Genomic DNA, 72,089 nt, shown 5'->3' with positions numbered 1-72,089 from the left:
TCTTACCTTGGCCATGTCTCTGAGTATTGCACACCTTGTGCTTTTGGGCACTCCAGTGATGTTGCAGCTCTGAAATATGGCCAAACTGGTGGCAAGTGGCATCTTGGCAGCTGCACGCTTGACTTTTCTCAGTTCATGGGCAGTTATTTTGCGCCTTGGTTTTTCCACACGCTTCTTGCGACCCTGTTGACTATTTTGAATGAAACGCTTGATTGTTAGATGATCACGCTTCAGAAGCTTTGCAATTTTAAGAGTGCTGCATCCCTCTGCAAGATATCTCACTATTGTTTACTTTTCTGAGCCTGTCAAGTCCTTCTTTTGACCCATTTTGCCAAAGGAAAGGAAGTTGCCTAATAATTATGCACACCTGATATAGGGTGTTGATGTCATTAGACCACACCCCTTCTCATTACAGAGATGCACATCACCTAATATGCTTAATTGGTAGTAGGCTTTCGAGCCTATACAGCTTGGAGTAAGACAACATGCATAAAGAGGATGATGTGGTCAAAATACTAATTTGCCTAATAATTCTGCACTCCCTGTATGTATGTAGGTATATACATATATATTTACTAGGAACACATAGTTCCCAAAGACCGCAATTTAAAGGCACTTTTCAGTGCGTTTTTTTTTTCTAACACCCCACACCTGCCAATTTTAAAGCCCCAAATCTGCCTAGAGCAGTTGTTTTTATTAAAAAAAAAAGGAAATTTATGCTTACCTGATAAATTTATTTCTTTTTCGATACGACGAGTCCACGGATTTCATCCTTACTTGTGGGATTACGCTTCCTGGTCAACAGGAGGAGGCAAAGAGCACCACAGCAGAGCTGTATAAATAACTCCTCCCTTCCCTCCCTACCCAGTGATTCGACCGAAGTTAGGAAGAGAAAGGAAAAGCCGAGGTGCAGAGGTGACTGAAGTTTAACAAAAATGATAACCTGTCGCAAAATAACAGGGTGGGCCGTGGACTCGTCGTATCGAAAAAGAAATACATTTATCAGGTAAGCATGAATTTCCTTTTCTTTTTCAAGATACGATGAGTCCACGGATTTCATCCTTACTTGTGGGATACAATACCAAAGCTATAGTACACGGATGAAACGGGAGGGACAAAACAGGGAACCTAAACGGAAGGCATCACTGCTTGAAGAACTTTCCTCCCAAAAACAGCCTCAGAAGAGGCAAAGGTATCGAATTTGTAAAATTTGGAAAAAGTGTGAAGAGAAGACCAAGTTGCTGCCTTGCAAATCTGTTCAACAGACGCATCATTTTTGAATTCCCATGAGGAAGCCACGGCTCTAGTGGAATGAGCCGTAATTCATTCAGGAGGCTGCTGTCCAGCAGTTTCATATGCAAAGCGGATGACACTCTTCAGCCCAAAAAGAAAGAGAGGTAGGCTGTAGCTTTCTGACCCTACGTTTCCAGAAAAAACAACAAACAACAAAGATGATTGGCGAAAATCCTTAGTCGCCTGTAAATAGAACTTCAAAAGCCCGGACCCATGTCCAGATTATGTACAAACGCTCCTTCTTAAAAGAAGGATTAGGACACAAGGAAGAAGAGCAATTTCCTGATTAATATTCTTATTTGAAACAACCTTAGGAAGCAAACCAGGTCTGGTTCGTAACACCACCTATCCAAATGGAAAAATCAGATAAGGAGGATCACATTGCAACGCCGAAAGCTCAGATACTCTTCGGGCAGAAGAAATAGCAACCAAAAATAAAACATTTCCAAGATAATAACTTAATATCTAGAGAATGCATAGGTTCAAACCGAACCCCTTGAAGAACTTTAAGAACCAAATTCAAACTCCAAGGAGGAGTAATAGGTTCTAAACAGGCCTGATTCTAGTCAGAGCCTGACAAAAGATTGTACGGTCTGGGACATCTGCCAGATGCTGTGTAACCAATACAGATAAGGCAGAAATGTGACCTTTCAAAGAACTCGCAGACAACCCCTGTCTCAATCCTTTTTGGAGAAGGACAAAATCCTAGAATCTTAACTCTACTCCATGAGTAAGCCCTTGGATTCACACCAATAAATATATCTACTCCAGATCTAATGGTAAATTTTCCTAGTACCAGGCTTACACCCCCCCCCCGCCTGGATCAAAGTATCAATAACCGAATCAGAAAACCCACGCTTAGATAAGACCAAACGTTCAAATCTCCAAGCAGTCAGCTGTAGAGGAAACAGATTCAGATGAAGGAAGGGTCCCTGAATGAGGAGGTCCTTCCTCAATGGAAGCTTTCACGGAGGCTGACGAGGACATGGCCCACCAGATCGGCATACCAAGTCCTGTGAGGCCACGCAGGAGCCAGAAGAATCACCGATGGCCTCTCCTGTTTGACTCGCGCAATCACCCGGGGAAGAAGAGCAAACGGGGGAAACACATAAGCTAGATTGAAGGACCAAGGAACTGCCAATGCATCTATCAGCTCGGTCTGGGGATCCCTGGATCTGGTCCCGTATCTTGGAAGCTTGGCATTCTGATGAGATGCTAAGAGGTTCAACTCCGGCCTGCCCCATCTGAGAACCAGGCTGGAAAATACCTCCGGATGAAGTTCCCACTCTCCCTGATGAAACGTCTGTCGGCTCAGAAAGTCCACTTCCCAATTTTCCACCCCCGGGATATAGATCGCTGACTGATGGCAAGAGTGTAACTCCACCCACTGTATAATTTTGGATACCTCGGTCATCGCTAAGGAACTCCTTGTTCCTCCCTGATGATTGATGTAAGCTACCGTCGTGATGTTGTCCGACTGGAACCTGATGAATTGGGCCAATGCCAACTGAGGCCAAGCCTGAAGCGCATTGAATATGGCTCTCAGTTCCAGAATGTTGATTGGAAGGAGAGACTCTGCCGGAGTCCAAACACCTTGAGTCCTCTGGGAATTCCAGACTGCTCCCCATCCTAGTAGGCTGGTGTCCGTTGTCACTATCACCCAAGAGGGTCTGCGGAAGCACGTCCCCTGGGATAGCTGATCCGTGACAGCCACCATAGAAGAGAGGTCCCCTCACCTCCTGATCTAGGGTTATTTGAGGAGACAAAATCGGTATAATCTCCATTCCACTGTCTGCGCATGCTCAGCTGCAGAGGTCGGAGATGAAATCGAGCATACGGAATGATGTCCATTGCTGCCACCATCAATCCGACTACTTCCATGCACTGAGCCACTGACGGCCGAGGATTGGACTGAAGGGCTTGACATGTAGCCATGAGCTTTACCCTCCTTACCTCTGTCAGAATGATCCTCATGGAAAGAAAGTAAGATTAGAGTTCTAAGAATGGTACTCTTCTCTGTGGGAATTAACAAACTCTTTCCCAGATTTACCTTCCACCCGTGGGTTCTCAGGAAGGAAAGGACAAGATCGGTATGAGACGTTGCCAGTTGGTAAGAGGACGCCTGGATCAGAATATCGTCCTGATAAGGCGCAACCGCAACACCCCGCTGTCTTAAGAACTGCCAGAAGAGACCCCAGAACCTTTGTGAAGATTCTGGGAGCCGTGGGCCAGACCGAAAGGAAGAGCCATGAACTGGAAATGTTTGTCCAGAAAGGCAAATCTCAGGAATTTGTGATAATCTTTGTGGATGGGAAACATGAAGATATGCATCGTTTAGATCCACGGTAGTCATAAATTGACCCTCCCTGGATCAATGGAAGAATGGTACGAATAGTCTCCATCTTGAAGGACGGGACTCTGAGAAACCTGTTTAGACTCTTGAGATCTAAGATAGGTCTGTAAGTTCCCTCCTTTTTGGGAACTACAAACAGATTTGAATAAAATCCCTGTCCCTGTTCCCGAGTTGGAACAGGACATATTACCCCCCATGGAAAAGAGGTCTTCTACACAGCGTAAGAACGCCTCTCTCTTTATCTGGTCTACAGACAATCGAGAAAGAAGGAATCTTCCTCTGGGGAAGTGTTTCTGAACTCCCAGTTTCTATCCCTGAGACACTATCTCTATTGCCCAGGGATCTTGAACGTCTCTTATCCAAGCTTGGACGAAGAATGATAGTCTGCCCCTACTAGATCCGGTCTCCCGGATCTGGGGCCACCCCTTCATGCTGACTTGGGTGCAGCAACGTTTTTTTTTGACTGTTTGCCCTTGCTCCAAGCCTGGTTGGGTCTCCACACGGACTTGGGTGAGAATAGCACCCATCCTGCTTAGTGGAAGAGGGGATTCCCTTGAAATTCCGAAAGGAACGAAAATTATTCTGTCGACCCTTTCTGTTTGGGTTTCTTATCCTGAGGGAGGAGGTGACCCTTGCCTCCCGTGATATCGGAAATAATTTCTTTCAAATCAGGAGCAAACAAGGTCTTTCCCTTATAAGGGAGAGCCAAAAGTTTAGTTTTGGACGGACACATCCGCAGACCACGATTTCAGCCACAAGGCTCTACGTGCTAAGATTGAAAATCCGGAACTCTTAGCCGCCAATTTGGTAATTTGTAGAGAAGCGTCCATCACAAAAGAATTGGCCAACTTAAGAGCTTTAATTCTATCCTGTATCTCTTCCAAGAAGTCTCAGTCTTGAAAGATTCCTCCAGGGCATCAACCAATAAGCAGCCACAGTTGTAACCGTGACAATGCAGGCCGCTGGTTGCAAAAGCACCCTTGATGAACATAAAGTTTCTTAAGGAGACCCCTCTAATTTTTTATCCATAGGGTCCTTAAAGGCACAACTATCCTCAATAGGGATAGTAGTTCTCTTAGCCAAAGTGGAAATAGCACCTTCACCTTAGGTACCGTCTGCCAAGAATCCCTGATAGCATCCGCTACAGGATACATTCTTCCTAAAAACAGGAGAAGGGGAGAAGGGTATACCAGGTCTTCTCCATTCCTTAGCAATAATTTCTGAAAGTTCTTTTGGGAACTGGAAACACGTGCCGAATAGAAGGAACTTCCAAGTACTGTCCAACTTACTCCAATTTTTCTGGAGGAACCGCGATTGAATCGCAGTCGTCCAGAGTCACCAAAACCTCCCTCAACAACAGGCGGTGGTGTTCCAGCTCTAAAACGGAACGACACTACCTCAGAATCCGTCGGTAGCCGGAGTGCTGTCCGATTCAGAAAGTTCACTCTCAGATAGAGGCCTCCAATTCTGAAGCCTGTGATGGCCACATCTGATATTGCCATCAAAGCGTCCGAAGACCGTATTGGTCACGAGGGTGTCCTTCCTTCTGCGTTTGCCCTTGCAGGCGGGAAGGTAGACAACGCTTCCGAAAGTGTAGAGACAAACTGCGGCTATCTCCTTTAGAGTAATTGCAGTCAAAACTGCGGAGGTACCTGGACTGCGTCTGGGCAGGCGTAAGGGACTGTGACGCTTGGGGAGAAAGATGCGGCATACTCTGATTCTCATCGGTAGAACCCTGAGAAGCATCCGCTTTTGTTAAATCCTTATCAAAAAACATTTGTTGTCTGAACTGTAAAGCCCTCTCAGTACACGAGGGACAAAAGTAACAGGAGGTTCCACATTTGCATGCAAACAAATGAACATGTAACACATTCATAACATCATCCATGTTAGCAATTAAACAAAACAGACTTGGTCTTGGATTGCAAACTAATATGTTAATCAAGGACCTCTGAAAAAAGCGTGCAGCTGTGCCTTTAAAAATTAATTATAAGTTACAGAACTCACCACTCGGCCAAATTAAACGGAGACATAAGAGGAGTATAAAAATGAAATCAAGGTATATATCCCTTTTACCACAGGCCCCGTTAAACTAAGAGCCTCTGCCGCCTCAACAGGCCCTGCTGAGGCGGCCACCTGGCCCCTTGATATCCTCTCCATTTCCAATATACTCTGCCTAAGACCGCTTGCTCTTTAACATAAAACCATGCGGTCCCCAGCAGTCAGTGAGGGCTCCGATCTCTCTTCCACCCACACTGCCGTATGTCGGAATATAGTCGCGCGGCTTCCCTGAGCGTGGGAGAATAACTTCGCCCCTCGTGGACGTCAACCAACTCCGAGCGTCTGTCCCTCAAAGAAACCGCGAGCCGTTATGTCGCTTCAAATCATCAAAAAGATCAGCCGAACATACCATGCAGTCTGGCCCCAATAAATGTGCAGTAAACACACCGGATCTACCCCATAATTCAGTATGACTCCTGACACTGGAGACATGCCTCCGTAATTAGGATCATGTTAGCCCCCAATGTCCAGCCAAAGTCCATGTGCGCTCTCACATAGAAAGTATAAATGTGTCCTGAGCTGTGTTTCCCTATCTAATCCTCCCCCACCGCATCTTCCCTAATACCTGTAGAGAAGCCCTGGGGTAAAATTAAGGGAGTCATAGGAATAAAGTCTGCAGCAGTTTCTGAGTTAGTGCTGTCCCAGAAGATAAGAGCTGCACATACCTTGGTGCTGAGCGACAGCATGAACAGTCCCAACAGCTATCAAGAAGTCTTCTTTACCTCCTTGCCATTCTGTGGAGACATACAGGCCTTAGTTAGTAATTGCTAAGACCATATTGAGAAGGGCAGCACATAGTATGGGAGGGGCAGTGAGAAATTAATCCCACCAGTTCCCAATGCTTTAAAGCCACCTGTAGCTCTGCTAACAAGAGGCTGACCAGGTCCTGGCTACACCCTGAAATAAAATAGTACTCACTGGCACCATTTAAAAATAAAAAACTCTTGATCTGAAGAATTTAAACTAACACCTCACTTTACCTCTTCTCCTATTACTACCACAGGCAAGAGAATGACTGGGAAGGGAGAGGAGCTATTTATACAGCTCTGCTGTGGTGCTCTTTGCCTCCTCCTGTTGACCAGGAGGCGTAATCCCACAAGGATGAAAACCTGTTGGACTCGTCGTATCTTGCGATCGATGCGTACCAATAAACCAGCCCACTTATAATAAGTATGGTTATTTATCACAATAATTTACCGCTCCATTTGTAATCTAGCCCTATATATTTTTTTTTATTTTTTATAATTTAACCTGTTTTTTTTTCCCCCCATTTCCCCTGCAGACCTTAAAGGGACATTATAGAAAGTTTTATTTATGCTTCATAAATTGTTCACTATATTACAAAATGTCTGCAAGCAGATATACATGTTAAAGGGAGACGGTAAACACCAAAAATGTTATTGTTTGAAAAGATAGATAATCCCTTTATTTACCATTCCCCAGTTTTGCAAAACCAACACTGTTATAGAAATATACTTTTTACCTCTTTAATTACTTTGTATCTAAGCTTCTGCAGACTGCCTCCTTATTTTATTTCTTTTGACAGACTTGCATTTCAGACTATTAGTGCTGACTCTTAAATAACTTCATGTGCATGAGCACAGTATTATCTATTATGAAACACATGAACTAACGCCCTCTAGCTGTGAAAAAAACTGTCAAATGCATTAAAATTAGAGGCAGTCTTCAAGGGCTTAGTAATTAGCATATGAGCCTACCTAGTATTAGCTAGAATAACAAGAGAACAAAGCAAATTTGATGATAAAAGTAATGATGAAAGTTGTTTAAAATGGCATTCCCTATCTGAATCATGAAAGTTAATTTGGACTTTACTCTCCCCTTTAAACTGCCATTCTGTTAATATAATTGTTTTGCCAAGCCCCAGGGCTTAGCATTACATAGAATGTTCTCCAGCTTCTCAGGAGGAATGGAAACACAAACAATTTTTAGAGATAAATTACAGGAAAACTGGCAAAATAAATGATGAAATATATTGCAAACTTTTCTAATTATGCTTAATTTTATGATGAATGAAATTTAGAATTTATTGTCCTTAATCAGTACTTAATCTGTCCTTGCTATACTCAGAGATTACCTTAATCATTTACATTTGGCCCTGACTGGCCGCAGCAAGGAAGATAAGATAAACATACGCAAGAGGATTTTTAATATATCCCTATAATCCAAAAAAGCAAAACCTTAGCAAATTTTGCTAACATGGTTTTATAGTTTTGCTAACAAATTAATTTATTTTGTATTTAAAAAAGTCTTTAAAAAACAAATCTTTCAATAATATGTAATGTTTATTTATTTATATTGTCTGCAAAATGTTAAGTAAAATTAATTTTAATTTAATTTAAAAATAATACAATATAATCAGTTGTCTTTCTAGTCACTGGCTTATAAAGGACAACTCTACTGATAGAGAGGCAAATGCCTCTGGAGGTCTAACTGGAAACAGATTATTCATTAATACCTTAAGGGACCGAGGTTTTTGCCAGTTTCCGTGCTTAAACTGACACAAGCAAGTTTGGTATTTTTAGCTCAACCTATTGATTTCACCTTAATTACACACTATAAGTACACCAATATATATTATATACAATTATAACAGACAACAGGCCTTTCTAGTGATACCATATTTTGGGTGTAGAAAAACTTAAATTATGCTTACCTGATAATTTTCTTTTCTTCTGACGGGAAGAGTCCATAGCTGCATTCATTACTTTTGGAATTTCCAGGATGGACCCAGGACCACCCTAATAGGGAAAAAAAGCAAGCCCTAGGAACCACAATAGATAGCGGAGACTACCACAAGAATACAGACACCCGCAAGATACCAAGGTAGAGTGAAAAAAACGTCATTTCAAAACTGGTACCCGGCTGTCCAGCGGTCAATCAGATCTCCAAACCCCTTGGGAATGGGGAAACTCCAGTTCCGAGGACAAGGACCTCCAGAACCCACAAAAGAGACATAGACAGGTCTGCCACCCGGACCCCAACCTAAGGAAAACGGTAGAGGACAAATCCTCCAACACCCCCTCAAGTAATTGGATCAAATAAACATAACACGAACACTCATCAAAGTGAACGGACCTCAACACCCAACAAGATAACCAGCACACCGGCACCTCATTGGGTGACATGAACCATAAATGAACATGCAGCTAGCGCCTGGTACAAGGAACTTCCCTGAACAATCCAAGGTCCAAGAAAAAACTAAGCCCCAAAGGGATTGATAACATAAACTATAATCATATAGAAACCTCGCAGCATCCAAGGAAGTGCGGCACACAAACCATAAATCGCAAGTATTAGTTCCAGAGAATAAATGTTCCCACAACGGACAATTATAACAGACATGAGCTTCATAAAACAAATCAAATATATCCTAACCGGATTCAAATAAAAGAAAGGCAGCACCCAAGGGTGAACGTCCAAGGAAAACGGCACGCCAACCGGACCCAGCCGATTAGAGGCCCCATCCTCCCAAGCTCAGAACTGGAACAGATACTTAAAAAGAAGAAGAAAATAAATGGAGACAATAAATGCACCTTACACCCCCCAATGGCTGGGGCACTCACCACCTCCCGTGAACCAGACAACTAACGAACAGACTCCCTGCGTCGCCACCTTTGTCAAAGTGCGGAAATGGAATCCAACATGACCTCACCCAGTCACGAAGTGCATCGTGTAAGCCAGAAAAGTGCGCCAGTCCGTAGGACCACGTAATCTGATGATATAAGGCCGTTTGTCCGAATATCCATGAACCCCAAGTAAAATCACATAACAAACATGATTAAAGTGCCCCCCTGTTCAATAACCCCCCTCAGGAGATATTAACCCTCAATTCCATTTAAGATAAAGGAGTCCCACTGGGGCCCTGGCTTCTTTCGTTAACATTACATTCACATATCGAAATAAAATGAAACATCTTACCGGAATCTATGCCGTGGAACAGGAACACGGCCCTTCAAGTATGACAGACAGTAGCATCGCATCTGAATAGTAAAACAACAAGTGAGGGGGTGCTCTATAAATCTATAAAAAGTATAATGGACAATGAATAGGGCAATATCTAAATACAGATGATATATCAAGATTGTGTGATATCTTAATTGAACAACCAAAATAGCAAATATTTAGTACATATTAATATAAATCAAACCATATCCACCAATATTCATGGGTGCTGACAGTCTCCACAGAACAGGGTCCCTGTTAATCAATTAAAAAGTAAAAAATGACCAGGTTGTCCAGTTCAACACTTGTGGAATCAAGAAAGATGGCTGCTCTCCTCCTCACAGACTTGTCTGGGTACAAGTATAGCAAAAACAGAGAACAGAGGGGCGCCTCATGTGTGTATCAGCATGTCAGAGTAGATGACAGGGGGAAATAAAGCCAAATGGGTACTTCACATTTAGCCTAAGTACACTTATGTACTGGTTAGAAGCAGACTAGTAGCTTGGGTGTACCAGCAAACGCTTATGTACTGGTAGAAGCAGACTAGTAGCTTGGGGTGTACCAGCAAACCCTCTCCAGGCGAAGTGGAACCAATGTAGATGTGGTTTTGCCCCACTCTATGAGTGGTAGATTCCCAGATAGCAAAATGTCAGGTGTAGTAGCTGTGCTACTCAATTAGGTGCTGAACCAAAGGCTTGTGTTAAAACAAGTTATTTATTAAAAACAATTTAAAATATGTAAAAAGCAATGGTTACAAAGAATAAAATGCAACGCGTTTCTCAGCCTAGCATTGGCTGTTTCACTCAGGCATAAAGCACCTACTAACTGACATACTATTTAAACTAATTCAAACCAATAGCAAACAAGTACAAACCCCTTATGGGGCATGTGATCATTAATTGATTAAATTAGTAACCAACAACAAACCTGTAGTTAGGGTAAAGATACATACAGTGTTATACAATATGAAGAAAGAAGTAATGAACAATGACAATCTCAGTGCAAAACAAAAATATGTACATATGTGTGTCAACCTTTATAGACAATGCAAATATTTATATGCATCGTTTAACATATAGGCCCATATTATAGGCAGGTATGAGTTAACAGCATTGGACACACGTTTAGTTAGAAAACTGTTCCTAAATCTTATGTCTGTTTATTGTATTTATTATTAAGCATTTGCATCATTCTAACATCTATCGTGGGGATAATGTTTGTAATCCTTGAACTTTCATAGATACCATACTTACGGTTGATGGTTTTGAACTATTGCCCTCTATTCGGATTAGCTCCTTATAGATTCGTAAATGCCCAAAGTATAATCATCTTCTCTTTTCTCTGTATTTTTTTTTACTTAATACTCACAATCTTTATGATCTCTATGAGAGATATGCTGCACTGTGCGTTTATGGTCTGTACCGAGAGCTGTTGACCCCAATCATTGAGATTAATTCATTTGCAGATGTCTGTCCACTCGGCTTATCTCATTTTTTAAAGACGTCATTGTGTTTGACCAATAATATGGTACAAACCTAATGACGTATATGTGGACAATCGGATAATGGCTTACAATGAGCCTACAGCGATGTGGAATTGTAGTTTCATGGTAGCTGATAGGAGGAATGCAAAGTCCTCACTAGACTGGGCGTGACATTTGTGGCGTAATGCTACAAAATAATATGGAACATTATGTTGATAACGTTAGTAATCTTAATGATGGTATAAATGTGATGTCTCCAAGTGCGCTGGACATATGTGAGTTGTGGCTCAAAATATATGTCAGAGAAAGATAATGTGATGTAAATGATATTTCTCTTGTAATGTGTATCCAGTCACGAAGGATCATCCATTACTTGTGGGATATTCTCCTTCCCAACAGGAAGCTGCAAGAGGATCACCCACAGCAGAGCTGTCTATATAGCTCCTCCTCTAACTGCCACTCCCAGTCATTCTCTTGCAGCTCTCGACAAGTAAGGAAGTAGCTAGAGATGTGGTGTTTTTATTTAGTTTATCTTCAATCTTCAATCAAAAGTTTGTTATTTTCAAAATGGTACCGGAGTTGTACTATTTTAGCCTCAGGCAGAAAGTAGAAGAAGAGTCTGCCTGTGGTCTTTGATGATCTTAGCAGGTTGTAACTAAGATCCATTGCTGTTCTCACACATAACTGAAGAGAGAGGTAACTTCAGCTGGGGGAATGGCGTGCAGGGTCTCCTGCTATGAGGTATGTGCATTTTAAATTTTTCTAGAGAAATGAATATGCTAGAAAATGCTGTTAATACCGGATTTATTTAAGGTAAGCCTGATTACAGTGATTTAATAATGACTAGTATCATGCTTGCTGTAAAAGGTAATATTCTTATTACTTTCTCACATTACTGAAACATAAAACGTTTGCTGGAAGTGTTTAAACGTTTTTTTTATACATACTTGTGATAAAACTTTATTGGGGCCTAGTTTTTTCCACATGACTGGCTAGATTTTGCTTAGGAGATAGTTTTGTTAGGCCCTCTCACTGTGAATACAGGTTGGGAGGGCCTATTTTCGCGCCTAAATGCGCATTAGATTTTGCAGCTTGAGACATTCAGTTTCCCTGAAGGAGTCCCCTGAACACTTAGGACCTCTCTAAAGGGTTTTTGTGTCTTTCAAAGTCGTTTATATGGGCAGGTAGGGCCACAGCAGAGCTGTGGCAGTTTGTTGTGACTGTTAAAAAACGTTTATATCATTTTTTGATCCGGTTTTGAAAACTAAGGGGTTAATCATCCATATGTAAGTGGGTGCAATGCTCTGTTAGTCTATTATACACACTGTAAAAATTTCGTAAGATTTACTGCTTTTTATCAATGTGTTTTTCAATTTCTGACAAAATTTGTTTCTCTTAAAGGCACAGTACCGTTTTTATTTTTTGCTTGTTTACATTTATCAAAGTGTTTTCCAAGCTTGCTGGTCTCATTGCTAGTCTGTTTTAAACATGTCTGACATAGAGGAAACTCCTTGTTCATTATGTTTAGAAGCCATTGTGGAACCCCCTCTTAGAATGTGTACCAAATGTACTGATTTTACTTTAAGTTATAAAGATCATATTCTGTCTTTAAAAAAATTATCACCAGAGGAAAACCGACAAGGGGGAAGTTATGCCGAACTAACTCGCCTCACGTGTCAGAACCTTTGACTCCCGCTCAAGGACTCCCGCTCAAGAGGCACCAAGTACATCTAGCTCGCCCATGGCGTTTACTTTACAAGACATGGCGGCAGTTATGGATCATACCCTTACAGCGGTAATTGTCCAAACTACCAGGGTTACAAGGAAAGCGAGACAGCTCTGGGGCTAGAAAAAATACAAGAGCACTCTGACGCTTTAGTAGCTATGTCTGATATCCCCTCACAATATGCAGAAGCTGAGGCAGGAGAGCTTCTTTCTGTGGGTGATTTTTCTGACTCAGGGAAGATCCTTCAACCTGATTCTGATATGTCAACATTTAAATTTAAGCTTGAAACACCTCCGCGTGTTGCTCAGGGAGGTTTTATCTACTCTGGATGACTGTGACACCATTATAGTGCCAAAGAAATTGTGTAGATTGGATAAATACTATGCAGTACCTGTTTACACTGATGTTTTTCCAATACCTAAAAGGTTTTCAGAAATTATTACTAAGGAATGGGATAGACCAGGCGTACCGTTCTCTCCCCCTCCTATTTTTAAGAAATGTTTCCAATAGATGCCGCTACACGGGATTTATGGCAAACGGTCCCTAAGGTGGAGGGAGCAGTTTCTACCCTAGCTAAGCGTACAACTATCCCGTCGAGGACAGTATGCTTTCCTAGATCAATGGATAAAAAGTTAGAGGGTTACCTTAAGAAAATGTTTATTCAACAAAGTTTTATTCTCCAGCCTCTTGCCATGCATTGCCCCAGGTCACTGCTGCTGCGGCCTTCTGGTTTGAGTCTCTGGAAGAGGCCTTACAGGTAGAAACTCCATTGGATGATATACTTGACAAGCTTAAAAAAGCGCATTAAGCTAGCCAATTCATTTGTTTCTGACGCCGTTGTTCATTTAACTAAACTAACGGCTAAGAACTCAGGTTTTGTATTCAGGCGCGTAGGGCGCTATGGCTTAAATCCTGGTCAGCTGAGTTACATCAAAGTCTAAGCTTCTCAATATTCCTTCAACGGGGCAGACCCTATTCGGGCCTGGACTGAAGGAGATCATTTCTGATATTACTGGAGGAAAAGGTCATGCCCTTCCTCAGGATAGGTCTAACAAATTAAGGACCAAACAAACTAATTTTTGTGCCTTTCGAAACTTATACGACGAGCGCAGCATCATCTTCCTCTAATACAAAAAAAGAGGGAAATTTTGCCCAGTCCCAGCGGTCTGGAGACCTAACCAGGCTTGGAACAAAGGTAAACAGGCCAAGAAGCTTGCTGCTGCCTCTAAGACAGCATGAAAGATTGGCCCCGATCGGTAACGGATCTAGTAGGGGGCAGACTTTCTCCTCTTCGCCCAGGCTTGGGCAAGGGATGTCCAGGATCCCTGGGCGTTGGAAATTGTGTCCCAGGGATATCATCTGGACTTCAAAGCTTCTTCCCCAAAAGAAGATTTCACCTTTCACAATTATCTGCAGACCAGATAAAAAGACAGGCATTCTTACATTGTGTTCAAGACCTCCTAGTTATGGGAGTGATCCACCCAGTTCTAAAGGAAGGAAAAGAGCAAGGATTCTATTCAAATCTATTTGTGGTTCCCAAGAAAGAGGGAACCTTCAGACCAATCTTAGATCTCAAGATCCTAAACAAAATTTCTCAGGGTCCCTCTTTCAAGATGGAGACTATTCGAACCATCCTACCTATGATCCAGGAGGGTCAATACATGACTACCGTAGACTTAAAGGATGCTTATCTTCACATTCCGAACACAAAAGATCATCATCGGTTTCTCAGGTTTGCCCTTCCTAGACAGGCATTACCAGTTTGTGGCTCTTCCCTTTGGGTTAGCTACGGCACCATGAATCTTACGAAGGTTCTGGGGTCACTTCTGGCGGTCCTAAGGCCGCGGGGCATAGCAGTAGCCCCTTACTTAGACGACATTCTGATACAGGCGTCGAATTTTCCAAATTGCCAAGTCCCATACGGACATTGTTCTGGCATTCCTGAGGTCTCATGGGTGGAAAGTGAACGAAAAGAAGAGTTCTCTATCCCCTCTCACAAGAGTTTCCTTTCTGGGAACTCTGATAGATTCTGTAGAAATGGGATTTACCTGACAGAGGCCAGGTTGTCAAAACTTCTAAATTCCTGCCGTGTTCTTTATTCTACTTCGGTGGCTCAGTGTATGGAACTAATCGGCTTAATGGTAGCGGCAATGGACATAGTGCCGTTTGGCCTGCCTACACTCAGACGCTGCAACTCTGCATGCTCAGTCAGTGGAATCGGGATTACACAGATTTGTCCCCTCTACTAAATCTGGATCAAGAGACCAGGGATTCTCTTCTCTGGTGGCTATCTCGAGTCCATCTGTCCAAAAGTATGACTTTCCACAGGCAGATTGGACAATAGTAACAACAGATGCCAGCCTTCTGGGCTGGGGGGGCAGTCTGGAACTCTCTGAAGGCTCAGGGGTCATGACTCAGGAGGAGGCTCTCCTTCCGATAAACATTCTGGAACTAAGAGCGATCATTCAATGCTATTCAGGCTTGGCCTCAGTTAGCGGCAGTGAGGTTCAGCAGATTTCAGTCGGACAACATACGACTGTAGCTTACATAACCATCAAGGGGGAACAAGGAGTTCCCTAGCGATGTTGGAGGTTTCAAAGATAATTCGTTGGCAGAGATTCACTCTTGCCACCTATCAGCTATCCCATATCCCAGGAGTAGAGAACTGGGAGGTGGATTTTCTAAGTTGACAGACTTTTCAATCCGGGGGAGTGGGAGCTCCATCCGGAGGTGTTTGCACAGTTGATTCAACGTTGGGGCAAACAAGAACTGGATCTCATGGCATCTCGCCAGAACGCCAAGCTTCCTTGTTACGGATCCAGGTCCAGGGATCCCAAGGCAGCGCTGATAGATGCTCTAGCAGCGCCCTTGGTCCTTCAACCTGACTTATGTGTTTCCACCGTTTCCTCTGCTCCCTCGTCTGATTGCCAATTTCAAGCAGGAGAGAGCATCAGTGATTTTGATAGCACCTGCGTGGCCACGCAGGACTTGGTATGCAGATCTGGTGGACATGTCATCCTTTCCACCATGGACTCTGCCTCTGAGACAGGACCTTCTACTTCAGGGTCCTTTCAACCATCCAAATCTAATTTCTCTGCGGCTGACTGCTTGGAGATTGAACGCTTGATTTTATCAAAGCGTGGTTTCTCCGAGTCGGTCATTGATACCTTAATACAGGTGCGAAATCCTGTCACCAGGAAAATCTATCATAAGATATGGTGTAAATATCTTCATTGGTGTGAATCCAAGGGTTACTCATGGAGTAAGGTCAGGATTCCTAGGATATTATCTTTTCTCCAAGATGGATTGGAGAAGGGTTTGTCAGCAAGTTCCTTAAAGGGATAGATTTCTGCTCTGTCTATTCTTTTGCACAAACGTCTGGCTGAGGTTCCAGACGTGCAGGCGTTTTTGTCAGGCTTTAGTCAGAATTAAGCCTGTGTTTAAACCTGTTGCTCCGCCTTGGAGTTTAAATTTAGTTCTTAAGGTTTTTCAAGGGTTCCGTTTGAACCTTTGCATTCCATAGATATTAAGCTCTTATCTTGGAAAGATTTTTTGTTTTTAGTAGCTATCTCTTCGGCTCGAAGAGTTTCGGAGTTATCTGCTTTACAATGTGAATCTCCTTATCTCATTTTTCATTCCGATAAGGTAATGTTACATACCAAACCTGGTTATCTACCTAAGGTGGTATCTAATAAAAATATCAATCAGGAGATTGTTGTACCGTCACTGTGTCCTAATCCTTCTTCAAAGAAGGAACGTATTTTACACAATCTTGACGTGGTTCGTGCTTTAAAGTTTTATTTACAAGCTACTAAAGATTTTCGTCAAAACATCCGCATTGTTTGTTGTCTACTCTGGACAGAGGAGAGGCCAAAAGGCTTCGGCAACTTCTCTTTCTTTTTGGCTAAGGAGTATAATACGCTTAGCTTATGAGACTGCTGGCCAGCAGCCCTCCTGAAAGGATTACAGCTCATTCTACTAGAGTGGTAGCTTCCACATGGGCTTTTAAGAATGAGGCTTCTGTTGAACAGATTTGTAAGGCGGCGACTTGGTCTTCGCTTCATACTTTTTCAAAATTCTATAAATTTGATACTTTTGCTTCTTCGGAGACTATTTTTGGGAGAAAGGTTTTGCAGGCAGTGGTGCCTTCCGTTTAAAGCAACTGCCTTGTCCCTCCCTTCATCCGTGTCCTATAGCTTTGGTATTGGTATCACACAAGTAATGGATGATCTGTGGACTGGATACACCTTACCTTACAAGAGGAAAACAAAATTTATGCTTACCCTGATAAATTTATTTCTCTTGTGGTGTATCCAGTCCACGGGCCGCCCTGTCCTTTTAAGGCAGGTGTGTTTTATTTTTAAACTACAGTCACCACCTGCACCCTATGGTTTCTCCTTTCTCTTGCTTGTCTTCGGTCGAATGACTGGTAGTGGCAGTTAGAGGGAGGAGCTATATAGACAGCTCTGCTGTGGGTGATCCTCTTGCAGCTTCCTGTTGGGAAGGAGAATATCCCACAAGTAATGGATGATCCGTGGACTGGATACACACAAGAGAAATAAATTTATCAGGTAAGCATAAATTTTGTTTTTGTGTTTAATAAATGACTAAAGGGATTTGTATAGATCATTATATGATCAAAAGTGATATCCCTACAATATTACTAATAATGCCCCTAGAGCCCTATTTGATTAAAAAATTAACTATATATAAATATATAATAGAATATTATTGCGATCTTTGGAGAAAAGGGGGTGTAATAGTGCCTAATAATTCATCTAGAAATTAAATGAATAGTGCTCACTAAATGTAGAAGTTATGCTAATTCTATATACTATTTGTGTTCCATATACTAAGGATGCTATTTGTGATGATGTGTTGAGCTAATAACTAATTTGTCAAGTGGTGTGTTTTTTTAAATAAAGATAATAGTGTGCTTATGTGCAGTGACTTGAGTGTATTATATTATGAGTAAATATGTGCAACTGAGTGTTGTAGTGAATTGCAAATATACACAGCATTAGTCCACCAATCTACACTGTCTAGCCCTATACTCAAAGTAGTCCTGAGACTAGATGGTGGATGTATAATCGAAGAAAAAAATAGTTAGTTATGACTTAGTCTAGGTATGGTGTGAACAACCACTATGATATAAGTGTATAAACTATACTCTACACATCACTGTGAAGGAGAAAATTAATGGAACCCTATCAAAGAGTGTGCTTAGTGGTGCTACCTAGACTACACAAGTGATTAATATAGAATATAATACATATGAGCCAATTAATGCCAACAATAATCAATAAATATTTTCTACATTCTCATTAGGGAATGGGCTCTAATGAATAGCGATATATGAAATGAGAGACATTAACGTGTAACCAATGCCGATATATACCTATATAGGGCCCCATCCGATATGCAGCGTCACCCGCAAAAGCCGGCGACGCCAGATTTTGCGCAATTTTGCATATACAGCGTAGCATACAAGTTACGCGCGTATATTTCACCCTTCGGCCGTATTTTTTTTACCCCATAGACTAACATAGAACTACGCGCAATTTGGTATCCAATATACAGCGTAAGGGACTTACGCGCGCAGATTTCAGAAAATCTACTCCATTCTCATCTCGCCACAAACTGCAGGCGCAGGAACCCTTGCACTGACTAAAAAAACAACGTAACTCCCTGGAAGCCTTAACAAACACATACATTTAAGCAGCATCTCAAGGTTAAAGGGACAGTATACTATAATATTGCTTTTTTAAGGTTATTTGAAAATTAGTTTCAAGCCACAACATAATCAAAATGGATTGAGCTTGTTGGTACTTTTTCACATTGTGGGACCCATATACTGCTTATTTACTTTAAATTGGATTACCTTCATCTCTTTAGAACCCACTGGAGTGTAATTTATTCTAATGCTAACACAGCTTGGCACTGATGCCAAAATATATAAAGGGACATTCAAGTCCAAAGAAAACCTTCTTTTAAATAGGGCATGTTATTTCAAACTACTTTCAGATTTAATTGAACACTTGCTTTGTTCTCTTGGTATTCTTAGTTGAAAGCAAACCTACAATGGCTCATATGATCATTTCTAACACCTTCTTGAAGGCTGCCTCTTTGCAATTGTGTCAAACCAATCACAGACACCACAACCTCTCACCTGCAGACTTAAAACACCTGATAATGCCCACCCTATCAGTAACATCACTACTATATATATCAATGTGTCAATTTATATTGGATGTGAGATACATTGATTTACATCTTAGAAGTGAATATTACTATATGTACCCTTCAGAAACACTATTGTGGATGTGAGTTATAGTACAAGAATATGTCATAAACAGGATAATATTACCTTTTTTTGGGCCATTTCCACACCAGGCCTTATTCTAATGTTTTAACGATATTAGTGTACTAAAACACACCTCACATGGTTGTGGATGACAATTATATGGTAAATAACAGAGGACAAGATTTATGGTGAACTATAAGAATATTTATTTCTTTTTTGGCTTCTTGTATGAGGGAGCTGAGGTGGCTGTAGTGGATTTACTTGTTCTCTGGTTTGAGAAGATTCTTCGGTTTCTGCTGGTGTGCTGGCCACAGATGATAGGCTGGAGGCAGTGTCCTGCTGGTGTGTAAAGTGCTCAACCAACACACCCAAGAGTTGATTTTTTTCCCGCCATCTATTGTCCATCTGCATCTGCATATCAGACAGAATTCTCATCATCTGCGACTGGTTTTGAACAATTCCATTTAACGATGCTGCCATGCTACTCTTGAGTAACCTTCTTGGCTCCTGTGAAACCTCTGTTGGCCTCTCTGTCTGCTTCGCAGCTTGTTATGAGCCTCCTCTGGAGTGAAATGTATTCCTCACCCAGGGGAGAATACAGTGCATCCACAGGCTCTTGAGCAGCAGGGCTTCTAGGTGCTTGAGGTGCAGGTTCAGCTGCATCTGCTGGTGCTTGTGGGACATCCTCAGCCTGCATCTGCTGGTGCTGGTGGGACATCCTCAGCTGCATCTGCTGGTGCTTGAGTAATTCCAGCTATATTGCTCATCTGCAGATGGTGGAGCTCTACCAAGGGGAAGAGGATGGTGGAGCTCTCCCAAGGGAAGAGGATGGTGGAGCTCTCAGGGTGGATTGGTAGTCCCATTGATGACCAGTGTGTGACCACTCAGCCTATCCAGTTGGCACTTAATGTGACATACCCTGTGTGTAAAAGCCATGACTGCCCTGATATTGTGTTGGGGGGGGGGGGTAAAGACATGAACCTATGTTGCTGACTTGGCTCCCCCTCAAAGCCAAAAGAAGAATATTCCTCCTGGCCAGGGGTCATATGTCAATGGTGGTGGCATCACTTCCGGGTCCTCTACTGAAGCCATCCAACCCTGCTCATGCCTGGGAGCATAATGTTCACCGTGGTTGCTGATGACTGGTGGTGGTGGCTGCATGCTGTAACTGGTGATGGTGGTGGCCTGCATGCCTGTGACTGTGGTGGTGGTGGTGGTGGAGGTGGCGGCATGCCTGTTTGCATCCTGGTGACAGGAGGTTCTGTGGAGGAGTCAAATGATGAGAGGGATTAGTACAGTCATATATATGTCCATGTGGGCATACAATGTACATTGATACATGCTAGGGCCTATACTCTGTTCTCATGTCAAACTCTATAACATGCATGTGCACAATGTGATTTGTGATATGAGGGATTTTAATCTGCACAGTATACAGGTATGTGTTTCATACAATAGTTATGTGTACATGTCAATGTTGGACAAAATGTGTTCTTTAAGTGACACTATGGTCACACAATTTACTTTAGCCTGATGTAGGCACAGAACCTGCTTTCTGAGCTAAAAGTATTGTGATGGCTATAGTGTCCATTTACTGAAAACTCTACATGTGGCTTGTGGCCTGTGTTACTCTGAGACATGTTAGTATTGCACTATTCCACCTCATATCATGAATTGCATTGTGTTAAGTAGCATTAATGTGAAATATAATTGTAGATGTATTTGTTAGTAGGCAAATACCATGACTCTCATTGTGTACATGAATGTGTGACATTAAAGGATGTTATATCTCAAATACATATCATACTGGTGTGTGGGATGTTACTCACCAGCATGATGTGCTGTGGTTGCAGCCCCTGAGTCACAAGCCCCTGGAAGTCCACGGACTGCTGTGATACTCAGGGACCTGCGTATCATCTCCTGCCAGGTGTTGTATTCTGTGTCCAGGGGTGGACCCCGCCTGTCCCCTCTGGTGCATGGCTTCCCTGCCCCATCTTCTCTTTCACCGCCTTCTTACAGTCATTCCACCTTTTTTTTAAGGCCCCTCAACAGTCCTCCTCTGCGGCGGCCACACTGTTGACGGCATCCCTCTCCGCCAACCATACCGTTTTACGCCTTCTGGCAAACGCCTTTGCCCTTTTCCTGGCCAAAGAGTGCACTGTGGTTGGTCCATGATGGCCCTGGACTAGGGCAACATTCTCTCGAATGAGAAGTTAGGACATCTCATCCTCTCATCCTCTGTGGACACCTGGCTTGCTCCCTGCGATGTCCCTGGTGTGGGTTCCTCCCTATCCTCTCCCTTCTCCACCCATGTGCACCATCTGTGCCTCTCCTTGATGTGCCTGGTCTCTGGGGCTCTCGGGCATCTCCCCTCCCATCATCCCTTCTAGCTCTCCCTCTCCCCACTCCACTTACTCCCTGACGGGGACCCCGTTGCTCCTCCTGTCCTCTACAATACTCCTATCCCTGCCACTCCTCTCCCCTCCTCCATACCTCTCCCTGCCATCCTCACACTACACACACTCACTCCCAGTTCAATCACACACAATCACAACCAAACACCAAACCTATCACACTGTAAAATTCAAATAAAATGTGTGAGGTGTTAGAAAAAAAAAGTGTTGTGTATTTTGTATATGTATGTATGCAATATGTGTGCAATATGTAAAAATATGTGTAAGTGTACAAGCTTTACCAACCAACAATGCGACCTAACTCCTCTGTTTGCGCCTCTCTCTCTACTCTGACTAATCCTCCACTCCACTGTAGTGTGCTGTAGCTCAACGAACCATCCAAACACACTGAAGAAAATGGCGGCTGCGCATGGGTTTATATATATGACTTTTGAATAGCGTAATTACATGGCGCATTTTTAGATGTAGTCGCGGGTGATTTTTACGAGTGTTACCCTAATTTGCATAAAACTACTTTATTGAGACTTTACGTGGACAAAATACAGGCGTAAGTTACTAGCGACGAGTAAAATGTGTATTTGCGCACTTTTCGGAAGAACACCAGTTTGTCCTACTTACGCCACTTTAGCATCTAACGGCGCAGTATATGTAATACCCCGATGTGCGAGGTGAAATTATGAGCGGATCGCGCCCATAGTTCCCATATATACAGTGAACCACTATATGGGAACAGAATCTTCCTATAGTTTATGAACTAATACATTGGCCAATCAATATAAGCCCCTGAGACATGATATACAATAAAGAGTGATACATATACATAATGAAAAAAAAAACATATCCTTCAAAAAGCAGCCAAATCGATAACTTTGTTTAGTCCAGAGGGAAAATGGAACTGGAACCGATATATCCAGTATGTCTCCCTCTGGCGTAAACGAGTATATCTATTTCCTTTGTTGGAGCTTTTAATAAACAACTTGTTTTAACACAAGCTTTGGTTCAGCAACTAATTGAGTAGCACAGCTACTACACCTGACATTTTGCTATCTGGAATCTACCACTCATGGAGTGGGGCAAAACACATCTACATTGGTTCCACTTCACCTGGAGAGGGTTTGCTGGTACACCCCAAGCTACTAGCCTGCTTCTACCACTACATAAGTGTACTTGGGCTAATTGTGTGTACCCATTCGGCTTTATTTTCCTCTGTTTATCTACTCTGACATGCTGATACACACATGAGGCACCCCTCTGTTTTTGCATCGCTTCTGACATGGACTTGAGTGAATAAAGGCAGGCAGCAAAAATCGTCAACGCTGATTGCCCATGAGCTGTTAATATGAAATCGGATGGTTTCACAGAAGAACTCCCTCTGCATCTCCTGACTCTAACTTTCATCCATGCCCTCATAAGAGGCTGATAGGATACTCCAGTCCCATTTCAAAGAGTACTACCCTCCATGAGAGACTAATCTTCAATCTTCTGACACTTCTCTGCCAACCTCCTGAGACAAAAGGCAAAGAATGACTGGGAGATGAGGGAAGTGGGGGAGGTATATAAGCCTTTGGCTGGTGTGTCTTTGCCCATTCTCCTGGTGGCAAGTTTCTGAACTTCCCAAAAGTAATGAATGCAGCTGTGGACTCTTCCCATTTAAAGGGGACACTATACCCAAACATTTTCTTTCATGATTAAGGTAGAGAATATAATTTTAAACATTCCACTTTACTTACTATTACCTAATTTTGCTTCATTCTTTAGATATACTTTAATGAGAAATAGTGATGCACACAGTGAACTAATCACAGGAGGCATCTATGTGCAGCTACCAATCAGCAGCTACTAAGCATATCTATATATGCTTTTCAGCAAATAATATCAAGAGAATGAAGCAAAATAGATAATAGAAGTAAATTAGAAAGTTGTTTATAAATTGTATGCTCTTTCTAAATCATGAAAGAAATATTTTTGGGTTTCATGTCCCTTTAAGTAAAAAATAACAGTAAGGACTAGATTACAGGTGGAGCACTAATTTATTGCACACCCGTTTACGGGCAGGCGATAAATAACCAACCATCACAAGTGGCTGGTTATTGCTACTGCAAACTCACGGTTGCAATTAGAACTCCAAAAATTAACCAGAGATCAGATATCTGGTTAATTTTCTAAAATAAAGTATATTTTAGTTTTTCATTAAAAAATGTAGCATTTTTTTTAAAAATCATACACAACTGCACAAAGCAGTTTTTAGGGGTTAAAGTTGTCGGGTGTGGGGTCTTAGAAAACAAGCGGCACTAAAAAGTGCCTTTACATTGTGGCCTATGGGGAACTGTGTGCTCCCTGTAAATATATATGTATATACTTATATACATATATATTTATGTGTTAATATAATTTAAATACGTTATAGCATTATAATATAAAATACATATAAATAAAACATTGTATACATATGTACAATATGCCCACAATCCCCCTAGCTCCTATAGGTGTATTATTTATGTCCTTGTTTCACTATTGTATTGTAACAAAAGGGGTTAAGAATTGATTGACACGTAAATTATACTGCCATACAATACTGTGTAAAGAAATCATTTGCATTACAGCTTCAATGTAGGTGGCCATGCTGCTTTGAATATATTGCTAGCATCGCCACCCATTGCGATGTATAGTAAAAACACCTCTCTGTGAGACTGTCTTCAAGCACTGATGTCAGCAGTTTATGTATAGTAAAACACCTCTCTGTGAGACTGTCCTTCAAGCACTGATGTCAGCAGTTTATGTATAGTAAAACACCTCTCTGTGAGACAGGTCTTCAAGCACTGATGTCAGCAGTTTATGTATAGTAAAACACCTCTCTGTGAGACTGTCTTCAAGCACTGATGTCAGCAGTTTAATGTATAGTAAAACACCTCTCTGTGAGACTGTCTTCAAGCACTGATGCCAGCAGTTTATGTATAGTAAAACACCTTTCTGTGAGACTGTCTTCAAGCACTGTCAGCAGTTTATGTATAGTAAAACACCTCTCTGTGAGACTGTCTTCAAGCACTGATGTCAGAGGTTTATGTATAGTAAAACACCTCTCTGTGAGACTGTCTTCAAGCACTGATGTCAGCAGTTTATGTATAGTAAAACACCTCTCTGTGAGACTGTCTTCAAGCACTGATGTCAGCAGTTTATGTATAGTAAAACACCTCTCTGTGAGACTGTCTTCAAGCACTGATGTCAGCAGTTTATGTATAGTAAAACACCACTCTGTGAGACTGTCTTCAAGCACTGATGTCAGCAGTTTATGTATAGTAAAACACTCTCTGTGAGACTGTCTTCAAGCACCTGATGTCAGCAGTTTATGTATAGTAAAACACCACTCTGTACGACTGTCTTTAAAGCACTGATGTCAGCAGTTTATGTATAGTAAATACACCTCTCTGTGAGACTGTCTTCAAGCACTGATGTCAGCAGTTTTGATTATTTCACCTGCAATCTCTATCCAGCGATGGACCCCTTTTGAATATACTGCCGCATTTTGTGATCATCAGGGCTTCAAGTGCTTTTTTCACTGTCTTTGTAACATACATTGGTTGATTTTGCATTTCTACTGTATTTATAGTCAATTAATTATGTAGGTTTATAGTTTTGACTTTAATATAAATAATTATATATTTTTTGTACTATGAACAAAAAAAACCCTTAAAGTGAAACTCAATTTTGATGCTAAATTGCCCGTTTATTAAAAATGTGATTAAAAACAGGGGCACTTTAATTCATCAAAATTTACATTTTACTCCTGTTGAAGAGAAAAAAAACACCTTTTCTCTTGTTAAGTGTATCCAGTCCACGGATCATCCATTACTTATGGGATATATTCTCCTTCCCAACAGGAAGTTGCAAGAGTCCACCCACAGCAAAGCTGCTATATAGCTCCTCCCCTAACTGCCATTACTAGTCATTCTCTTGCAAGTCTCAACATAGATAGGAGGTCGTGAGAGTCTGTGGTTTTTTTATACTTAGTTTATTTCTTCAATCAAAAGTTTGTTATTTTTAAATGGCACCGGAGTGTGCTGTTTATCTCAGGCAGTATTTGGAAGAAGAAATCTGCCTGCGTTTTTTCTATGATCTTAGCAGACGTAACTAAGATCCAGTTGCTGTTCTCACACATTCTGAGGAGTAAGGTACTTCAGAGGGGGAATGGGCGTGCAGGTTTTCCTGCAAATAAGGTATGTGCAGTAAAATATTTTTCTAAGGAATGGAATTGACTAAGAAAATACTGCTGATACCGAAGTAATGTAAGTACAGCCTTTAAATGCAGTGAAAGCGACTGGTACCAGGCTGATTGATAGAGATATATGCTAAGGTATGTGCAGTAATATATTTTTCTAAGGAATGGAATTGGACTAAGAAATTACTGCTGATACCGAAGTAATGTAAGTAAAAGCCTTAAATGCAGTGATAGCGACTGGATCAGGCTTATTAATAGACATACATACTCTTATAAGAATGTGTTTTAAAAACGTTTGCTGGCATGTTTAATCGTTTTTTTAACATATGTTTGGTGATAAAAACTATTGGGGCCTAATTTTTCCACATGGCTGGCTTAAATTTTGCATAGAAACAGTTATAGGGAAGGTAATCCACAGCTCAGCTGTGGCAGTTTTGTTGTGTCTGTTAAAAAAATGTCGTTTTTTTTTATCTGTTTTTTTGCATTAAGGGGTTAATCATCCGATTTGCAAGTGGGTGCAAGCTCTGTTAACTTATTACATGTACTGTAAAAATTTCGTTTGATTTACTGCCTTTTTTCACTGTTTTTCAAATTTTGACAAAATTTGTTTCTCTTAAAGGCACAGTAACGTTTGTTATATTTGCTTGTTAACTTGATTTAAAGTGTTTTTCCAAGCTTACTAGTCTCTTTATTAGTTCTAACATGTCTAACATAGAGGAGGCTCTGTGTTTATTATGTTTAAAGCCATGGTGGACCCCCATTTTAGAATGTGTACCAGATGTACTGATTTCATGTTAAACAATAAAGATCATTTTTTGTATTTAAAAACATTATCACCAGAGGATTCTGTCGACGGGGGAAGTTATGCCGACTAACTCTCCCCACGTGGTCAGACCCTTTGACTCCCGCTTTAGGGACTCACAGCTCAAATGGCGCCAAGTACATCAAGGGCACCTCATAGCGTTTATTTTACCAGAGGATTCTGTCGAGGGGGAAGTTATGCCGACTAACTCACCCCACGTGTCAGACCCTTTGACTCCCGCTCCAGGGACTCACGCTCAAATGGCGCCAAGTATATCAATGGCGCCCATAGCGTTTATTTTACAAGACATGGCAAAGGTTGTGTATAATACACTGGCAGCAGTATTAGTCAGACTACCTGAAATTAAATGAAAGCAAAACAGCTCTGGGGGTAGATACAGAGCATACAGACGCTTTTAAGAACCATGTCTGATACTACCTCACAATATGCTTAGTCTGTGGGTGATATTTTGTGACTCAGGGAAGAAGATTTAACCTGATTCTGATATTTCTACATTTAAAATTTATGCTTGAGAACCTCCACTTGTTGCTCGGGGAGGCTTTAGCTGCTCTGAATGAATGTGTACAATCGCAGTGCCAGAGAAATTGTGTAGACTGGATAAATAATATGCAGTGCCGGTGTGTACTTATGTTTTTCCAATACCTAAAGAGGTTTACTAAAATTTTTCATAAGGAATGGGATAGACCAGGTGTGCCGTTCTCTTCCCCTCCTATTTTTTAGAAGAATGTTTTCTAATAGTTGCCACCACACGGGACTTATGGCAGACAGTTCCTAAGGTGGAGAGAAGAGTTTCTACTCTAGCTAAGCGTACCACTACCTCTGGCGAGGACTGTTGTGCTTTTTTAGATCCAATGGATAAAAAATGTTTATTCAACAAGGTTTTATCCTGCAGCCCCTTGCACGCATTGCTCCTGTCACTGCTGCTGCGGCGTTCTGGTTTGAGTCTCTTGATGAGGCTTTACAGGCTCCATTGGATGAATATATTTGACAAGCTTAGAGCACTTAAGCTAGCCAATTCCTTTGTTTTCTGATGCCTTTGTTCCTTTGACTAGACTAACGGCTAAGAATTCTGTTTTTTACTATACTGGCGCGCAGAGCGCTATGGCTTATATCATGGTCAGCTGTCGTGACTTTAATAAATAAGCTACTTAACTTCCCTTCAAGGGGCAGACCCTATTCAGGCCTAGTTTGAAGGAGATTATTACTTATATCACTGGAGGAAAAGATCATGCCCTTCCTCAGGACAGGTCCAAATCAAGGGACAAAAAATTCAAGGCAGGTGTGGCATCAACTTCCTCTAAGGCAAAATAAGAGGGAACTTTTGCTCAGTCCAAGGCGGTCTGGAGACAACCGGACCTGGAACAAAGATAAGCAGGTCAAGGAGCCTGCTGCTGCCTCTAAAACAGCATGAGGAAACGGGACCCCTATCTGGTAACGGATCCTATAGGGGCAGACTTCATTCTTTCGCCCAGGCGTGGGCAAGAGATGCCCAGGATCCCTGGGCATTGGAAATTATACCCCAGAGATATCTTCTGGATTTCAAAGCTTTCCCCCCCCAAAAAAGGGGAGTTTTTGCCTTTCACATTTATCTGCAAACCAGATAAAGAAAGAGACATTCTTGCATTGTTTACGTGACCCATTCAGTTCCAATAGAGGAACAGGGACACAGTTTTCCTCAAATCGGTTTGTGGTTCCCAAGGAAAGGAAACCTTCAGACCTATTTTGGATCTAAAAGATCTTAACAAATTCTTTAGAATTCTATCATTTAAGATGGAAACTATTCGTACCATCTTAACTATGATCCAGGAGAGTCAATAGAGGACTACAATGGATTTGAAGGATGCTTATCCTCACATTACGATGCATAAAGATCACCATCGGTTTTTCAGGTTTGCCTTTCTAGACAGGCATTACCAGTTTGTAGCTCTTTCCTTTGGGTTAACTACAGCCCCTAGAATCTTTATGGAGGTTCTGGGGTCACTTTGGCGGTCCTTAGGCCGCGGGGCATAGAAGTGGCCCCTTATTTAGACGACATCCTGATACAGGGCGTCAAACATCCAAGTTGCCAAGTCTCATACGGACGTAGTACTGGCATTTCTGAGATCGCATGGGTGTAAAGTGAATAAGGAAAGAGTTCTCTATCCCCAATATCAAGGGTTTCCCTCCTAGGGATTCTGATAGATTTTGTAGAAATTAAAATTTACCTGACGGAGTCCAGGTTGTCAAAGTTTCTAAATTTCTGCCGTGTTCTTCATTCCATCCGCGCCCTTTGGTGGCTCAGTACATGAATGTAATCGGCTTAATGTAGCGGCAAGGGACATAGTACCGTTTGCACGCCTACATTTCAGACCACTGCAAACTATGCATGCTCAGCCAGAGGAACGGGGATTACACAGATTTGTTCTCCTGTTAAATCCGACCAAGAAACCAGAGATTCTCTTCTCTGGTGACTATCTCGGGTCCATCTGTCCAAGGGTATGACCTTCCGCAGGTCAGATGGGACAATTGTTACAACAGATGCCAGCCTTTTAGGTTGGATACAGTCTGAACTCCCTGAAGGCTCAGGGATAGTGGACTCAGGAGGAGACCCTCCTTCTAATGAATATTCTGGAACTGGGAGCGATATTCCATGCTCTTCAGACTTGGCCTCAGTTAGCAACTCTGAGGTACATCATATTTCAGTCGGACAATATCACGACTGTGGCTTACATCAACCATCAAGGGGGAACAGAAGTTCCCTAGCAATGTTAGAAGTCTTAAAATAATTCACTGGACAGAGGACTCACTCTTGTCTAAAAGCTATCCCTATCCCAGGTGTGAGAACTGGGAGGCAGATTTTCTAAGTCGTCAGACTTTTCATCCGGGGGAGTGGGAATTCCCTCCGGAGGGGTTTGCACAAGATCAAGCAGGAGAGTGCTTTGGTGCTTTTGACAGCGCCTGCGTGGCCACGCAGGACCTGGTATGCAGATCTGGTGGACATGTCATCCTTTCCACCACGGTCTCTGCTTCTGAGACAGGACCCTCTACCCTCAGGGTCTTTTCAACCATCTAAATATAACTATCTGAGATGGACTGCCTGGAGACAGAACGCTTGATGTTATCAAAGCATGGCTTCTCCGAGTCAGTAATTGATACCTAATACAGGCATAAAAGCCTGTCTCTAGGAAAATTTAACATAAGATATGGTTGTAAATATCTTATTGTTATGAATCCAAGGGTTACTCATCGGAGTAAAGTCTGGATTTCCAGGATATTATCTTTTCTCCAAGATGATTTTGAGAAAAGGGTTGTCAGCTAGTTCTTTAAAAGGACAGATTTCTACTCTGTCTATTCTTTTGCACAAGCGTCTGGCAGGTATTCTAGAACGTTCAGGCATTTGGTCAGGCTTTGGTTAGAACCAAGCCTGTGGTTAAAAATGTTGCTCCGCCATGGAGCTTAAAGCTGGTTCTTAAGGTTCTTCAAGGAGTTCCATTTGAACCTTTTCATTCCATAGATATCAAACTTCTATCTTGGAAAGTTCCTTTTGGTAGCTATTTCCTCGGCTCATAGAGTCTCCGAGTTATCTGCGTTGCAATGTGATTCTCCTTATCTGGTTCTCCGTACGGATAAGGTAGTCCTGTGTACCAACCTGGGTTTTTACCTAAGGTGGTATCTAACAAGAATATCACTCAAGAGATTGTTGTTCCATTCTTGTATCCTAATCCTTCTTCAAAGAAGGAACGTCTATTACACAATTTGGACGTGGTTCGTGTTTTAAAGTTTTACTTACAAGCTACTACAGATTTTCATCAAACAGTCACCTTGTTTGTTGTCTATTCTGGACAGAGGAGAGGTCAAAGGACTTCAGCAACCTCTCTGTCTTTTTGGTTAAAAAGCATAATTCATTTAGCTTATGAGACTGCTGGACAGCAGCCTCCTGAAGGGATTACAGCTCATTCTACTAGAGCTGTGGTTTTCACTTGGGCCTTTTTTAAATGTGGCTTCTGTTGAACAGATTACAAGACGGAGTCTTGGTCTGCGTTTCATACTTTTTCAAATTTAACAAATTTGATACCTTGCTTCTTCGGAGGCTATTTTTGGGAGAAAGGGTTTTTTACAGGCAGTGGTAACTTCCGTTTAAGTACCTGCCTTGTCCCTCCCATCATCCCTGTACTTTAGCTTTGGTATTGGTATCCCATAAGTAATGGATGATCCGTGGGACTGGATACACTTAACAAGAGAAAACATAATTTATGCTTACCTGATAAATTTATTTCTCTTGTAGTGTATCCAGTCCACGGCCCGCCCTGTCACTTTAAGGCAGGTAATTTTTCCATTAAACTACAGTCACCACTGCACCCTATGGTTTTCCTTTCTCTGCATGTTTTCGGTCGAATGACTGGTAATGGCAGTTAGGGGAGGAGCTATATAGCAGCTTTGCTGTGGGTGGACTCTTGCAACTTCCCTGTTGGGAAGGAGAAATATATCCCATAAGTAATGGATGATCTGTGGACTGGATACACTACAAGAGAAATAAATTTATCAGGTAAGCATAAATTATGTTTTAATCTTCACAGCAGCTCCAGCTTCCTTCACCCATCGCAAAGCCTCTTCCTGGGTCTAAAATGAGGAATCCGGCTTCCTCCTATCACGGCATTGAAGCCGTGATTGGAGGATGACCTATCCATCATTTCTGATGTCAGAAATGGCTTACAACGACCGGAGGAAGCTGGAGCTGCTGTCAAGATTAAAAGGTACGTTTTTTTTCACAACAGGAGTGAAATGTAAATTTTGATGAATTAAAGTGCCCCTGTTTTTAATCAAATGTTTAAAAACTGGTCACTTTAGCATCAAAATTGACAATCACTTTAAAAAAAACCTGACAATTTGACTTTAGGTTAAAAAAAAAACGGCTTTCCACTATGGAGATTGGAACTTTTACATGAGAACATTCTATTTTAGTATATATTAGAATTATATGTATATCCACAAACTTGTGAGAAATGAGATAGATCCTATTATTAAGAATATGCAGAGAATAAGACAAACTAGTAATTTTGAGAGAATGACAGAATAATTTAGTTTGATTTTTTTTAAAACAATGTACAAGAAATTACAGATAAACTGCAAATTCACATTTACAGAATCGGGAACGAAATCAGAAACATTTATCAAAACTTATTTTTACAAATGTTCAAATACATCAATGATACTTTTACAAATATGGGTATTCATAGCCTGTTTATCTCTAGTCTAGTGAGACACCAAATATTTGTGTCATTTCGCAGTTTTCATGCTAAGATGAATGTATAGATTTATTTCTGACCATTGGAACACATGATGTAACACATGATAGATCACATTGTTTAAAGGTTTGATATATACTTCTGTATTTCTTGCCATTTATCACAATATGTAAATTAAGTGGATGTTGGCATATCCGCATAAAGTTTGAAATACTTTTTGTAAAATTTTATAGATATATTTCAACATTAATTTAGAGTAAATATTAAATGGACAGTGTACTGTACAATTGGTTTACCCTTTATGCACTTCCAATGGCTTGTTATACCAGCAGATAGTTAGATATATGTGAAATTGATCCTTTATGTTTATCCTTGTTCTTGAAATAAGTTTTTCTCATTGAAAACGCAACCCATTTAAATCATTTTACAGAAAGTACACACCTCTTTAAATTGTCTTTTTCTCTGTACATAAATGCATCCATATCTTACCTCCCTGTCTATATATACACAAAGGCAAATATTTAGAGAGATTCATTTAAAAATGTACATTTTAGTCGCTATCTCTCCCACCTTTACTAGGAAGCTGATGGCTGCTGCCCTTTGTTTTATATAACTTTTCTTTAGAGAATACAGCAGTACTCACATTTTCAGTATAGACAGTGGTCTCAAAAGGTAAAAAAAAATATTTATATTGACAAAATTAAGGTAAAGGAGCAATTTGTATACAATTTAATATACAGGTAGAATGGAGAATACATTAAATGAGAGAAAACAAATTACAGTTCAATGTCTATAAATGTAACAGGCATTTTTAGTTTGTTTTTAAACTAATGTAACCGAACTGCAAACAATATATAATTTCAATAAAATAAACTATTAAATGTAACATTTTGCATCCAGTTCTCACTTAAAAATAGTTTTATTTTATTCAGAGTTCAATGTATCAGCTTTGAGCTCTGAATTCTAACAATAATTATCATTTGCTTGTCAAGCGCTGCCAGGTTCCATAGTGCTGGGTACATGAATAGGGATACATAATAGCACTGATTCATGGTAAAAGAATACAGATACATAAAACACATTAAACAAAACATATTAATGCAAGAGTAGGGAACCCAAAGAGCTTGCAATCTAAAGTCATGGAATAAGGGTATATCTCTCAGATAGTGTTGACTAATAACCTAATAGCTATAGACACTTTAAGAAGATTAATCTTTGGGCATTTTCCTTACTTTTTAGTTATCGTTGTTGTTAGTAACTGCTGACTAAAAGCATGAACTATTCTGTGCTTTTTCTCTAACCCTTCAAAATGTGCATTGTCAAATATTAAATTATTTTGCTATTTTGTTACCCTAATCTATAGTGTCTCAAATTTAAAGACTGGATTTGATATTTTAATACTTCTAAACTTTATTTGAATTTGACACTGACCATTACCTTTATCTATTTTTTCTATTTGGAAATGATTGTTTAATTATTTTTAATTTTTCAACTTGATTATTGGCACGGTTATGCAGATAAGACATTTTATAACAATCTGTACAAACCATTGTTTTCTGCATGTGAGAAAAACATTTTCAATGTTTCATATTGTAACATACATTCAACTAAATACATGAAAATCTGCATACAAAGTAGAACACATTAACAGAATGTTGATACATCAATGGAAGTTTGTAAATAAAACATTAGTACTGAAATCCCTGGAACACCATTACATATTTGATACTGCACAGTAGAACACTAATATCTTCATACACAAAAATACCTTCCAACGGGCCACACACACACAATTCTGGTAGCTGTGACAAATAAGACAAAGTTAGTAGATTTTACAGGCAAGTAGTCAACGTGAGCTTAGAAATAATCTTCTTTGAATATCTCTGTTTTATAGAGAGAAGTTATTGTTTGTTTTCATGTTGGAAGCTTAAACTTGATATGTGCAAATTCATTTTTAGTACCTAATGGTTCTTGGTGGTTTGAAGACTATAATAAAAATTGAAGCTGGTGATCATCTCCTTACAATACACAAGACATTATTTTTTCAGTATCCCTATATTTTTATATATATAGAGTGAGGCTCACAGCTGTTCATCTCAGATTTTAGATCATGATCTGGATAGCTGGCTTCACCTCCATGGCTCTAACAATGTGTATCTGACTGACGGATTACTGCTAAACCACAAACAGCAGGCCGTGGTTATCAGGAAGTGAGGAAATGCGAAAGTTCTTGGCAATATCCAATCACTATGCATCTAAATAAAGAAACATGGACTCTTCCAATCCAACAAGTCAATCTTATATTGTGCAACTAGTCTAATATGATTAAATCATCTCAAGTATGGAAACAGCTTAAACCAAATGAAATTTGAAACAAAACTGCTATTTAATACTATTTACTGTATTGCTTAACTGTTTTATTGCCGAAAGGCTTTGCAGTGTGCAGCTGTATAGGTCCATTTGACCATAATGAATAAACTTTGTTTCCATAGATTCAAAAACAACAAAAAAGTAAAATTTAGTGTTGTTTCACATAACAGTAACTCTCTCAGGGGAAACATGTGCTGCTGATCCACTTGATTTCTCCTTAAGATTGCTTTTTTCCCATCCTCTCTTAATTCTTCTCAATTTTTTGCTAACACAAGGGCAGAGCAAAACAATCTTACCCAAAATGACTATAGTAGGTAATACCAGAGCTAGAACAAAGTTTGGTGGGGTGTAAAACCGGTAGTATTCTTCTTCAAAAGCACGTTTCCAGCCGTAGATTAAAACATGGAACGTAGCAATCAGTAGCGCAACATATCCAAGGGTAGACTTTGGGGAGAAAAAAGAAACATGGAAATGTATTAGTAAAATATGTGCTACAAGGGAGATTCCTTTACATTTCCATATTTTAAGGATTTTACTCCATTTCTCATCATTTGGAAAATTTTATGCAATGAAAAATAACTGGGACATGGTTTTTTGCAGTGATATAAATTATAATGTGTTTTTCTTCCCTATTTTTGATAAATCAAGTATTAAGTGCAGCCAGGTTTATAATGGTTTATAATTCCACCTCTACAAATGAGTGCTGAAGGCGCCATATTTGACAACCAAAATATTGCTGTCAGGATGACAATCCAAACAAGAACCAGTATTACGTCTCTCAAAAACATATAGAGCAGATTACTATACTTAAAATTATAAGCTCGGCTATCAATATAAATGCAATGTCCATTATTTTGTCCATTATTTTCATATCACAGTTTTAACTTCATTGTGCTACACACAATGGGCGCAATGATTTTAAGTCGAGTGCAAAAATATTATCGCTATTGTGTGTAGCAGTACCTCTACTATTTTCCTGCTATTTCTTATTTTTTATCACTTGAACGACAGTATAGGATATATACGTGTGTGCTAAATCCCTCACATAATAAACTTCTATGGGGGCATACAGTAAAATTCATGTTTGAGCGACAAGATGAGGATGTACTAGGCTGAGGGGGCGCAAATAGCGCAGTTCTTCATGTAGTTCTGTGCTATACTATTAATAATAATGGTATACTTCAGGTCTTAAAAAGTGTTACATTTTCCAACAGTATAGGGCGCACTTAAAGGGACACTGAACCCACATTTTTTCTTTCGTGATTCAGATAGACTGAGCATGCAATTTTAAGCAACTTTCTAATTTACTTCTATTATCAAATTTTCTTTATTCTCCTGGTATCTTTATTTGAAAAGCAAGAATATAAGTTTAGATGCCGGCCCATTTTTGGTGAACAAAACCCGGGTTGTTCTTGCTGATTGGTGGATAGATTCACCCACCAATAAACAAATGCTGTCCAGGGTACTGAACCAAAAATTGTCTGGCTCCTTAGCTTAGATGCCTTCTTTTTCAAATAAAGATAGGAAGAGAACAAAGAAAAATTGATAATAGAAGTAAATTAGAAAGTTGCTTAAAATTGCATGCTCTATCTGAATCGCAAAAGAAAAAATTTGGGTTCAGTGTCCCTTTAAAAAAATGTATTGGCCGTGTTAAAATGTTGTGGTTGAAAACCACAACCACACCGGCTTCATTAGACATCAATAAGCCAAAAGGACCCAGTGGTTTCCTTCCTCCAGTTATTGCATGCAAGTCACAACAGACCAGAGCAGGCCTTCACAGAGTGGTGCCTCGTGAAGGATATGTGAATTGTACCTGGCCTGTTCTTTGGGAGGGATTCAGGCAGCAGCATTTTCTTTCATCTAAATGTTAATGACCCTTCACACATACTATGCCTATAATATCACAGGTTGGAGCCTTTATTCAACTGTTTAAGAAATTTATATATAAGCCACTTAAATACAACATAATAGTTTTTTCTTTACTAAGACCCATCCTTCTATGATTTACTAGCACATCTCAAAGCAAGACCCTCACTATCCAATCAAGGACACTGTTGGCAGGCCATATTGACCTCTATAGGAAGGCTCTGCATGCTATGCATATCCTCTATTGAATTCTCCTAAATCTGCATATTTTTACTTATTTGTTTATCTCTTACTTTGAGGACAGGACTGCACGCTATCTTGGAATTAGCCTTTTACGGCAATATTTACTAGTTACACTGAGCTTTTATTTGTAAGTTCACTTTTCTAAATCCTTTTGCAAATATTTTGATTCTTAGAGACCTTAAGGAGGTTGTCTTTGAAAGTTGAAGGAATCTCAATCTGCAGTCAGCTGTGCTGTTCCACTATATATATACTCCTTATCTGGGGAAATTGGCATTTTAAAGAACCATCTCAAATGGACAATGTAACAGGTTTTCACAACCTCAGCAATCTAAAGTAAAACCCTACTTCAAAAGCTTAGTTCTGCCCTCTCTCATGGCATATACACATTCCTCCCAGGAATTATGTAATCAAAACTCGCCAAACAACAGGTATTGAAGGTGCAAATGATTTTCCAATAGCTCGGGCAGATCTTAAAGACCTCCCACAAGAGTAGACTTTGCATCCTTTACAACAAGTGGGGCAACTCATAAAGGAAGGCCTTGTAGAGGTTAAAAGAGATTTAGCAGATTTTGAGATAGAGTTGAGTATCTGGAGGAGCAGGCCAATACACAAACTTCTGAGACCGAAATTCTGGCCTGCAGAACTGCTGTCCAGGAATCAAAATTATCAACCCTTCACTGTCAAATGGAAGATCTGGATAATAGAGGGAGGAGGCAAAATATCAGAATCAGGGGTGTACCGGACAAAAATCTTCTGAAATGCTGCTTGGATATCTCCAAAACCTCTTTGCTACTCTACTAGATAATCTTCAATTTCCAGAGACGCAACTGATTAGAGCACACATGGTATTGCGTGCACCACCTAAAAAAACTCTGAACCTTCCAGTTTCTGGGTATCAGGAACCAGACAGAGTTGTGAAATGCTAAATTAATAACACCTTTATTAAAAAAATAAAAAAGTATAACAAGTCCAAAAGCCAAATGACAAGCCAGGAGTCAAAGCCAGAGCGAGTATTCAGACAATAGAACATATAGGGTTAGGGGTTATTAGAGTTAAGTAGTGACAGATGCTTCTCATATATACGTATCACAATATATGTGCATTCAAATTTGAATGATACATTAATTATTTTTAATCACTTGGACCAACATCTGATGTGGAATCTAAGTTAGACAGAACAAAACAACTAGATAAACTAATTGTATAAGGAAATACAAAACAGTTTGTAGCAAAGAGCTCCACTAAATATAGTAAGTCTTAACTCAAAAAATCTAATGTAATTCAGATGATTCTTCTATTATTAAAAAGTTCCATTCCATTCATACATTATAGTCTTTATTAAATAAACTAGGAACACACATTCATGCTGTAGCAAAGGCAAGTGAATTAAAAACACTTAAACCTGGTTTAATGAATAATATAAGATTGCTGAAATATTCGTAGTAATTATTTGTATGAGCCCACTATTGATATTGTACTAAAGTAAGCTAAGCCCTTACAATCCGAGGGCTGTATTACTTTTAAATATTAATAGCTAATACCGTGGGCACCATTTAATCATATATAGAAGTTTTTCAGGCATATATTTTTAAACCCAGATAAGCAGACAACAAACAGGAGAGACACGGCTGCTCCTGTTGGACCCCTGACGCGCGTTTCACAGAACGCTTCCTCAGAGGGGGTGCGGGCCGCTGCAACACAGCGTTATCAGAGGCTAATGTCATTAAAACAGCCTCCAATCACGTTCGTCAGGTGGGCTAATGAGCTCAATAAATAATGGTGTGTTGCAGCGGACGACTGTGTTTTCTGGACGACTCTGATTCTATTGTGGTACCGCCAGAGAAATTGTGTAAGATGGACAAATACTTAGAGGTTCCTTCTTATTCGGATGTTTTTCCGCTTCCTAAGAGAATTTCGGAAATTGTTACACGGGAATGGGAAAGACCGGGTATCCCGTTCTCACCCTCTCCTAACTTTAAGTAAATGTATCCTATAGCTGACTCTGTTCGGGATTCTTGGCAAACGATCCCAAAGGTGGAGGGAGCTATTTCTACCCTGGCTAAGCGTATGACTATCCCCATCGAGGATAGTTGTGCTTTCAAAGACCCATGGATAAAAAGTTGGAGGCTCTTCTAAAAAAGCTATTTGTTCATCAAGGGTTTCTATTACAACCGACGGCCTGCATTGTACCAGTCACAACTGCGGCTGCCTTTTGGTTTGACGCCTTAGAAGAGTCTCTTAAGACTGAGACTTCTTTAGAGGAAATAATGGATAGAATTAAGTCCCTTAAGCTGGCTAATTCTTTTGTTACGGATGCCGCCTTTCAGATCGCCAAATTGGCGGCTAAGAATGCAGGATTTTCTATTCTAGCCTACAGAGCCTTATGGTTAAAATCTTGGTCTGCGGATGTGCCCTCTAAATCCAAACTTTTGGCTATTCCTTTCAAGGGGAAGACTCTATTCGGGCCTGACTTGAAAGAGATCATTTCTGACATTACGGGAGGTAAGGGTCACCTCCTACCTCAGGATAAAACATCTAAGCAGAGGGGAAGTCAGAGTAATTTTTGTTCCTTTCGAAATTTCAAGGGAGTCCCCTCTTCCTCTTCCACTAAACAGGAAGGGAACTTTGCACAAGCCAAGTCCGTCTGGAGACCTAACCAGGCTTGGAACAAGGGTAAACAACCCAAGAAGTCTGCTGCTGCTCCCAAGACAGCATGAAGGGGCGGCCCCCGATCCGGGACCGGATCTAGTAGGGGGCAGACTTTCTCTCTTTGTCCAGGCTTGGATAAGAGACGTTCAGGATCCCTGGACACTAGAAATTGTGTATCAAGGGTATCAGTTGGAGTTCAAAATATCTATGTGCTTTTAGGGTAATAAAATTGGTTTTATTTCTTATCAGAATTCACTGGGTCCTTTTATTCCCTTTTTATTCCCCCCTCCCGACCTCTCCTTCCCTTTACCTGCCCCCCATTTTGTTCATGTTGCCTCTTCTCCTGAGGGCCTGATCATCCCCCTTTTTCATTTGATTGTTCAACTGTTTCTATGTTTTCAGACTTCTTACCAATGGTTATATATTTTTTTTGTATAGTTGAACTTAGGTTCTTTTTTATGTTTGTTACCATGTACTTGCAGTATGTTATGACTTAGAAAGTTATCTTCTTTTGCCATTTTATCTGGTTCAATTCAATTCATATTAAATATTTTTTTCCACTTCATGGTGCAGCTCCTTGCTCCATCTGTGGCTGAATGCTCCCCCGAGCACTTCCATTACTGTGATGGGCAGGGATGGGTTTGGGGACAGTGCCTTTACCTCTGCCTCTTCTTGAATATGGTTTTGAGCCTTATTGCAAGATAGACCCCCCCCCCCCCCCCAGTGAAAGAATTGGTATCTTTTATATATTATTACGCTTATTTTTTCACTCTTGCATTAATCATTATGGCCCCATGTGATATCAGAGTTATATTGCAAAATTGTAAGAGCCTCAACTCTCCCACTAAGAGGTCAATAGCTTTAAACTGGTTTTGCATGCTCCTGGGAGACATAATCATTCAGCAGGAGACCCACTTTTTTCCAGAGAATTCCCCTTAGGCTATTTTAATTCCAGTCATGTGAAAAAGAATGGAGTTGGAATCCTTTTTAGTAGGCATGTTCAGTTCCAACTCCTCAATAGATTAGCTGTAACTAAAGGTAGGTTCCTTATAGTAACATGGATGTTATTCAACAGGCCAATTATTTTAGTGAATATATCTGCTTCCAAGACTAAACAAGCTTTATTTATCTTAGGGGTCTTCAATAAAGTTCTTGAATTGAAACTCTGTACTATGGTATTGGAGGGAGATCTTCAATACCATGGGTCACACAATTTCACCTTCTTCTCTTACCGTCAACACAATTATTCCAGGTTTGACTACTTACTTATAAGTCACGAAAGTTTAACAAGGGTCAGCCATTCAGCTATCTATAACAATGTGGTCAGATCACTCCTCCATCTACATTGACCTTCAATGGAATGACTTGGTACAGACCCCTTTTAATTAGAGACTGGACAAATCCCTATACACAATTCTCTTATTTCAGTCTCTGTAAACATTTTGGTATCAATGCTTCATCAATGGAGAATCCATTTCACCTCTGGAAAGCCCAGTGATTTGGGGTGGTGATTCGGGGAACCATAATTCAACAGTGTGCTCTCCCTAATAGACCTAGAATTCTGAATTTTAACACTCTAAGCATGAAGCTTTGTGTGGCCATGATAAATCATAAACTGCACCCATACCGGTCAGATTACTCAAGACAATTGAAAACACCCAGGGAGGCACTACATTCTAGAAAGGCAGACAGAAAAACTCTTTTCTTCAAGAAAGTTTATTTTTTTATGGTGGAAATAGAGCAAGGCCCTTGCATATAAGGGCCTTGCGACAAAAACAGTTTCAAAACTCTATTTTCAAACTTAAGAATTCTAAGGGAGAGTTTGTCTCTAAAAAACTAGCATACTGCAAATGTATTTAGAAAATGAAAGATTATATAATCTACAGACACATAGAAAGACGGTTTATATCCAGGCACTTTGCAATTATTTAAGGGAGTCAAAATATACCTAAGCTATCCCAGGAAACATCAGCAGACCTTGATGATCTCATCACTCCTCAAGAGGTCCTAATTGCCATTGATATCCTACCTGCAGGTAAAAATCTGGGAACAGACAGCTTCACAAATGCTAACTATAAGTAAATTTGGGACCTGCTCACACCTGATCTCATCTTTTGAATCTTTTTAAATCCATTGATGACAGAGGTCAGTTCTCCATTTCCTTCTTGGAAGCCCAGATCACTATTCTGCCCAAATCTGGGAAATCTAATGATGACCCTGGGAATTCCTGCCCCATCTCTCTTTTCAATACCGACCATAAGATTTATGGCAACATTTTGGCTTCAAGACTAAATACCATCTTACTCCATATTATTCATGTAGAACAAGCCAGCTTTGTGCCGGGTAGAGAGGCATGAGATAACACTATACGCACCCTTCAACTGATGAGTTATGTTAAGCACATCGGAAAAGGGACTATTCTTCTGTCAAAAGATGCCAAAAAGGCTTTCAATCACCTAGATTGGGATTTTTTAATTGCATCCCTACAAAGTATAAGGCTGGTCGAGCGAATGCTTTACCCGAATGGCTTGAGGCAGGGATATCCACTCTCCCCTTTATTTTGAGCATGGAGGTCCTAGCTTGCCATATCAGGCCACATCATAGAATCACTGGGATTGCTTGATCCTAATTAAAATAATATCTCCTTTTTCACAGATGACTTTCTGCTCTCTATAACAACTCCTTCCATCTCTCTCGTAGAAGTTGAGTAAGGGTTCAATAAAATCAGTGAATTCTCACATTTTTTGATGAACACCCAAAATCAGATATTTTGAATGTGAGCCTCTCTCAGAGTGACTTTTCTAGGTTATTATCTTTCTGTCCATACAAGTCACAAGTAGAGGTCCTTAAATACCTTTGTATTTATCTCGCACAAAATCCTTGTCTCCTGTTCGACCTCAATTATTTGAAAGGATTTACAGGCATTAGGAATGGATTTATCGTGGTGGGGTAGAATCCAGACTCTGAAAATTAACGTGCTTCCACACTTGCTTTATATTCTTCAGGCAGTTCCTGTCTCCCTTCTGAAATCCTTTATCAATCAAATCCAGTGTTCCTTAAACTTGTTTGTTTAAGGGAGACTTAAACCGTATGTAAATAGACAAATCATGTATAGACACACCAGAGAGGGGGGTTTAGGGGTGCCTTTTTTGAGTCCTACTATCATGCTGTTTGCAGAGGGTGCCCAATTGGCACAGAAATGGCAACTCTAAGGCTTGGGTGTCATTGACTAATATATTTTACAGACCTTGATGGTTGGAACTCTTTGCTGGTTTCCTAGCAATTGCAGACTGGCCTTAGCTATACAATTTCCATTATATTGCAATGTTTTTAACTTCTGGGACAAAATTATAGCTAAGCACCCCACAGTCGCTACTTTGAGAACCCCAATGTCACCATGTTTCTTAAATGCAGAGTTGGTGGGGGCTTATTTGATATGGGACATCTTGGTTGGGCACTTTATTCGGGATATTTGGCTCCCTTATGCAAAATATTATCCAATGGTAACCTGAGATCTAGACTGGACTTAGGGGATGGGTTGGGAGAGGCATATATGAGTTGGCTGAAATACAATCAGTTGTGTTACCTTATCCACTCATCTCCCTTCAAGAATAACTTTCTCAGATCCCTGACCCCATTTGAGCAATCATGTTTATTTTATTTTCCCCTCAGAAATTCACTTTCACTGGCTAGGAAATTATTGTTGGGAGCGATGAGACAGAACCTATCTTCCTATGTGTATGGCTGGCAGAGGGAGTTGGGAAGGGACATTGGAGTTTCAGCTTGGCATAAAAACTATATTTTTACTAAAAGAAAAAAACATCCAACTCAGTAAAATATGTAGAATTAAATTAAAATATCCTAACAAGGTGGTACTTGCAACCAGTTTGAATAAAATGCTTATTTCCTAATTCTAACAGAAAGTGCTGGAGGGGGTGTGGCGAGGTGGGTACAATGCTATGGAGTTGTGTGGAAACATTTTTAAAAATACTCTTCGGCCCTGGGTTTTCCTCGCGTCCCACTACAGAATTGATCTGAGAAGTGTGACAAGAAGAAGGGGAACCTAAATCATAACTGTCACTGTGCAATTTAGATCTAGAAAGCTAAGCTATAGTTTTGCATCTTAATGATGTGTTTAGACATTTCAGATAAACTTATTTTGAATGAACAATAACTGATGAGGTTTCACATATTGTTTCACGGTTAGAACACAGTTCAAACTTCCCTCAATTTGAAATAATGTTTTAATTTTTTCAAATGTGCAGAGATAAGGTTAGAGCAGGTTTAGGGTTAAATTGTACAGTAACATTTTCTCCCCTTTAATGTGTTTTCAGTGATCAGTTTACCTGCTAGAGTGTATTAAATTGTTTACAAAATAATGAAGCCTTTGTGTATAAAGAAGAAAGATAAGGTGGTTTGCACTTCCTTTAAGCTCAGACCATTTATATGGGTTGTAGTTTCAATAAACAAAACAAATAGGGCCAGATTACAACTGGCACTCTAATGATAGCGGGCACAATATGCAATATCGCTGAACCACCTTCCATCGTAAATCGAATTTACCAGGCATAATGGTGCTTGAGTGAAAGCCAAAACTGTACTATAATATTTAGCATGACTTGAGACCTGAAGTATAGTGTACGGGTTAAAAAAAGTGGCACAAAACACTTTAAAAACACATTAAAATAAAGTATTACACACATATTTATACTTTGTAATAAACATATATAATTTAAATATTAATAAAAAAGGTTTTTATACTTTGTAATAAAAATATATAATTTAGATATTAATAAAAAAGGTTATAAATGGGTCAAAAGGGATAGGTATATGATAAGGTGTTTGACTGGACAGGGCTCCAATGTGGGTGTGTATATATATATATATATATATGTCTAAATATGTATATGTGTGTGTGTGTGTGTGTGTATATATATATATATATATATATATATATATATATTATATTATATGTACTGTATATATATATATATATATATATATATACACACACACATATATATACACACACACACACACATATATTGCAGTATGCAGCAATACCTTTTGTATTGGCCTAATATTACATAGTAAAAGACAAGCTTTTGAAATACCTCTCTTACGCATGTCTGAAGCAATACTGATCAATATGATATAATTTGTTCATTGGTCTCTTGGAAAGAAGCTATGTGAACAGGACAGTATATATAATATAATAATCATTTTGCATGCAGTTTAAATATTAATAAGACATATGGGTCACATATTTTCACCTCAAACAATACATTTCCATGGAAATATGCAATTTCATTTTTCCATCATACTAAATTTACAAAAAATACTAATAGTAAATTAGAGGAAGAGTTAAAAATGGAAATCAGAGAGAAATGGGGAAAAAGAAAATAGATATAAAGGGTAAAAAACTGGAAAAGATGGAAGCACTGAGCAGAAAATGGAGTGCAAAGATGTTGAAATATTTTTCAACAGCTGTTTATCAGTCAACCAAAAATGATTCAGCACTAGAACTGTAAACTCTGCCTATGTACAGTTTTTGTTTTTCTTTTATACAGTACCTGGATAAAGCTGAATTCTCTCCAATTTAAAGCATTATTGACAGATGGGATAGATGTCACTGCAAGTAGTGAAAGTAATCCAAGGCTCATGATTCCAAAGGAAATATACATTTCAATTCTCCATACTTCTTCCTCATTCCAAGAATTTTCAACATTTGCATGGACCTATCAAACAAAAATTTGCATTCAAGAGACATTAAACTCGATACATTTCTACATAGGATAGAGCTCTGTTTAAACAATTTATATTCTGTTTATAGATGACTAAAGTTAAGTTTGAAACTAGCAGGAATTTCACAACTGGTCTATGGTATGCAATGTCACTGGCTCGGAAGGAACACTTCTACAGCTCTTATTTATGTTTTTAGCAAGGGAACGTCTGCTTTTCATAAAACAAAAAATGTAATACATATTAAAATGCCATATTTAATTTCTCTTTAATGGCCTTATGATATAAAGCTCGCCGCTCAGATGAGATGATATACAATGACCCTCCAGCACTACGATATCCCTCATGAGATTCTAAAAAGGCAGATTTTGCTATACTACTTGAAGGGGCATTCCCTGCATTTCTGTATGTGAAGGAGAGACAAGCACAGGGCAATATAACACTGCATAACATGAGAGTTATGCTGCATTTACATTTTGTGCTTTGTATTTTATATTACTTTACACTTCAGATTAAGTTTTATTACATTTAAACTTTTTATTTTGTGTTTTCATGCATCTACATTCTGTATACAGCAGTGTATTTAGGATTGTTATTTTACAAATTCTGATTCTGCCTTGACAGTTTCTGTGTAACTCTAACAAATTAGGCTCATGTTTCGTATATTTATGTGTACATTTAAAAATTACACTTTGTATTTAGTCTATTTTAACTAAAACAGAAAAACTGACAGCTTCAGTTTCCCAGAGAGCTTCATTATCTTCTATCGGCCCGATGATCAAATATTCTCTGGAGAGAAATTATAGTGCATACTTCACAGGGGCTGAACTCACTGAATCCTATAAGAAAAGGGGCGGAACCTGGAAGTCCCAGAGAGAGAACACCTTGAAGTGATATAAAGTCTCAGTTTGCAGGAAATACAAATTAAAATAAAATGTTTTTACTAAAATTTAACTTGCATTTGTCTCTGGTTTAGTATATATTACTTTTCTGTCAGTTAAATAAGTGTATTGTGAATTTTGAGCAAACCTCATTGGCATACAACTGACAAAGTAATTCAGTGAGACCAGCTTGTATAAAATGTTTACATGAGATTAAAGAAAGAGCTTCGGACATACCCTGGGAACTCCCCTGCCCAGCCCAGGGAACTCCCCTGTCCCTCCAATTTTCTGAAGCTGTGTTTTATTTTAAAATATAGAAATTACAAAGTGCAATGTCATTTGTAAAAGATACACAGAAATATACAAAGTATGATCCTAATTTGTTATAGTAACACAGAAACTTTCAAATCACAATAAGAATTTGTAAAATCACTGCTGTATCTAAATCTAAATGCATTAAAATACAAAATAGAAAGTGCAAAGCTTAAACGTAATAATACTGAAATGACCCAATCTTAGTATATAAAATGCAAAGTACAAAGTGTAAGAGTAACAAAACTGTCATGTCATGCAGTGCTATAGGCACTGGGTTTTTTTCTCCTTCATGTAAACAAATGCAGAGAACATCCCTTAGAGAAAATGATCTACATTTGCCTGTCTAGAATATTGTGAGAAATCTCACAGTGCTGGAGGATAATTTTAGATTTCATTTGAGCGGAGAGCTTTATTGGAGGCATCTCTCTGGGACTTCCAGGTTCCTCACCTTTTTTCTTTTAGCATTCAGTGAGTTCAGCCCCTGTAAAGTCTGCAGTATAATTTTTATCCAAGCAGACTTTCTATCAAAGTATCACATTTTTTGGGTGTGTATAAACAGATAGATGGACAGACAGATAGATAAATTAGAAGAACATCTTACCTGTTGATAGGCCATGTTAAGAAACAAGTATCGCTCAGACCGTCTCATTGGCAAACACAAGCTGTATACAACGTGGACAGCTGCAAAAAAGAAGCTCAGCAATCCAAGCTGCTTTCTGCAATGTAGCCAGCTCTCCAACCAAGGAGGAAATCGTCTGTATTTTGTGCCATAATAGAGTTGATGAGAGGCTGCCAACAGACCAGCTAAGTATACAAGAGACAAAAGGGTAATAGCCACTATTGGTAGAGTTTTGTTCACTATTTCAATGGGAATCTTGTAGAAATCACTATGTTGATTTTTGACATAGGGATGTATAATATCTCTGATGAAAGAATAAATGAAGAAGAATGTAGCAAGGCTTATTGCAACTACAACAGGTCCCTTCCATGGAGTGAAAAGGCGCAAGGGCAGGTTTTCTATCTCTCGTGATGATGACAATGTGCCAAGGTCAATTGGTATGAAGTTCATCTGACGAGCAAGCTCAATAACTTGATGACGAGCTTGAACATTATTACTGCAAATATATACCTGCAAAGAACACATATTAAAATCTAAATCACCAATGAAACAATGTAAAAATGGAAAATGTCTGATCTATGTTACAACTATGTTGTTGATTGTGAATTGAGGATACAATCCATAAACTGCAACTGCTATTACTAGAAAACATTTATTTCAATTAGACCCATTAGTACCACAGAAGGGAATCTGTTATCTGTTCAGTTATTATAGATGGGATCACTTACAACTCTCTTAATATTACTTAGCTATTACATTTGCTATAAAATACTTTTACATTGATATTTGGTCCTTATCAAACTGTTTGGTCCCTAATACTCTGGAATGATGTGGAGGGATAGGTACATGTTTTCATACATGGAAGTAATATCCAGTCATCCATAAGGAAAGTGAGAGTTTTCAGATATACACCTTTCTTTACCCATTGCTCCTGGGACAGACTTATTCCATCAAACCTTGCTGATATATACCTGCCTTGTGTCTTTATTGCTGTGCTCAGTATTCCCATGGTGTATGACTTTTGACAGAGAAGAGTTTGACTGTTTCTCACCCAGTTTTATTCCTCCTACATAGCTGTTTCTGTTTCAGTTAATATTGTGTTCCAACCTACATATTCTATTGCACCTGTTTAATCATGCACCCGACTATATGCCTACAAAATCCCTGACTTTGCACTAGTGTACCTGGAACATTGAGGCTGTTTTGAAGTCAAAGAGTGGTCACACTAAATATAAATTTGCTTTAGTTTTTTTCTTCTGTTCACACTGCATTTTGTTAACTGATAAAAATAAACTATTAACATTACTATTTTTGAAAAAACGTTTACTTTACAGCATTTTTTCATACCCGGCTAAAACTTTTGCACAGCACTGTATATATATTATAAGTAATTAACGGTGAACAAACCTAGTAGTACTAACATAGTGAAATAAAGGAGGGGGCTAAATAAAACGCTGCACTGATTCATTTATAGAATACTGTAAATTGTGTGAGGAGCTGCTATTAAAAACAAAAACATAATTAAATAAATAGCACAAACTAATATACATTCCCTGAAAGCCTGGCAGGCCCCAGGGCCGCAGGAATATAAAAGTACAAGTAATAAAGCAATTTCAGCCTCATGAATCTCAACAACTTTTTTGTGCACTATTTTTGCCACATACCCATACACATGCTCATCTTTATTATATAACTTCCAATCTTTTCCCAGTCATTGTTACTATTCTCTCTACACTTTGATATGACTCTCCATCTTAATGGGTAGTGACATCCATATCTAATCACAGACAAAGCATAGATTACCTGACTGCTGGCATCTTTTGGTCCCAGCTGTAGAGCCCACGCTGAAACAACATTAAATCCTTTCACCACATAGCAGTCTGGAAACAGTGAAGATAAATATTCTGCATTTGATTCTGGATACTGATCCACTCTCATGTTATTGCTTACATCTATTAATATTTTACCAGTGAGCAAATGTTTTAGATCCCATAAAGATGAATAGTGTTCCCTATGTATTGCTACAAATATAATATTGGCCTTTAAAATTGCATCCTCATGGTGAGTCACATCCACAACATGTGGAAAAAAGTCAGCAGCACATTTTGGTTCTCGGCTCCCGATGACCACATGATATCCACACCTTATGAGCCTAATGGTCAATGATTTAGCAAAGTCTCCACTTCCTATTACACCAATAGTGGTCTTATCTTCTTTCAAACCATTTGTGCCATTCGGTAAAAAACAATCTTTTGTGCTTTTTGGACTTCCCATCATAGTAATGGACTCCATATTTGTCCCAATTTACCTAAAAAAATAAATAAAAATAAATAAATCTTTATACACAAATAAATAGATGAAAAAGATCTAAAATAGGTTATAAAATACATAAAAATTAAATTTTACTAGGAGATAACCTAAATTATTTCAGCTGCATTCAAATTTAAACCTAGATCATTTTAACAATGTAATATCTAAAATGCAGATATTTTACTTATAACAACTTAATTTGAACCTGTGACTTAAAGGGCCATTATAGTAGTTTTTAATCAAATGATTCATAAATTGTTCATGATATGCTTAAAATGTTACTTATATATATCCATTACACATAAATTTACTGTTTTAAATATATTCTTCTTACACATTTTTATTGCTTCCTCTGTCCCTGCAAAGCTGTGATACTGCTTCCAATAATGCTGCGGGTCGTACGACCGACATGTAAGATTGGAGCCTGCGCAATGCAGCATTTCTTCAGTTCCTCACAGTGTAGGGAAAGAAGATCAGGCTGCCAAATGTCAGTCAAAAAATGATCTGGCCCGTCTGTGAGCGTTCACGAGGGAGCCGATCGGCAACGGTTGCTATGGCAACCTCTGATGCTTCATCAGTGCTGAAAACGCATTTGGCTACTAAAGATTGTCTAAAATGTATTTATTTCTTGAAACGGTGAGTCCACGGATCATCATCAATTACTGTTGGGAATATCACTCCTGGCCAGCAGGAGGAGGCAAAGAGCACCACAGCAAAGCTGTTAAGTATCACTTCCCTTCCCACAAACCTCAATCATTCGACCAAGGGAAAAGGAGAGAAAGGAAACAACACAATGTGCAGAGGTGCATAACACAAAAAATGTCTGAAAAAACAGGGAGGGCCGTGGACTCACCATGTCAAGAAATAAATACATTTGTCAGGTAAGCATAAATTTTGTTTTCTTTCTAATGACACGGTGAGTCCACAGATCATCATCAGTTACTGTTGTCAATCAATACCCAAGCTAGAGGATACAGATGATAAGGGAAGGACAAGACAGGTAACCTAAACAGAAGGCACCACTGCTTGAAGAACCTTTCTCCCAAAAGAATCCTCAGCCGAGGCAAAAGTATCAAATTTAGAAAATTTAGAAAAAGTATGCAAAGAGGACCAAGTTGCAGCCTTGCAAATCTGTTCCACAGAAGCTTAATTTTTGACCCTGAGCCTTCAACGAGCCCCAGACTGCTCCCCAGCCCAGCAGGCTGGTATCCGTGGTCACAATCACCCAGGAAGGTCTGTGAAAGCAAGTTCCATGGGAAAGGTGTTCCTGAGACAACCATCATGGAAGAGAGAGTCTCTTGTCGCCTGATCCAGAACTATTCGAGGAGACAGATCCGCATAGTTCCTGTTCCACTGTCTTAGCATGCATAACTGCAGAGCTCTGAGATGGAACCGAGCAAATGGGATCATGTCCATGGAAGCTACCATCAGCCCAATTACCTCCGTACATTGAGCCACTGATGGCCATGGAGAGGACTGAAGGGCAAGGCAAGAGTCGAAAATCTTGGATCTTCTGACCTCTGTCAGAAATATCTTCATTGATAGTGAATCTATTATGGTCCCTAAGAACACTACCCTTGTAGCTGGAACCCGAGAACTTTTTCCCAGACAACAAGATCTCTGTATGAGAGTTTAATTGTTGAAAAGACAGCGCCTGAACCAGAATGTCGTCCAGATAGGGCGCCACTGCAATTCACCTGAGACCGGATCACTGCCAATAGAGCCCCCAGAACCTTTGAGAAAATTCTGGGAGCTGTGGCGAGACCAAACAGAAGAGCTACAACCTGAAAGTGATTGTCCAAGAATGTAAATCTCAGAAACTTGTGATGATGCTTGTGAATGGGAACATGAAGGTACACATCCTTTAGGTCTATAGTTGTCATGAACATACCCTCTTGGACCAAGGGAAGAATGGAATGTATAGTTTCCATCTTGAAGGACAGTACTCTGAGGAACCTGTTTAGACATTTCAGGTCTAAAATTGGTCTGAAAGTTCCCTCTTTTTTGGGAACCACGAACAGATTGGAGTAGAATCCCAGACAAAAAAAGAAAGAAGTCCGGCAGCACATAGCAATAAAAAATCAATAAGCTTTATTCTTCACTCAGGGAATACAGGTATAACATGGAATAAACGTCTGACACGTTTCACGCCCCCTAGTGGCATTTCTTCAGAGACTACAGGTGTTCTGCGGATACATATTTAACCCTTTAATGTCATGTTACACACAAACATCTTTAAAAATTAAAAGTATATGCAAACATAAAATATGCCACAGTATGTATTATCTTAAGCTCTCATAATACAGTACGTCAAAGAAAGAAAGAAAATATAAGACATTAATGATTTTTGGGAACACTTATAATGTAAATCTAATCGCTTGGAATATATAAATTATGCTGAGTTAAACATGCTAAAATACTTAGCACAGTATATCCCAACGATTGTACCTTAGCTATCCAATAATGGAGTTATGTAAAATATACTGGTCCTAAATACAGCACTACCTATGCATGTATCTAAACTCTAAAGGACCTGCAATTGTCAATCATGTCAATACTAGGATCAAAATAAGCACTAATTTTGAAACATAATAAACATCAATTTTAGAATATATATACTGTCAAGTTAACTATCCTCACCAGATTTGAAATATGGTGTCCCACTATTTAACTAAATATATACACATACACATACAAGAAATGGAACCTGTATGAACACTGATCATGATTTAATGACCTGTGTTTAAATACAATCTGTATTGATATTTTGTTATTTAAATGTTGCTGTTATTAAAGCCTTATTCTATGTTCCTACTATTCTATGTATATATCAGGGGTTGTTTACACAAAATAACTTATATCCCATTCTAAATTAAGGCCATTGGGTATTCTGGTTTTAAGTTGGTAAATCCAGTATAGCTCTTTTTTATCTAGGATTTTATACTTATTTCCACCTCTTAAAGGGACCATAGCTATATCAATGATTTTCACCTTAAATTTACCCTCATTAGAAAAATGTGTGAGATTAAAATGTCTGGCTACTGTGGAATCTTTGCAATAATTCTTTACATCATTGACATGTTCCCTTACTCTCACATTGACCTCTCTGGTCGTTTTCCCTACATATTATATTTTACAAATATTACATTCCAATAAATACACAGCAAATGTGGTTTTGCAATTAACATAAAAGGTAATATGATATATATTCTCATCCACGGTAGACCTAAATGTATTAGTCACTTCCATCATGCTACATGTTAAACATGTTCTTGCTCCACATTTGTAACATCCTGTTTTCCTTAGACAATTATCCCCTCTGATTGCCATCACATTGGGAACCAAACTGTGAGCTAGCTTCGCAGCTAGCGTTACGGGTTTCTTAGATACAAATCTACAATTTGAAATATAGTTTTGCAAAATTTGATCCCCTCCCAGTATTGGCAGTTTTTTTTTCAATATTCTTACAATATCAGAAAATTGTTTCGTATATTCGGTTGTAAAAACAATATCATCAAATTGCAGAGAAGTGTCTTTTTCAACTCTGTTCCTGTTTTTTATTTTGCTGATTTCCAATTTTGTTTTCTCTAATTTAATTGGATCATAACCTCTTGCAATTAATCTCTTGGTAAGTTCATCTGCCTGCTGCAAGTATATTGAATCATCTTCAGTGTTTCATCTTAATCTAATGTATTGGCCCCTTGGGATAGCACGGATCAAATGTGGGGGATGGCACAAACTTGCATGAAGAATAGTGTTGCCCGCAGTGGTCTTGCGGAATGTTTTCGACACTATCTTCTTATCTGCCACAGCCCCCTCCAAAGTTATATCCAAGAAGTCAATACATTTATGATCATATCCTCCCACAAATTTTAAACACATTTCATTGTTATTTAGAAAGGTAAGAAACCTCTCAAACCTGATGTCATCTAAAGGCTCATCAATTATCATAATCAGATCATCAATGAACCTTTTATAGTAACATACCTTATCAGTGTGGACCTTATATTCGCTATTGTACATATGTTTTATCCCCCAAAAGCCTACATATAAATTAGCAAAGCAGGGGGCAAATTTTGCCCCCATTGCCGTACCACAGCATTGTAGGTAGAATTTACCATCAAAAATTAAAAAAATATGGGTAAGTACAAATTCTAAAATTGAACAAATGTACACCTTAACGTTGTCTTCATATGCAGAGAACTTATCCAAGAAATACCTTACAGCCATAATCCCCAACGAATGTGGGATAGAGGTGTAAAGTGACACTATATCCACTACTACCCAAGAGTAGTCGTTCTTCCATTTGATATCTCTAAGACTATCAAGAAGATGTGATGAATCTCTTAGATAGCTAAATAAACTTTTCACTATTGGCTGAAGTATAGAATCCAACCACTCGGAAAGGGGCTCAAGTAGAGACCCAATGCCAGATACAATGGGCCTTCCCGGCGGCCGTATAGGATTCTTATGCACTTTAGGCAAAAAGTGAAATAATGGTAATATGGGAAATTCAGGAACTAATAATTCTATATCCTCTTGTTTGAATAATCCCAAATGAATACCATCATCAAGTAACAATAACAACTCTCGTTTGAAAATTAATGTTGGATTTCCACGAAGTGGTATATATGTAGTAGAATAATTTAATTGGCGCAATGCTTCATCAAAATAGTCATTCTTATTCAAAACCACAATATTACCTCCTTTGTCAGAGTTTCTAATGACTATATCTTGATTGCATTTAAGTGAATCTAACACCAATTTTTCAACCTTATTTAAATTGCCTCTGACTGTTTTTTTGGTCACCCTGTGTAAGGGTTACTGTGCCTTTAATTCGTTCTTTCTTCTGATTGGGTACTTCCCCTTTAAATAGTTAGAACAACTAAGCATCATTGCTTAGTTATTCTAATCCGTTCCTTTGAACACCTGAGTACCAAGCCTCATTCTCATACCTGCAAGGTGAAACTTTCATCGCTGCTCGAGTAAGCTGCACCATTCTCAGCTCTCCTTCCCAGGACAGGATTCCTTCCAGTCATCCTCCATCTAACAACTATAAGTATACTGACCTGGCAAGCTTTAACTAACTTTATTATTTCTTCAGCAAGTGTTTACCCGTTTTTTCGTTATTATTATTCTTTTCTGCAATTGAACTACAGCTCCCAGAATTCCACCGGACTGAAACCGGAACTTCCGGTTTACACTACTCAGCATCTCAGCTCAGCACTAAACCGCATTGCTGACAGGCAAAAGGGAGAACTCTCTATGGGATAAGGTAGTAAATGTGACTAATCTCTGGAAGTACCATACTTAGCTGGGGAATAACATTCATATTCTTATTTTGCTATTTCGTAGTTTTAATAATCTTGTCTCTGCCTTCTAATTATAACAATTGTGGTTATCGAAGTTACCTCTGCAATATTGAACTCCTCAAAAGTTATCAATACTGCATTTCCTCTTGCCTCTCAATTCTGATGATTAGACCTTTTTCCTGCTACATAATAATTTTGCTGCACATTCTTATTTAACTCTTTATTAAACCATATAAAGTTTGGTTTTATTTCACAATCATTCTAGATAAATTCACTGCTGGATCAGATTGCCTTACAGTTATTGGGTATTCATTACCAGCAGTGAGACATACATATTATAATTCATCCTTAACTTGCTTTCGTTATATATTGCCTTACATAATATTACAAACAGTATCTGTAATTGTGTTCCTTTATTGGATAAACCTTACACCCTGTTCCTGCGATGGAACTGGAACACTTACTCCCTGAAAGGAAAGATCCTGGACACAATTTAAGAATGAGAGGAGATACCAGCCTCTGGGAGGAAAAGTCTTGAATTCTAGCTTGTACCCCTGGGATACAATGTCCACCGCCCAGGGATCCTGGACATCCCGTATCCAGGCTTAAGCAAATTGGGAAAGTCTGCCCCTACTTGATCCGCTCCCGGATCAGGGGCCGACCCTTCATGCTGACTTGGAATCAGCTGCGGGTTTCTTAGATTGCTTCACCTTGTTCCAAGACTGATTGGGCTTCCAAGAAGGCTTGGACTGTTCCTGCTTGGAAGAAGGAGGGGAAGGTTTACTCCTGAAGTTTCAAAAGGAACGAAAATTACTCTGACGTCCTTTCTGCTTATTCCTCTTATCTTGAGGAAGAAAGGATCCCTTTCCTCCTGTAATATCTGAAATTATTTCAGCCAAGCCAGGTCTTACCCTTGTAGGGGATCGCCAAAAGCTTGGACTTAGAAGAAACATCCGCAGACCAGGATTTCAACCAAAAGGCTCAGCAAACTAGTACAGCAAAACCAGACATTTTTGCTCCCAACTTAATGACTTGTAAAGAAGCATCCGTGATAAACATCAAAGCAATAAGCTGCCCGCACTGGTGACAGTGGCAATACACACAGCAGGCTGTCAATGGAGACCCTGGTGAACATACATTTTCTTTAGTAATGCCTCCAACTTCTTATCCATTGGATCCTTAAAGGAACAGCTATCCTCTATGGGAATTGTGGTTCTCTTAGCCAAGGTGGAGATTGCCCCTTCCACCTTAGGAACCGTCTGCCATGACTCCTTAATGGAGTCAGCTATTGGAAACATCTTCTTGAAAATTGGAGATGGGGAAAAGGGAATACCAGGACTCTCCGCCTCTCGTGCAATAATCTCTGTAGCACGGTCTGGTTCAGGGAATACCTTCACCGCAGAGGGGACATCAAAGTACTTGTTTAGTTTACTAGACTTCTTAGGGTTGACTACGACAGTCGTATCGGAGTCGTCCAAGGTAGCCAAAACCTCCTTAAGTAACAGACGGAGGTGCTCCAGCTTAAACCTGAAGGATACAACTTCAGCATCAGGAGAAGGAATTATACTGTCTGAGTCTGAGATTTCACCCTCAGACGCTACCCAAGTGTCTTGCTCCTCCGACTTCTGGGAGGAAGCACCCTGGATAGCCACAAATGGATCAGAAACCTTATTATCTGACTCCTTAAATTTCCTCTTGCACTTTCCCTGCAGCATGGGAAAAGCAGACAGTGCCTCAGATACCGCAGAGGACACCTGGGCAGCAATGTCTTGCAAAGAAACTCCTACCGGAGCGTGAGAGGAAACACAGGGCACTGCCTGTGTAGATGAAAAAGATTGGGATGCTTGAGGAGAAAGCAGCGGCATATCTGATACAGGAGGCACACAAACAGCATCTACCTTAGCTAATGATGGCTCAGGATCAAAAAGTCTATCTCTGTAACACAAAGTTTTTTCAATACATGAAGAACAAAAAGGTACTGGTGGTTCCACCTGTGCGTCAAAACATAAACTACATATAACATTTTGCAAAGCCTCTTGATCCATCTTTATCAGCAAGAAACTTAATAAAGTTAAAAAATAAAAGTCTTTATTTTCACCTCTAAATATTAATATTAGAATAAATGATACTGTTCCTTTAAATTTTGTTAAAAATTAACCGGAGCAGCAATCCCCCAGGCAACCCTCTACACCTCAACAATCTTGCTGAGGTGCCTACCTATCCTGCTGCCTGAGATCGATACCTTTACCCAACGATCCGGCTCTTCCACCGGAACTGTGACTATCAGTCGGCTGAGCGTAGTGTCTATAACAGAGCAGCCAATAGAAACTGCGTCACCACTCCGGAACTCACAGGAAGTGAGTCCGGAAAGCGGGCCAAAAAATGTCTGCCGCCTCTGTAAAGGAACCACCTCACCTTACTCAGGGGCGGTCCCCGCGGCCATTGAGACCAAAGTAAAAAAAAATTAGCACATCGCTTGGCTGTATAAAGAGAATATTGTCTAATACCACACTTCTTACATAGTCCTTGACCGGGTCTTTAAACCGGAGCTAAGGACACAGACTGAGCCACCAATAAAATTTAACTAAGAACTCCCCATCGCCCACAGTGCCTGCTAATCTGCCCAAGTAATTAACCCTCAATAGGGCAATGATACCAAACGTCCCATACAGTATTAAACTGCTAAAGTGCCAGATTTTCTCTCTCAAAAAAAAAAGAAAAAATATTCTTGGCACTTACCTGAATATCAATCTGTCCGGCAGAAGGACAGCTCACCTGGTTTGAGAGGACTCCATCCCTCACATGGACCTGTGGAGAAAGAAAGAACGGAGTAAGCTTACTCAGGCTTTCTGATTAGGGCAGCAAAAATGTTTGAGAAAATGCAGTGAGGACTGTACCCCACAAGTTCCTAATTGCTTAAAAACCACCACTGCCCTACTGAAGAGACTGACGTGGGCTACGGCTAGACCCCAAGAAAGATCAGAGCAAACCTACTCTGCTTTAAAATAATAAAATATTGATTGAAGAAAATTCTTGTCAGACACCGAAAACTTCACTTCCTCCTTGCACCACAGGCAAAGAGAATGACTGGGGTTTGTGGGAAGGGAAGTGATACTTAACAGTTTTGCTGTGGTGCTTTTTGCCTCCTCCTGCTGGCCAGAAGTTATATTCCCAACAGTAATTGATGATTATTCATGGACTCACCTTGTTATTAGAAAGAAAAACGCCCCTTTTTATGGGGTTTGGAAAAAAGATTGTCGGGGGACTATTTTAAAAAATTTCTATTTAGGGCATAAGAAATAATAATTTTTAATAAAAAAAATAGGTTAGTACAGTAAAAATAAGTTATACAATTTATTTGCATATACATTACAATAATTTATTATGGACCTTAAATAAACTTTGGAAAAAATAGCCTTGCATTTGCTTAGAAAATATATACCGCTATATTAATAAACATATTAAAGGGGTATAAAACCCAAACATTTTATTTTGTGATTCAGGCACTGATATTCAAAGCATCGATAACTTGTAAAAAAGGGGTTGGACCCACAAAGTGCCGATGAGTGGAGATGTGTCTCCCATAGGAAATAATAGGGATTGCGGCTTCTGCAAAAGTCCTCCGACATCGCCACTAACAGTATGTGGGGGGGGGGGGGAAACAACGACGATGTATTTGAAGTGTTGCTACACATCACAGAGAGTGTGCTCAAAATTCAACCAACAGAAAGCAAGGGCACCCTTATATAAGGAGGAGCCTTACATTCAAGCTTCAGTGTGCGGCAGTGACAGCATCAATAGTACTTTTAATCTTAGATAGAGTATGAAGAAACCTACTCTTAGCAAGAATACACAAATTAGCACTCTAGGTTTACAAATTCCAAAATCATGTATATAATTATACACAACAGCTTTTTGAACTTGTGGAAATAAAATAAAACTTAACTTCTAATAAATTGAAATATAAAATAGGAATATAATTAAAAAGTACACCTAAGTATCCTCTGGTAGTTTGTACCACTGTATATATTGTAATTTTTGGTCAAGTTAGAGAGATAAGTTGGGAACTCGTTATCTTTCGTAGTAGTATAACCTTTGTCAATATTATAAGCTTGCTGTACTATGGACAGCAAGTAGTGTAGGGGTAGTTTGCATTGGAGGGCTGTGGCGGTACAGCGGTTAAGTAGTGTAGGGGTAGTTTGCTGTGGCGGTATAGCTGTTAAGTAGTGTAGGGGTAGGTTGCAGTGGGGGGTTATCCCGATATAGAGGTTAATACGTTAGGAAAATTATTGCGATGGGCTATTGGCAGTATAGGGGTTAATAGGTTAGGAAGTTTATTGCAGTGGGCTATTGGTGGCATAAGGTTTGATAGGTTAGGAAGTTTATTGTGGTGGGCTATTGGCAGAATAGGGATTAATAGGTTAGGAAGTTTATTAAGTGGGTTATTGGCTGTATAGGGGTTAACAGGTTAGGAAGTTTATTGCAGTGGGATATTGGGGGTTTAGCTGTACATAGGTATATGTATAAGGCTTGGTGCTATATATTTAAAAGGGATCCTTTACTTTACATCGCCAATGTCGATGATGCTGCTGCTTGGAATATTTTGCCAGCATCGCCACCATTGCAATGTATAGTAAAACACCTCTCAGTGATGCTGCCTTTAAACAGTAATGTCGGCTTTTTTAACAGTTTGCCCGCTTTCTGGACATCGCGTTGGATCCCTTTTGAATATATCGCTGCCTTGCAGCACTTTCAATCATTGGATCCTTTGTTTGGTTATCAAATTTTCTATGTTCCCATGTTATTTTTTTTTTAATAGATACCAAATCCTTTATATACTGCTACACTGTTCTATACAATAAACTCAATATCATTTTGCTCTATGAACCTACTCACGATGCTCTTAGTACGCTCATCCTCCCATCTGCAGATTCATTCTTTCTGTGCACTGGTTCAGCTATAATGAAAACCTGGTCTGTTGGGGGTACTTGAGGACCGCGGTTGAGAAACAATGCTTTAGATTGTAAGCTTGAGTGCCTCTCTAACATTAGGCCATTTTGTATTAAAGTGTCCCTATCACTGATTGTGCTAAGAGTAGAGTATTCCTCTCTTTTTTAAGTTTGCAAATTTGAATACCTGCCCTTACTGTACTTTATAGAGTATGTACTGTAATGAATTTGTTGGTGATTTATAAGTAAACTTTAAAAATAATAACATTAATAATGATAATATTTTTCACATCATTTAAACACAGAAATGTGAAGAAAACAATGTTTATGCTCTGCAAGATTTAAGTAGACACCAAACTCTATTGAAAATACTTGCTTAGCTAATTTATTACACATTTCACTTGTGTCTGTGATGGACCAAGAGTCTACTTGTCTATGTGATGTCATTATAAAATGCACAAGAGATTGGTAGGTGTCTAAACACTGCTGGGTTTAGAGCATCTTCTGCTGTACTAAACCTCAAAGGTTCAACCACGTTTCACAGCAATTGATATATTTATTTATTTTTTCTTCTTTTTTTCTTTTAACTGTCATGTATCACAATTCAGACAGAAACATTGTCAACTAACACAGAGATAGGAAAATTGAATCTGAAATTATTATTTTTGTACAATGTTGCCTAACTTTACAGACACTATTGATAGCAGTACCCAAGCTCATTTACATCTGTTCACTGGTTGGTTACGGCAAATAATACCAGGTATACGGGATAAGTGTACTAAAAAGCTCCCAGATATGTCGTTGCTATTCTTTCCTTTATATGTGTCTTTATGGTTATGTATAAATGTCAACATGATTTGCCTCACTAGCAACACCCAGCTGCAGTTGATAAACTGTGTTACGTAATCTGCGTCAAATTTAAGTCACTTCTGATGCAGCTTTTGTGCCACTTCCTCTTATTTACCTCTTCCATATTTAGATTTAGATGTGTACGACCCAGGATGACTTGCAAATTGTACATTAGTTAAGGGATGTGTTTGACTCTAGCACCGCAGCTCTCTACCTGATTATTTAACATTAATATTTGCTGTGTGGATGTCGGAGACTCTCTGAATAGGATCAGCAGTTATTATTAATCCACACCTATATTAGTAGGGCCCCCTAGGCCTCAACCTACAGAATAACGATCAGAATATAGCCCCACTACTGTGCTTAGGTTAAATTAGCATATTAATGACCATATATGTTGGGGACATTTAAGTGGCTTGGGGTTATCACTCCTATTATGTTTCTTTTATTATGTAGAGCCAAAAGCTTTCTGCATCTTTCTTGCTGCTGTGACTGTTGTTCACTAACATCTGAACACTTACGATAACTACATGGCTTATGTTAACATGGTTTTATTCAGACTTGCCTTCGTTCGTGGAGATGAGATGTAGGGTAGCTAGTTTACCAATTGTAATTTGCTCAGGGAATCATGCTGCCAGCTAATACTATGACCCCTGCAAGGGATACTTGGCTCGCATGTGTTTGTGCAAAGTATAGAGTCTCTGCAACCTGCAATCATATCTAGTATGTTGTGCTGGGCAACATATTCAGGTATACATACTAAGCATATTGAGCTACAGTATTGTTTAGTTTTTTTTCAGTTTAGATTAAAAAGTTATGTAGCCATGCTGAACAGTTCCTATTGTTACAACTTAATCTGCCTTCGTCAGAAACACCCAGTTAATATACTGTGATGAATAACCACATTAAGCCTGAGTCGCCAACTAATAACAAGATCCCTACTAAAAATATTCGACTTACATATGTCTTTGCTAAGTATGGAGTCTCTACAACCTGCAACCATATCTGATTAAATTTATAGTATTGGGCTACATATTCAGGTATACACACTAATCATATTAACCTATAGTTTTGTTTTAGGTTGAGTTTAGTTTAAAAAGCTAAAAATGAGAGCGCGGGTAGCAGATAATGAGAAAATCTTGGTGAGCTTGTACAGTCACTATTTGCCATGTCTGTCTGGAATGAATTTTCATGTATTCTTTTATTATAACCCAATATACTGCATGTTATAGAAGTCCGCCTTATAGTCGTATACAGACATGAAACAAACCAGCTCATAGAGTTATTCTCCTGTAATCCATGTCCATTATTCTCATTTGTTGAGTATCATTTGATTTTCTTACAATATCTATTGTGTATGTATTAAGTGTGTTCTTACATAATTTCAACTTGACTGTAAGTAAATGTTTACATGTTGTATGCCCAAGCTCTCTCTAATATAATATAAGGTGGTTAGTGTTCTGGGACTTGGGGGGAGGGCTCGGGGATTAGTTGGGGATGAAAATGTAAAATGAGAGGGCTACACATATATAGATACCAAAAATGTCAATTGTCAGTAGCATCCGGATTATCTTAATTGTCATGTATTGATCTATTGAATCTCTGTTATGTCTTGAATAATATCGCCCCTAAGGGCATAATATACCTACTGTATTTGTGGATGTGACCTTCATGATACTGTGTTGAATTGTTGATTATTGTACTCATGTGTTGGCTCTCAATAAAAAGAATTTAAAAAAAAAAATTAAAAAAAAATAATACCAGGTATACACATTCCATTAGGAATTTGCAGGTGATCACAGAGGTAATTAGGCACCAGGGAGGTATTTGAAGGAGTGGGTATTTTAGAGCTCCTTATCAATAAGTATCTAACTAAAAATGGCCTAACTTCAGTGAATGCAAAAGATAAAAACAAAAAAAGTGGCTTCAGCACCGGTGTTGGAAAAGGCTTAGCAGTTAAGGGGTTAACAGATTTGGCATTCCCCATCATCTCTCTACAGGTGATACAAGTGCTGTTAAAACCTAAATATTTTAGAATTGGTGGGTGGGTAGACTCCGATTCCATTTGTCAGGTGGTGGGAAACCGAGGGAGGTGGAGCACAGTGGGTACACGCAAGATAGGACGTGCCATGGGCGGGACCGGAGACTTTATAAGAACACGTGAGTGAGGACTGGAGAGTAGAGTCAGAGTCTTACAGAGCTCTGATGGGTGGAAAAGTCATGTCGGAATATATCCGACATTGGACTGCAAGCGGTAAAACCCTTTGTCGGATATATTCTGACATAGGACCAGAAAGGGTTAACTAAAATACAGTATTATTAAAAAAAAAAAACATTGTGCTTTTAGGTCCGTACCTTTGTGGCACTTTTATTTTATTTCCTTGAAAAAGCTGCTAAGCGAAACGATCGTTGGATTTCTTTACTCTCCTGGGCGTCTATACACTTGCGGACACTCTTGTAGGAGGAGCCACTCCCATTTGGGTTTAGGTGGATCAGTGCAGCAGTTAAGTTTCTGCTGCCTGAATCCGCTGACATCCTGCAGTAGGAGCTGACTTTTGTGAGCAATATCAAGATATAAGGCTCCATTAACCTCTATAAGTTGTTGTGTATCGCATTTGTGACGTTTTTATTACATTTTAAATACATTTTTTATACTATATTCATCGTGAGAGTACTGTTTACCCACCAGTATAAAGTGGGTGTGCGCATTCCCCTGAGCTTGGTCGTAAGCTCAAGTACATGTGAGTAGGCATTTGGCCACAAACCTGATACATTGTTGATAACCATCACAGAATTACACTATGTTGCTATTTCTTTCTCCTTTCCTTTGAGAAATCTTCAAGGACAGAAAAGGCATAAGAGATACAGAAGTCTTCACAAGGAAAAACACATATCCTTATATGAACTTTTGTTTTGGGTTCTTTTTTAGAATCATCACATTTATATTCACATTTTTCTTTGATTGTGATGTTTGGTATATTTTTTATATTACTTTTATTTTATGAAAAAAACTGGACCTAAATATATCTTACTGTTTTTATATGGTGAAATAGAGATGCAATCTTGTCTGAATTAATTCAACTTGACATCTTGCCAAGTTCATTAAATAGGAAAATACATCTTTATGGACATTAAAGAAGCAGGAAGTTTTAAGCGAGATTTATTCAGTCAATACTAACAAGGATAAGTGAACCTAGGACAATTTGTCTTCAGGATAAGTAAAGAATAACACGTCATCCAAATTAGTCTCAGGAAGAATAAATGCAAATCTGCCAATCAGGAAATATATCATCTTTGGCTGTGTTCCAGAGGGATTATACATGTTAGCATTTAATATTTGCATGGTAATAACAGAATAATTAAACGATGGAAGTTTAGGAGGAGTAAAAAAGATTTATTTACACATTGAGAGTGCCTGAAAGTCTATTACTATTATTATTATCAGAACTAAATCTTAACAATAGATATTTAATAACATAGGAGTGTTCTATAAATAAAAAAAAATGAAGGGTGCTTTAAGCCCTACAGTTCTAAGCATGTTATTGTAACATGCTAAGGACGTGAGCTTCTAGGGACAAGAACATTATAGCTGATCACCTCTTCCTGCAAAGTGTTTCTGGTGATCAGGTTACTTGGGGAGGGGGATACTTAAAGGGACACAAAACCCCAAAATATCTTTCCTGATTCAGATAGAGATTACAATTTTAAACAACATTCCAATTTACTTCTATTATTTAATTTGATTAATTCTTTAGATATCCTTTGTAGAAGAAATAGCAATGCACATGGGTGAGCCAATCATACAAGGCATCTATTTCTACATTTTGTTGTCAACATATTAAACCTGTGACAGTAGATAGTTTTAAATAGATTTTTTTAAAGAAAAAGATTTTTTGAATTAAAAAACAACATTTTTTTGCCATCACTCACCAAAGACAAACCTCTCTTTCTGTACACAAGTTGTTTAGAATTTTTGGAGATATTTTAAACCTTGTAATTTAACAATTTCAGGATTAGGAGAATTCTTACAATCCCGTTAATGGAAAATATCAGCTATGACCACTTTCTTCTTATGGAAAACATTTCCAGCACTGTGCTTGCTTTCAGATGAAAATCGGACTATGCCCATATAAAAAGGGCATTCAGATTGTTTAAAAATTATCATGACGATTAATTTTCCACAGCTAAATAAATATTTTCCTTAGGCACTATAGAAAATGATCATTCTAAACACCACAATGTATGTAATACGGGGTTCTCCCAAGGACTGTTTTAACGGGCACACATCCCAGCTGATTTTAGTGAGCACCCGGCTAAAATGTAAGCCAATATAGGGCATTACATTTTAAACAACTTGTGCTTTATTCTCTTGATATTCTTAGTTGAAAGCTAAACCTAGTTAGGTGCATATGCTAATTTCTAACGCCTTGAAGGCTGACTCTTATTTCAATGCATTTGACAGTTTTTCACAGCTAGAGGGCGTTAGTTCATATGTATAGATAACATTGTGATCATGCCCATAGAGGGCACTGATTGGCTAAAATGCAAGTCTGTCAAAAGAACTGAAATAAGGGGGCAGTCTGCAGAGGCTTAGATACAAGGTAATCACAGAGGTAAAAAGTGTATTATTATAACTGTGTTGGTTATGCAAAGCTGCGGAATGGGTAATAAAGGGATTATCTATCATTTTTAAATAATACAAATTCTGGCATAGACTGTCTTTTTAAACTATAATTAGTTAAAGGGACACGAAACCCAAATTTTTTTTTATTTTATGATTCAGATAGAGAATACAATTTTAAACAACTTTCCAATTTACTTCTATTATCTAATTTGCTTCATTCTCTTGGTATCCTTTATTGAAGAAGCACCAATGCAGTACTGGGAGATAGTGAATGCACTGGGTGAGCCAATAACATAAAGCATATATGTGCAGCCACCAATCAGTATCTTCTGAGCCTATCTAGCTATCTTTTTTAACAAAGGACACCAAAAGAACAAAACAAAACAGATAAAAGAAGTAAACTTGAAAGTTGTTTAAAATAACATGCTCTATCTCAATCATGAGAGAAACAAGTTGTGTTTTATGTCCCTTTTATATTAAATGTTTCGAAGTGTATTGCACAAACTATTATTAAATACATTTATGATAAAATGCCATTTATTTGTGCTTTGGATAACAGAAATTGTTATAAAAAGTATTACACTGACCCCACCCAGCTACTTCATAATGCCACCCGGCTGGCAACATTTTCTAATTTTGTTTTCACACCATTTTGCCCAATCTTTGTGCCTTGCTAATTTCTTTTGTGAGGCGTACATTTTGGGTGCAGATCAGCTGTGGTTAAATCATAATTTGTGTAGTGTATGTGTAGTGAAAATTGCCATTTAGCGGATCCCATTGATTTAAAAAAAAAAAAAGAAGCCTTTATCATCTCTTCTCTCACACAGTTTCAGATAATTATATATTGCTGGCATTTCAAAAGAGAGTTCACATAAAATGCAATACGTCATTTTCTTTTGTCCCACTTTTATATGGTGCCAGTGCTGTCAGTGCTGCAACAGCTGTTATTGTGAATCAATGTTAAGTGACACGATGTAAAGTAAGGACAACCTGCATTTATTTTCCTAATACTATCCTCTTGGTGAACACTTTAATTCTAAAATAAGAAAAAAAAGGGAATGATATGACATAGTATTTAGCAGAAATGTATACAGCCAGGTGTATGTAATGAATAAATAAATAAATAAATAAAAGTATTTTCCCTTCGTAGGGAAATTTATACTCAGTATGTTTCTTCACTTTTCATTGTTGGGATGTAGGCTAAGTTGAAATATATATTAAACTCCAAATGAAATTTCCCATAAAGGGTCAGATTACGAGTAACATGTTAACAGTTACACGTGAGCAAAAAGGGATTTATCGTGGCTCTTGCGCTCTTCGGGTTTACCGCTCATATAACAAGTTGAAAGTAAACGTGCGTGCAAACACGATTTACGTTAGAATGATTACCGTGTCCTTAGAGCTCCTTAGAGCTTAACTGTTTTGGAAAACAAAAACATGTCACAACTCACATCAAAAATACATTACAGTTAGGCTCATAATAACACTATCTAATAAAAAAAAAAAAAATTTTTACAAAAAGTTAAAGGTTCAAAGATATGATGTCTCAGGTGAAAAAACAAGGCAGGCAAAGGGCTTTAACTATATATATATATATATATATATATATATATATATATATATATATATATATATGTATATGTGTGTGTGTATGTGTACCTATGTATTTATGTATGTATATTTGTATATACTGTATATATTTACAGACATTCATATATACACATATAATCAAATAAATACATATGCACACACATATATACATACATATATATATATATATATATATATATATATATATATATACTGTATATATATATTATATATAAGTCCTTTAACTTCTATGGGGGAATAAGTTAATGCACGCACTTCTAGTGGAGTTACCGCTCCACTTGTAATCTGGCCCTTAATGGGACACTGTACCGTAAACTTTGGTGAGTTTTTTAATTGAAATATCTAAGGTTGTTCATTGAAATCACCACCCTCTGTTCGCAAGAACATTCCCATTCCCATTCAAATGTGCTGGGTCTGCACATGTTCTGTGTCCCTTTTAGTTATGGAACTTTTCATTATGTGTGGTGGCTCCAGTGGCTACAACTGTCATTTCTAATACATTCAATATTAAACAGCTAGTATAATAATAAGAAATTCGGAGCACATCATTAAAGGGACATGAAACCCAAATTTTTTCTTTCATGATTTAGAAAGAGCATGCAATTTTAAACAACTTTCTAATTAACTTCTATTATCTAATTTGTTTTATTCTCTTAATATTTGTTGAAAATAATAAGCAATATCTGTAACTGTTTTTCCTGCAGTGCTTAGTGAGGTCTGAATGGGTTAATTTCTATGCAGGCATTTTTAGTCAGGAGGGGCCTGTCTTGCTTAAGGGCAATGTTTTATAGTAGCTAGTGTATGTCTCTTTATTTTTCTTCTAAATCTAATCCTTATCTATCCTTGTATCTAAACATTCAATTCCCTTGTTATCCTGGTAGGCCAAACATATGTGAGTATATGGATGGATGTATACCATAAATTAGTAAGCTTGTAGAATGATATGCTTTTTACACAGCTCTCTTTGTTAACATAAGAGCAGACATTAGTTCATCCCTGACCTTTGCCCTTTTTTGATATACGGTCAGACAGTCAAACCAGCTACTTTGAGGTATAGAACTTAGTGAATGGAATTGTGTCTAAACTGTATTTTTTTACTTATGTTATAATCATATTTGGTGGAAACTCTTGCATTTTAGCCAGCCAATCATAAACTGTATTAGCCTAGATATGGAGTTCAGGAATGCCCTGCCTCCTGTATAAATGTTTGGGAAGGGGACTGACCCCCCAGAGAAAACTTTGTATTCATTCTCTCCTCACTGCAGTGTGTTTTTCAATAAATGAACCCTCTTTAACCTGTCGTGGTCTGAAGAGTTATTCAGTCCAGGGTGAATATCACCAACACATGGTGTCACGAACAGGATGGCACAATCTCAGACACCAGTCCAAGTGGCAAAGACTTTCTGCTCCAGGGGCACTCATTTAAGACCGGTCTGAATGGTAAGAGCATTTGTTTGTTTTTAGTGTAACAGTAATTGAGTGTCTCTGGGTAAGGGGTCAGAGCTGTTTGGCGTTCTGGGTGACGCTATCCTAAGAGGCTCCGTTTATTGATTCATTAATGTTGTGTGTTGTATTGTGTAAATTGGTTTTGTAAAAGTAAAAAACTTGTGACCTAGGAGGGTGTCTATTAAAAGGCAACTGGGATTAGGAGACTGGGTTTACAGTTCTAGCCACCCCAACCTGACTGCACGTCCCACCGAACGTTAAACAGTCAGTGTTTGAATGCAAGAGGAACTGTGACAAACCTATATCCGAAACTGTGACCTGGCAGACACCCTAAAAGGACACATAGTTACCTGTTCTGATTATATGTTTAGGTAAACCTCTTGGATAAGTCCTGATTAGACAGCTTTATTTCTTGTGTGAGCACTGATAGTATTTCCAGTGAAGAAAATATTGTTAATCTTAGGAAGGGGCTATCCTGGGTAGACGTAAGACTGCAGCAGTCATTTAAGGGGACAGTATACACTCATATACACTCATTTTCATTTAACTGCATGTAATAGACACTACTATAAAGAATAAGATGCACAGGTGCTGATATAAAAATCAAGTATAAACTGTTTAAAAACTTACTCAGAGCTCTCAGTTTACTCTGTTGAAAAGGACATAAACAGGAGCAAGTTGGATTACGTAACTGATGGTATTCTCATAAAACTGTGGGGAGTCTGAAAGTCAGAGCAGTGTTATTTGAAAATAAACAAAACTATACATTTAAAAAAAAAAAAAAAAAAAAAAACTTTATGGGCTATTTAAATAGATCATCTACAAAACATTTATGCAAAGAAAAAATGAGTGTATAATGTTCCTTTAAGGGCAAACACGTGAGGTAGTGTTGCCAGGTTGGGGTGGAGGTTCCCCTGATACAATACAATTCTCTTTTGTTCTGTTTTGTTGTTTTTTGTTGTTTTAGTTTTTAAGAATTTGTGTTAATTGTAAGTAAAAACCCCAAGTGACATTTAAAAAAATAGTAAAAAGTAAAAAGTCAATTTAAAATGGGACATAGTTCCTCTAAAGGCTGTTCCACTAATCCTAAATGGCCAAAGGGTTCCCCAGCAGAATATATGAATCAACACCATGGCCCTTTTTGTAATAAGTACCATACTAAATGGTCCCGACTAACTCAAAACAAAGGGTGGCTCTTGGAACCTGGATAAAATAAATACCCTAAGTAATGTTTTAATAGAGGTTTCAAAAAAGAACAACCCTACATCAGAAGAGTGGAAAGCATATTTTAAATGGAATACTGAGGCAGTAAAAAGACAGTGTGAGTCGTTAAAGACTTCACTAGAGGATTATCAAAAAGAAATTAAAAACTTAAAATTAAATCTCCCAGTAAGGGAAGAAAAAGAGCAAAAAAATAAGAAAAGAGTGCAAGGGGTAAAAGAATAAAATGTTTCAAATGTGGAAAGGTGGGACACATGAGCAAAGATTGTTGGTCACTCCCAGCACTGCAGCACTAAAATACAGACACAAGAGCTACATGTAAGAGGGGTATAGGAATACTGATAGATGGACTGGTAAATGTATGTGTTAGAAAAGTTTGTGTTTGAATTATTAAAAGATTAAGTAATAAATTAGAACTGTGCTTTATATTCCTTAAGTGACATTTTAAGTAGGGTAAATCATGTTTCACACTTTAGAGGTGTGTAGGAGATGTTGAACCTTATTGGTTCATTGTTCTGTATGCGAAGGTAGATGTGTTATGTTTAGCCAATAAGGTTCAACATCTCCTACACACCTCTAAAGTCTGAGGAATCAGAAGGGAGCAAAGTGTTAACCAATAAGATCAGGGGAATATCGGACTAATACATCTAAAGCCATAAGAATAATAGAATTGTATAAAGTGCTAATAAAATCTGAAAATTATGGCAATATAATACAAGCAGATAAGATCGAAAAAACAAATTAACAGTATAAACCGTATGACCCGGAATCACTATGGAAACCAATTCCGGGATCAACATACGGGTAGTATTGGAAAGGGTATTTAAAGACCCTTAGATTAACATTAAACCAGTCTTGAAAAAGGTCTATGTTGGACCGAAACGCGTCGACTGGTGAGTAGCATTCCAATTATTTATCTATTAGAAAAACAATCTGCACTATTATTATTTCTTTTGGCAGAAGGAAGTAATAACCTGAGTGACGCTGGAGCTGAAAATAGTCTATTGACGCTGAAGCCCATACTCCACTGCAGGCAACTATATATCCTATATAGACTGATAAAGCACATAGAAGACAGGAATCACCCACATTGGGAAACACATAAACTCTGACTTTCAACAAAAGTTGTTTTTGGTTACACATTTTTATTTTTACATTTTTTCGATTTTTGACTTTTTAATTTTATATTTTTATTTTTTATTGCTCACATATTTTGGCGGTTGCAATCATGTTGGTCACTAGTGACAATTGAGGTTTAAATTTGAACACACATTGGAATATTTTTGCACCCATCACGGAAACACTGATTTGTTATTTACACTTTTTTTGGAATATGGACTGCATATTTTGAAGTTGTTTATTGTTTTTATTGTGTTATAAGGTTTCTTTGTATATTTGAAAATTCACATTAACCTGTCACAGAATCACCTTAAACAGAACACGCATCCTCATTTTTTCCGCTAGCGGAAACGGTCACTGATCCTTTACAGGAGCAGCTGATCGGCTCCACTCTGGTCACATACAACCCAAGGGACCCAGTATAAGTGTCTAACAAACATTATACAGACATATTTAGAAGCTAACAGTGACATATATCCTTAACATCCTGTCATAACTCTAAATAATATTATCGCAGATTGATCTGACAATTACAGTGGGTAGCGCTACTACAAGATCAGCCTGTACCTCTATATTCTTTGTGATATATACCTATCCGGTAGAATTGTTATAGCTAGTAACAATACTTAAGGTATCTGTTTCCAGAATGTTTTATTAATATTTTTTATTATATATATCATTTTTTATTAATATTTTTATAATCAGCATTTTGCAAGGATTTCCTAAGAAGTATAACCGAATATTTCAGGTTTTTACATTTGTACTTTTATAATTGTAAAATATTGTATGGATTTGTAATCAATCCACTCTGTTTATCGCATATGCATAAAGTTTAGATACGAATGCCTAAATCCTCAAAGCCATCTCAGAATAAGCACAACTGAATGGTTCAGATATTGAGGTTTTTTACATTTGGACTTGTATTCTTACCCATTGTAAAACATTGTAAAACACTGTGTGGACTCGTAATCAATCCACTCTGTCTATTACTTAACATTAAGTTTAGATACGAATGTTCTAGATCATCAAAGCTATCTCAGAAGTATTGCAAAGAATTTATGTTTTGTGAAATTGTTTTTAATTTGTAATAAATTATTTGTCTTAACCCATATTGTGAAGGAATTGGTTTTACATTCTGAACCCAGCCGGTTCGCTGGCGCTTTGATACTTTCCGACTGTTTAAGAAGAATGCAGACTGTCAGTTCTTGTTAGACAAAGCACATATCCCCTTGTAAATATAGTTAAAAGCTGTAATGATTACTTTAGTTGGGAATAAGGGTATATCATACCACATATTAGAACCTTTGAGTGTAACTGTAGGTCCTGAAACAGAATGACATGTTCCAAAACTGTTCAATAATGTATTTAGAAAAGACTTATTGTGTAAACTAGGGAAAGTTTTTCTTAATGTGTCTAGAGGGGAACAAGAAAGTGTATAGCTGCCTTGGAGTAATAATTGCAGAATCTATGTGTTAAAGATTTGTGACTAATAAAATCGCCAGGGGGAAAGTTTATTGAAATTGACTGTGTATTTGACATTTTTATTGTTTAAAAAATAAAATAATAAATGGTCCATTTGTTACCCATTCCCCAGTTGTACATGATCAACACGGTTGTGTTGATAAACTTTTTTTTTTACCGCTGTGATTACTTAGTATCCAGATCTTTGCAGACTGCCCACTTATCTCACTGCTTTTTTATAAACTTGCAATTTGACCAATTAGTGCTGACTCTTGCGTCAGTGAATGCTGTATAGGTAGCACAGTTTAACTAGCAGTGCATTAGCCTTTCACAGCCAGACAGTGAAATAAGAAGCGGCCTACAAGTTCTTAGAAATCAGCGCCTATGAGCCTGCCTAGTTTTAGCCTTTAACAGGGAATATCAAGCAAACCAAGCAAATTTGATGATGAAATTAAATTTTAAAGTTGTTTGGAATAACATGCCCTATCTAAATCATTAAAGTTCAATTTTACTGATCCTTTAAAGAGAAAAATAAATTACCCTGTATTCTACAATACCCCCTGTGTAAAATGCTGGTGACTATTAGTTTTACATTGCTCAGAAACAGGCTGTAGATATAATATCTGTGATGTTGATTTTGG

General features: G+C 38.7%; 1 protein-coding gene across 1 annotated transcript; it reads right to left on the bottom strand.

Moving 5' to 3' along the window:
• Positions 1-34,321: 34,321 nt before the first annotated feature.
• On the bottom strand, positions 34,322-48,838 carry STEAP2 (STEAP2 metalloreductase). The gene is made up of 4 exons (XM_053712970.1): positions 48,350-48,838; positions 46,529-47,056; positions 44,563-44,727; positions 34,322-34,675 (listed from the first exon to the last, which is right to left on the bottom strand). The coding sequence occupies exons 1-4, from the start codon at positions 48,836-48,838 to the stop codon at positions 34,391-34,393; spliced, it is 1,467 nt and encodes a 488-aa protein (XP_053568945.1). The 3' UTR covers positions 34,322-34,390.
• Positions 48,839-72,089: the final 23,251 nt, after the last annotated feature.

The sequence above is a fragment of the Bombina bombina genome, chromosome 5 (genome assembly GCF_027579735.1).
Source record: "Bombina bombina isolate aBomBom1 chromosome 5, aBomBom1.pri, whole genome shotgun sequence".
NCBI lineage: Eukaryota > Metazoa > Chordata > Amphibia > Anura > Bombinatoridae > Bombina > Bombina bombina.
This window is presented reverse-complemented; position numbering and strand designations above follow the sequence as displayed.

Bases quoted from the DNA above. Each gene is read 5' to 3' on its own strand.
- STEAP2 (XM_053712970.1), bottom strand. From the start codon at position 48,838: ATGGAGTCCATTACTATGATGGGAAGTCCAAAAAGCACAAAAGATTGT. The intron at 47,057-48,349 runs GTAATCTATGCT...TGTTCTTTGCAG, and splicing joins CAAAAGATGCCAGCAGTCAG to GTATATATTTGCAGTAATAA. The intron at 34,676-44,562 runs GTACTGTATAAA...TTCTCCCCAAAG, and splicing joins GAGAATTCAGCTTTATCCAG to TCTACCCTTGGATATGTTGC.